Consider the following 72089-nt stretch of genomic DNA (forward strand, 5'->3'; position numbering starts at 1 on the left):
GTACGTCCACCCGGCCTCCCGCATGCCCACTATACGCCCTCGCTCAAAGTCCGTCAACTGCACATACGGTTCACGTCCACGCTGTCGCGGCATGCTACCAGTGTTAAAGACTGCGATGGAGCTCCGTATGCCACGGCAAACTGGCTGACACTGACGGCGGCGGTGCACAAATGCTGCGCAGCTAGCGCCATTCGACAGCCAACACCGCGGTTCCTGGTGTGTCCGATGTGCCGTGCGTGTGATCATTGCTTGTACAGCCCTCTCGCAGTGTCCGGAGCAAGTATGGTGGGTCTGACACACCGGTGTCAATGTGTTCTTTTTTCCATTTCCAGGAGTGTATATGCTCATTTGCAGTTCGTTCTGACCTCATCTGCCACTGCCTGGAACATTCCAGCTGCACGGCGGGCTGTGAAAGGCACTCCATAGATAGTTTGCGAAGCACTGTCGATATCTGGTATGCCCGGAAATAGCATGATGTCTTTCTTGCAAATAGAGTCAGAAGTCAAGGAAATTCTTGTGTCCGTCACGACAGAGGTAATGGACTGCATGTCCACGTATCCAGGTGACAGAGTTGGTTCGAGTCATGGGGTAAAATGTCTCATCCGGAAACAATAACGTGCGTGCAGATATATGCTCCGGCCTAATTCGCAAGAGATAAGCCAGCATCTGCCGCACTAGGTGCCAAACCGGTTCCGCCTCTCCACAGCTGAGGCGGTGCTCGTCAGAGTCTACTGTATTACAACCCACACAATTGGGAGATTCTGCCATGTGAATATTGTAGAGACGTTCTTGCGTCACCAGCTTCCCATTAACGACTACGTACCATTGAGAAACAACATCGGAATCAAGCATGGCATCGTGTACAGTCTTCCACACCACGCGCCACCGTACGTCAGGATATTTTAGTTCGACCACATTTAGGGGGCGGCGTTGCAGCATGTCATGATATAGGCGTCGAGTTGTGGCCATTTGTGGTGTCGTGAGCGCGACACTGCAATAACTTTGTTCTAAATAGAAACGTCCTATATAAAAGAGGGGCGCTGGGATGTCCTGTAGTGGCACCGGCGCTCTTAGTGAAGCAGGTCGTAGCGCCGTCAGAAGCAGATTCGTCAGGCTCGTAGGACAACGGCGCAGCAGACATAAATGTGAGCTAACATAGAGGGCAATGGCCCTATCATGGACGTTAACTAGGCCGAGACCACCGTTTTCCTTGGGGAGGGTAAGGGATACGTATCTGATCTTCAGTAACATACCAGCGGTGACGAAGTATCCCAGCGCTGCCATAATGCTACGAGCCAAGGGCTTCGGAATGGGTAGCGTTTGGGCGACATGCGGTATGCGGGACGCAAGGTATACATTGGCATAATACGCTCGCTGAACGATGTTGAGGGATCGCAAGCGCTGATTTGCATTTCCGGCCCTAATTTGGTTAAGAAGGCGTCGATAATTGAGCGTCGTCGCGCGTCGCATGTCGTTCATGAAATCTAAGCCCAAGCAGCGTACAGTATCACTGAAGCGTAAGGGGGCAATGTGTTCCTGCGGTAGCCCAATCCCGATGCTCAAGACGACGGACTTGTCAACGTTGATTTGGCTACCAGAAGCTGTACCGTAGGTTGCAATCCAGTCCAAAGCCGCGGCCATGTCGTCAGCTCCACGTATGACGATCATCAAATCATCCGCATATGCGGTGCAACGATATATGGAGCCGCCGAACTGTATCCCAGTGAGCCTATCTCGGAGACCACACAACAAAGGTTCTAAGGCCAATGCAAATAACAATGTTGATAATGGACATCCCTGTCTTACTGATCGGCGGATCGGCATGGGTGCCGTCAGTCTTCCATTAACAAGAACTCGAGAAGTTGCACCATGTAGTAGGCGTGTCAACACTGTGATAAAGGGGTCGGGGTATTCCATGAGCCGTAGAACGGCCGTGAGGAAAGTGTGGCTCACACGGTCAAAAGCCTGGCTAAAGTCGATAGACGCGAGGGCTGCCGGTAAATGTCTCACCCGTGCAAGGGAGATGAGATCTCTGTAACGACATAACGCAGTTCTGATGTTGTTGGGTCCCCCCAAGGACGTCTGATCGCCGGACAAGACGTGCAACAGTGTGCCGCGAATACGTTCTGATAGCAGCCTCGAAAAGATCTTGAAGTCGCTGTTCAATAACGTTAAGGGACGATAGTCGCGGACATGATTCCGTCCCTTCGGCTTATGGATGGGGACAATCAGACCTTCCAAGAATGGTGCAGGCAATGTTATACCCGGGGACATCAATTCCTGGCAAATTTCAATCAAACACGGTAGCAACAGTTGTTTAAAGGCTCGATAGAACTCTAATGGTAACCCATCGATTCCTGGTGATTTATGGGGAGCACCTTTACCAATGGCGTCGAGCACTTCCTCTTCTGTCACTTCTCCCAGTAAAGTCGGTACCATGTCTGGTGGAACTGTACCGTGGACATGTGCTGAAACGGTGTCTACCGTCGCCATATCAGTGAGCACTTCTGAATAAAGTTGAGCGTAATACCCATAGATGGCTTCTGCTATATTTGCTTGTTCTACTACGTGTCGACCGTCGTCGGTTATCATGTCGGTTACCAGTGCCCTACGGCGCCTCCTGCGTTCTATGAGCACGTAGTGCATAGATGGCCTTTCTGATTGTATCGTGTCTGGAGCACGTGACCGTATAACAGCGCCTTGTAAATGATGGCGTGCTAAGGAGACGAGCTGCGCTTTCGCGCGATTGACTGTGATCTGCCTGTCAGGTGAGGGCTCCATAGCAAGACATTCCCGTAGGACGGTGTAATAAAAGTTTTCCGTGCTCCTCCTCCATGCCGCTGCTTCCCGGCCGTAAGCCATGAAGGTGCGCCTAAGAGCAGGCTTCGCACATTCAATCCACCAACTGAGGGTCGATCGGTAACGACCACGACGCTGTAAGGACGCGTTCCACGACTCTTCGACAGCACCTTTACATGCCGGCTCGTCCAGATGGGCGACGTTCAGTTTCCAGGGGGGCCTACTGCGCCACACACGTGCAGGTTGGAGGGCAATGGTGCAAATATAGGCTGTGTGGTCGGTGAATGTAGTGGGCCAGAGCTCTGCTCCTCTCGTCGCCGTCGAAAGGGTGCTTGTGACGTAAATCCTGTCCAACCGACTTGATGAATGGCTTGTATAATGTGTGTAACCAGGAGCTGGGCCATGGATGTGGCGCCACGTGTCAATCAGGTGGAGGTCACGCACTAGCATTTCCAATTCCGCACACGGGACGTGATGTGGCTGCTGATCAGATGCAGATAATGTACAGTTAAAATCTCCTCCGATCACCATATCGTCTATGCGGCCCATAAATAGACGCGTAATATCTTCCGAAAAAAAGCGGGCCCGATCTCTCCGTCTCCCTGATCCTGAAGGGGCATATACATTGATGAGTCGTACACCGTTGACTGTTACTGCCATGGCTCTTGCACTCGGTAAGTACAGTACGTCCGTAGCCGCCAAACCGTCCCGTAGCAGAACTGCCACACCACAATCGGTAGAAGAGGCGTGGGAGATGTGGGCGGTATATCCGTAGAAGTCAGGGAAACTAGCGACACATACTTCCTGTAAGAGGGCCACGTCGATGTCCGCCGCATCGAGCATGCGTTGTAGCATTGTCAGTTTGTGTGGTGCCCTTATCGCGTTGATATTGATTGTGGCAAGGCGAAAGGTGTGCTGCCTAGCCTCTTCACCTAGGGTAGACGCCATGGCAATCAAAGCTAACCGCAAGAGATGCCGGACCCACCAAACCCGTTACAAATTATGAGTCTTTCACGCTAGGAGTGGCATCCCCAATGCCACCCCCTCCCCTGTCACCCGTGCCCTCTTCAGGAAGTTCCTCAACATCGTCCGACCACAATGGGTGCAACACGATGCTGTGTAGCTGATCGGCACCTAAATCTCTCTCACGTACGTCGTCTTTGGTAGAGGTAGACGGATCGCCATCCATCGACGCGACCTGCCGCGTTTGTGGTGCAAGAAGTAACTGGGCACTCGTAGTGTGGGCAAGTGAACCGTCTACACCACTTAGATCCTCAGCAGGCGCAGCATCCATGCTGTCTGATGAGATGTCACCTTCTTGACCGGCCGTGTGTAGGAGGCAATCGTCAGAAGGGGTCCGCCGACGTCGCTTGCGTCGTCGAGGCAAACGTTGCTTTCGAACGTGGACATTCGTATCCGAATGTGGGAGGCAATCCAGCGTCGTATCACCTTCCGCTAGGAAAGCCGCGGTCGGGACAATGTTCGCGTCCACGTCCATCGCGTTTTGAATGTTATGTTGCGTCTGGAGTCCGTGGGACTGTTGCTGCTGTTGTTGCTGTGGAGGGGGCGACATATGGGTTGGCACCGAGGGTCCTTCCTCTTCCTCCCTTGGTACTTCTGGCGTCGATGGATGTGTCTGATCGCCCGTTTCGTCCTCAACTATGGTGCGCATCGTCGTCTGAGCGTACGTGAGAGGCAGGATTGTCGTCCCCGTCGGGGAAACGGAGTCTCCCACTGGTATCTGCGTAATTCTACGTTGTAAGCAGCGCTATCGAATATGGCCTTCCTGCCCACATCCGGAGCAGGTACGCGGTTGACCGTCGTACATGATGATTGCAAGACAGCCACCGATTTTCAAATAGGACGGCACATGTTTCTTGAGCTCAAGTTTAATTTGGCGCACACTATTGTAGACCTTATACGTCGAGAAAGTTTGCCACTTTTCTGAAACGTGGCTGATAACATTGCCATATGGTCGGAAGGCGTCCTTGATAACTTCCTCTGGGACCTCGAAGGGGAGCTCAAAAACCCTTACAGTCCTTAGGCCCATGCCTGCATGATCCACCGTCACTGCACCGATATGCCCGTCAGAATGTTTGAATCGGAGAGAGTTCGAGTATTTAGAAACCACTGTCGCGCGGACCTCTGCACTGGTCATTTTAACATAAACCACACTCGCCGTTATAGAAAAACGTATTCCGACGACAGTCGACGGATCTAAACGTAGATCGTCGCGTATGAACTGTTCTATTTCATAGGCTCCAGGACGCGCGTGATCCGGTTGCAGAGTAATTTTGATCGTATCGTGGCGCCATGTGTGTGCCATAGTCGCACTAAACTTGGAACAAATACAACTCGCGCCGCGAGAAGGTAAACACAAGCAAGCGCTCACGGTCGCGCACGGCGGGGCGCAGCGGACGTCCTCGCCCCACCGCAGCCGAAAGCAGACTGTCAACTGAGCTACGCCCCCAAGCAGAACCAAGCTGCGTTGAACACCATTCTTTGCTACTCTGATGTGCACGGACACGATGGTTGGTTGGTTTGTAGGGCTGAAGAGACCAGAGTACAAAGGCGCGGACACGTTCATATACACAAGAGTTCCAAGTAGTTTCGATACTCTGGTATTACGACTACAAATTCCGTCTGTTTTTGACGTCTTACATTGAAAGGACAGTCACAAATTGCTCCGTTTTCACTCCTTGTCGACAATCACACAGCACCTCAGGTAACAAGCACATCTGAAGCCCCATTGTGCACTCGACTGTTCATGCCAACTCACTGCCTCGCACTTTACTACTGTGTACCACTCTCGTCGTACAACTGCGAAACACTGGGCCACAACAAGTTTTCCCGTCTCCATTGCACTGCGCGTACTACGAAACGCTCGCCAAACTTGGCACTCACCCATACAGACGACTTTTCCGACTTTACACGACGCTCACACTAGTGACAGCCTCATTTAGAGCTTGACGTCGCACACAAGCGAATGAACACATTTCGCCTACGACTTAGGCCGCCCTCCTAGTGTGGCTGTTCGGTGTCTGCAGGCAGCGAGGGGCTGCAAGCTTCCCGTGTTCGCGCCTATGTCACCTCTGCTTGCTTGTCAGAGGCAGACAATCGCAAAACATACAACTCACTCCATGAATTGATTGCTACGGCATCTGTCATCAGCAGTCACAACTAGCAACACCAGTAGCAGCCGACTGCACGTAAGGAATGGGAATGTGCAGTGGGATTTTTGTGAACTCGGCGGAAGGCAGATCTTTCCAACATAGGTTTGAGAATCTTATGGAAACGCTTCGTTCTGTTTCTAAATGAAATGTAGTGGTGGGAGGAGGGTGCTTCCTGCGCATTACAGCACGCTTGCCAATTGTGGCTGCTAATCGTTCGCTCGTATCGGCCTTGACACATTTGCTGGCGGTGAATTATTCCACTTGGATGGCAGTGTGCGCACGTTCGTGTGTTAAAAATTCTGGAGGCGCTGGGTATCGATCCCAGTACCTCTCGCATGCTAAACGAGCGCTCTATCATCTGACCTACGCCCCCCGATGAGTAACAGTGCTACATACAGCCGTATCAATGACACAGACCCTTGCAGTCCCATTATTACGCAGACAAACACTACTCTCAATGATTCCGTGAGGGAGTCTTTCAGGTTTCCTGCATTCTCTATCGAATCGTAGTTGGCCACAATGAAAGTGGCACGCACAACGTCGAAAATAGCGTTCGGCCACAGCTCTTAGTAAGGTGAACAACTTGTCCACTCTCTAGACTTCATTATGGGTAGGCCGTTATACATAAGACAGATTTGCACTCAATGACACCTCGAGAACAGCCGGACCTCACATTTACGTCTTGCTCTCCTTACGCCAGTATACATCATACGAGTCTGTGACGCTGGCTTTGCAATATCTTTTGTGCCTTTAGGCTCTCCACGACCAACACTTACCACGCACTGACCACAAAACATGGAGGCGCCGGGGCTTAAGCCCGGGACCTTTCACATGCAAAGCGAACGCCCTACAATTTTTTTTTTTTTTTGATTCGAACCTGCAATCTTCGGATCCGCAGTCCGACGCCGTATCCATTCTTTTTTTTTTTTTTTTTTTTTTTTTTTTCACACACCGCCCATCCATGCGCTCACCGTTGTGTGCCTTTTTCGGCTAGCGTCTGCGCTTTGTTAGTGGATTTTTTTTTTTGTGGTAGTATATCTCAGTATAACTTCCTCTCAAGCTCGTCTTCACTTAGTAATGGTATGAATGTTTCCGTGTCGTTCTGCATTCGTCGATGTTTCAGTTTCCTGAAGGCATGATTCAAAGTTGTCACCTCTTAGCGTTGAGAGTATGTTCGCCGAGATTACCGCCGTGCTGTTTTCTTGCAGTTATTGACTAAAAGTAACTGGGTACTGGTGTGTGTTCCTTGAGTTGGTGGAGACAAAAACAACAAGATGAGAGGTTTCTCTTTCAGCACCGTAAATAATAAATAGAAAAATAAAGTTCCGTATAGAGGAAAGATGGGTATCTAGAAAGAAATACTGCCTCGTCTGTGTTAAACTTCAACTTAAACTATACTTGTCTTCTGGGTAACGTAAAAATCCAGAAATAAATACTGGCTCCCCAAGTTTGGCATCCTGTTGCATGCTGCTTCTCTTTGACCTTAGGTGCACACATTGTACCACCTATGAAGCAATGGAGTCCTGGGAACTGACAAATAGATACCCTGATAATAGAAGAAAGAAATAAAAAAGCAATGATCGTACCCATTGGTTCGCACACTTAAAGCTTCCCATCATTCAAAGCAACGGTGAGAAAATTCTGAAATTTTTCTTTATACTTTCGTAATCGTTTGATCGCGTAATATTCGGCAATAAGATACATATGAAAATCAGAAAGTGTAGGCGTTTTAGTCGTCAGCATATAATATAGGTACTGTCCAATTAACCAGGTATAGCTATTATTTTTATATTTCGGAAATAATTGCCAGTCAGGATGAAATATATCTTGCAGTTGTATTGCGGATGGCGTCGTTCTATTAATAAGAGCTAGTTTCATTCTTGTCCAGTTCTAGATTTGCGTCTGATCTCTGCAGTATAATATGTGTTGCAATGTTTCCACATGGCCACATGTGTCGCAAGTCGGTGTAGGCCGTAAGTGGATTTTACACAATTTCTCCCCTGCGGGCATCACCTCGTTCACAACATCATACCACACGGAACGAACTCGGGAACGAAGAAGAGTAGTGCTGATATTCATCCAAATTTGTCGCCAGTTCTTGCCAGGATACTTCATTTCTATAGAGTTATTCTGTTGCCGATTCGTAAAGACACTGTAGACAGCCGCAGCAGTGAATGTTTGCAGGTGTTGATGCACATAGCTGGACTCCACGTAATATCGGCGAATGTGAACGAGCTCGGGATGGATATGTCCAACATTTATCGGTGGCGTCATATCCGGTGGTCGTAACTGCTGGAATAGACGTGCTGTAAGACCCGTCTGACTACATCGTAAGATCCTTGATGTTCGAGCTAGAAAAATCGCTAAGCACTGTAATTCAGCATCTTTAAGGGCTAGACCACCTTTATACCGAGGTAAAGCGGTAGCCTTGAAAGCGACTTTAAAAATATTACCTCGCCAAATGTACCAGCCTGCAAGGGCTAGAATTCTGTTTGCAATATCAGTAGGAATAGGGAGAACAGCGGCAACATGGTAAATCTTGCTGAGAACATAATAATTGACGAAATGTGCTCTCTGAATCCTGTCTAAAGACCGCATATTGTGCTCTCGAATCAAAGCTCGAAGGACGTTGAGCTTCTGTTCCCAATTCACTCTCACCATTTCCCGTGGATTCGGAGTGAGAATCAAACCAAGGTGCTTGATCTGGTTGGTTGCCACTAACCAAACGGTGTTCGCGAAGCGAGCCTGCGGACCTAAATGCAAGACTTTGGATTTCCGTTCGTTAAGGCGTGCACAGCAGGCGCTGGCATACCGGTGGACAAGCCGTCGCACGGTATCGAACTCTTCGTCGTTGTTGATCAGGACGCTGATATCGTCCGCATAGGTATGACAGACGGTCTTTGTATTCAGCGTTTGAAGACCCGGTAAGGTGGCGCAAAACGTCTTCAGTAGTGGCTCTATAGCAATGGCGAAAAGAGTCGTAGAAAGCGGGCACCCTTGTCGCAAACCTTGTTGAATGGGCACAGAGGTTTGTTAACTGGCCGTTGAATTTCACGCGGGAAGACGTATTGCAGATACAGTTCCGTATTATCTGTACGAAATGCTGGTTGAAACCCAGTTTTTCCTGCGTTCTGAACAGAAATCCGTGGTTAGTCCTATCAAATGCCTTGTCGAAGTCAAAAAAGACTATTGCCAACGTGCAAATCCAAGTCAAATATGCAATTTCTCGGTATTCGCACAGGGCGTCTATCATTGATCGACCAGTAACCACGTTCATGTGGTATGAACCAAGCACGTTACTAAGGCATTCAGAATCCTAGTAAAGATTTTGAAATCTGCATTGAGTAGGGTGATTGGTCGTAAGTTATTGAGTGAAGTCCCCTGTGACGGTTTGGAGACTAAGACTATCATGCCCTCAGTGAACTGCGATGGGAAAGCAGTATTCGTTAACAATTCATTGTACATGATAGTCAGTTCGTCGCCGAAAACATCCCAATACCGAAGATAAAATTCAACTGGCAAACCGTCTGATCCTGCAGCTTTTCCTTTCGCCGCAGACGTAATGATCGACTTCACTTCGAAGTTAGTTATGTTTGCCAGGAGCTGTGCGTGGTCGTCCGGATCCACCGACGCCGTAATGTTAGACAAAAAATCCTCTCCCGCCTCTACATCTGTGTCAGGCAGTGAGTAAAGTTGCCGGAAATGATTCCGAATAAAAGTCTTAAGCTCGCCTTGCTCATCATAAACACGACCATCGTCATCTCTCAGTTGAGTAATGATTTTTTGTCTGGCTCTTTTAGCTTCCCGTATGACGTGGTACAAGGACGCTGACTCGTTAAAGGTGTCATCGAAAGCGCGTGCCCTGACTTGGGCTCCTGCCAGAGACTCACGAACCAAAGCGGTGATTTTGGCTTTGGTACGTTTAATGCGAAGGAGATTGCCAGGCAGTGCAGAGGAATCGTTGTACAACTGGCGGAGAGCGGTAAAATAAAACTCCAACGTCTGTTTCTTCCAGTACGCCTTGGCCCTGGCAAACTGACAAATACATTTCTTTATGTGCGGTTTCACTAGCTCCGTCCACCAATGAACACGCTCCCTATATCTTTGTCGTCGCTGGAGGCACCATTGCCACGTTGCAATAAGATCCTTTTTCAGGTCGCCGTCGTCCAACAGTGCGACGTTCAGTTGCCATACGCCTCGACGCAAAAAGGTTTTCTGCGAGACGTGCCTAAGCGTGATACGCACAGTGGTCGCTAAAATTAACAGGCCATATTTCACAATCCCTGGCAGCGCTTAAAATGCCTTTAGATACATAAAACCTATCCAGACGACTAGCGGAGGCAGCGGTAACATAAGTATATCCGGTCACCTGTGGGCGAAGTGGACATCAGGTATCTTGTAAGTCCAGCCCATCAATGAAATCTCGCAACTCCAAACAAAAATTAAAATTCGGACACTGGTCTTCTCTGCGTACAACACAATCAAAATCGCCGCCCAATAAAATCTTCGAACAACCACAGGATAATAATGGCACAATTTCATCGCGATAAAAAATACTCCTAGCCCTTCGGCCTGTAGATCCAGTCGGGGCATAGACGTTGATCAAAAGCAAATCTTCGAATTGTACGACAATCCCTCTACCCGTTTCTAAAATCGCTCGAGGTCGACAAGTGATGCCCGCTTTGTACAAAATTGCAGTCCCTGCCTCATCGCCGATATTGATGATGGCCTCATAGCCTGTGACATTCCCTACCTTGGGTGTGACGACTTCTTGTAGGAAAACGATATCTATATCGGCGGCGTACACATAGTCAGTCAAACATTTTAATTTGACATCAGATGTTATTCGATTTGTATTAGCAGTTGCAATTTTGTAATTCCGCATAAGAAAGGATGATACCATGTTAAAGCGTATCGTCGGCCCAGGACGGCTGCCTGCTCGACCCCGGCGAGGGAGTGGTATCCATAAATGCATCGGGTCCAGAACTGTCGACATGCATCACCACATCGGTCTCCTCTGAATGCTGCACGACCTGTACTCCATCGTCTGTGACGATTCTCTCACATTCATCGGTCCGGAACTGCTTGATTGTACGTAGCAGTTTCTGTTCAAGAGTACGAGTTTCCTCGGCACTCTGCTTACGGACCGATTTCTTTTGTCGTCCTTTCTTCTGAGGACGGACGTCCTCAACGTGTTCGTCGTTGTCGGGTTTCGCAGCGGTAAGAGTAGCACCCGCGGGAGACTGTTCTTTGCCGGACACTGCGCTTAGCGGAGAAGACACTTCAAGGGGATGGGAAACTCGCGGCTGGTTACCAGAGTCCTCAGGTCGAAGACTCTCCACAGATGGGTGCAGATGTTGATCGGGCAATCCTGGCGGAAGTTCCACACGGACCACGCCAGCATCAGAAGGGCGCGAATTTCCGGCCCCGTCGATTGCATAGTTGTCCACGTCAAAATCAACGGGCACGTCTGGCACAACCTCAGCCGCGTGCAGCTGTGGCGCGCTAACGACAGACGGACCGACAAGGCTCTCGGCATACGTCGGCCTATTGCCATCCTGCCCTGCTGCAAGGGCATCACGTTGGCGCAAAACACGACGCACTGGTTTAGCACGGGGACACCCGGCCTTCAGATGGTCCGCAGAGCAACAAAGTACACAAGTACGAGGTTGCCCCTCGTACATAACGAGTGCCCGGAAGCCTTGTACCACGACATTCGACGGGATATGCTTCGAGAGGTCAATTCGCGCTACCCTGACACCATTATCCACATTGAAGTGTTTAATTCCACTCCACTGCTCTTGGTGAATGTCCAATACGTTCCCATACTGGGACAGACATTGCCGAATACGAGCAAGTTCAATTTCAAATGGTAGGTTGAACACACGGACCGTGCGCATACCTAACCCAGCATGGGTAACGACAACTTTACAAATTTCACCATCAGAAGTAACGAACTCGGCAGTACACTTAATTAAGTCCATTACACATAAACAAGGCTCGTCACTAACAAGTTTCACGTAGACAGCATTCGCCAGGAAATCGTATGAAAATCCTAAAACTTCCTCGTCTTTAAGACATAATCTGTCGAAAAAGTAATCGACTAATTCGTGGACCTGTGGTCGGCTATAACCGAACGGGAATTGGAAACGCAACGTGTAACGGCGTAACTGATCATCCATGGCAAAGGCCATTATGTACTTACAAGGCCCAACTAGCTGCAGGCGCCGCCAAACACGCGCGGAGCGAGCACTCCGGCACGTCTGCACACGGCCGCTGCTGCGGCGGAACTGTACCAACTGAGCTACGCCCCCAAGCGCAACCGAGTTGTGCTGTTTTCCATTCTTTGCTACTCTGATGTGCACGGACCTGAGGGTTGGTTGGTTTGTAGGGGTGAAGGGACCAGTGTACAAAGGCGCGGTCACGTTCATATACACAAGAGTTCCAAGTAGTTTCGATGCTCTGGTATTACGACTGCAAATTCCGTCTGTATTTAACGTCTTAAATTGAAAGGACAGTCGACTGATGACCACAGCAGTTGAGTCCCATAGTGCTCAGAGCCATTTTTGAAAGGACAGTCACAAATTGCTCCGTTTTCACTCCTTGTCGACAATCACACCGCGCCTGAGGTAACAAGCACATCTGAAGCCCCATTGTGCACTCGACTGTTCATGCCAACTCACTGCCTCGCACTTTACTACTGTGTACCACTCTTGTCGTCCAACTGCAAAAGAATTGGCCAAAACACGTCTCCGCGTCTCCATTGCACTGCGCAAACTACGAAACGCTCCCCAAACATGGCACTCACCCATGCAGAAGACATTTCCGACTCTCCACGACGCTCACGCAACGCTCACGCTAGTGACAGCCTTATTTAGAGCTTGACGTCGCGCCCAAGCGAGTGAGCACATTTCGCCTACGGCTTAGGCCGCCCACCTAGTGTGGCTGCTCGGTGTCTGCAGGCAGCGAGGGGCTGCAAGCTTCCCGTGTTCGCGCCTATGTCACCTCTGCTTGCTTGTCAGAGACAGAGTATCGCAAAACATACAACTCACTCCATGAATTGATTGCTACAGCATCTGTCATCAGCAGTCACAACTAGCAACACCAGTAGCAGCCGACTGCACGTAAGGAATGGGAATGTGCAGTGGGATTTTTGTGAACGCGGCGCAAGGCAGATCTTTCCGACATAGGTTTGAGAATCTTAAGGGAACACTTGTACTGTTTCTAAATTCAGTGTAGCGGTGGGAGGAGGCTGCTTCCTGCGCGTAACAGCACGCTTGCCAATTGTGGCTGCTAATCGTTCGCTCGTATCTGCCTTGACACATTCGCTGGCTGTGAATTATCCCACTTGCATGGCAGTGTACGCATGTAGGTGTGTTAAAAATTGTGGAGGCGCTGGGTATCGACCCCAGTACATCTCGCATGCTAAGCGAGCGCTCTACCATCTGAGCTACGCCCCCTGCTGACGAATAGTGCTACATACAACCTTATCAATATCACAGACCCTTGCACTCCCATTATTCCGCTGACAAACACTACTCTCAATGTGTCCGTGAGGGTGTCTTTCAGGTTTCCTGCATTCTGTATCGAATCGTAGTTGGCCAAAATGAAAGTGGCACGCACAACGTCGAATATAGCGTTCGGCCACCGCTCTGAGTAAGACGTACGTGTTGTCCACTCTCTAGACTTCATTGGGGTTAGGCCGTTATACCTAAGACAGATTTGCACTCGATGACACCTCGACAACAGCCGGTCCTCACATTTACGTCTTGCTCTCCTTACGTCAGTATACATCATATGAGCTGTGACGCTGGCTTTGCAACATCTTGCGTGTCTTTAGGCTCGCCGCGACCAACACTTACCATGCACTGTCCACAAAACATGGAGGCGCCGGGGCTTGAACCCGGAACCTTTCACATGCAAAGCGAACGCTCTACCAACCTCTTTTTTTTTTTTTTTTTTTTTTTTTTTTTTTTTTTTTTTTTTTTAATGGGTCTCCTTCCTCCCCTTCAACCCATCCTTTACGCTCGCCAAGTGTTGCCTTCTCGGCCCGGCTTCTCCGCCTTTAAGAATGAATGTAACTTGATGATGTGGAAACGTGCTTCTTCTGAACGACGAACGAAGTATGCCCGTTCTGTTGCCTTTGTTTGCAACATGGCTTGATTAAAAATAAACGTAAATTCCATTGAGAAGGCAGTCTCATAATTGTTGTGGAACTGTAACTGCATCTGTAAATTTCGTTCTCCGTGCGTGGAAAAACGGAAAGAAGCAAACTCATTATGGCTGATAAGTATAATTTCCTTTTTCAGAAGGTAATGAAGTAAAATAGGCTTCTTCTGCTTGATTTTACACTTAATTAACATAAATGTGTCTTCTTGTGAAAAGAAAAGGAAAGAAAAACAGGAACTAAATAAATGGCGTATACCAGTTTCATCACTGTGTTTCTCCGAAACCAAAGTAATAGATACACATAGGCTTAATTGGTCTATACTGATGATCTTCTCTGACTACTTTCTGTTGGAAATCCTCCTCCTGCTACGTGTAGAACAAACTTTAACCAAAAATCATTCGTCTAATATACGAAATGCTTGAATGTGCAATGTAAATTACGCATTTCTAATGGTTACAGGATTGTTTTAGTTAAAACGTTTGCGTAATTTTCTTTGTATTTTTTAGTACACATCAACTTGTGGTGCTCAGTTGTAAGGTATACCCAGAAGTCCTCCCTATTGCTTGATTCTTTTGTTAGGACGTAATGCATCGTTTGGCCTTTCAACCAGTTAATTGCATTTCGTTTTGTTTTAGGGTAAGGTATACCGTCAGGGTTTAAAAATTCAGCAGTCGTAACGGCATTGGGCGTAGTTCTGCTGACACTCGCTATCTTTTGTCTTATGTAGAGCCATATTTCTTTTACCCTGTCACACAGCAATTTATGCTCTTCGGTATCTGGTATTTTACATAATGGACACAGCGGTGACTCGGCCAATCGAATAGAGTGAAGTTTAGAGTTCGTCGTAATTTTTCTGTTTACAGCAAAGTACCAGGTCGATTTGACATACGTTGGCAAGTACCGGCAGTGAATATTTTCCCATATTGTTTCCCAGTTATAACAAGGATACTTTTGTTCTACGTCGTTTCTGGGTTTGTCTTTCATCAAGTTATTATAAAGTTCTTTTACTTTCATGATGTCTTTTCCAGGAATCCTTGCCTGTATATAGCTGTATTCTACGAAAAAGTATTTCAAGTGGTATAGTCCGTTGGGTATGTGTTGGACATTTATAGGTGCACTGACGTCAGCAGGAGCTACTTCGTTTAACAAATGTGCAGCAAGGGTACCACTTGGCTCTTTCCATTGTTTGTATGTGGTAGCAAGGTATAAGGCTTGCGCTTTTTTGCTGACATCGGTAAGATTTAACCCACCACATTTCGTAGGGAGCATCAGAATGTCATATTTGACTTTGAATATACGTCCGCGGCTCACAAAGTGTCCTAGTGCAGATGCGATGCTTTTCAACAAAGTCGCAGGTGGTGGCAGAACTTGTGCTACATAATTAACTTTGGATGTGATGTATACATTTGCCACTGTTACTTTTTGAAGTTCATCGAGTTTCCTAATACTATGTGCTTGTACAGAGGCGCGTATGCTGTTAAGTAATTTTCGATAATTCGCAGCAATAGTGTGCTTGATATTTCTTTTAAAATCTATGCCGAGACATTTCATGGTTACAAGCTCGCGTAACAGATCCTGCGTTTGCGTCCCAATTCCACGGCCGATGTTGAAAATCCCCGACTTTGTTCTATTAAGTTTTGCACCAGATGCCTGTTCATATTTTGTTACTATTCGTAGTGCGCTCTGTACTTCAGCGCCATTCACGACTAGGAAGCCAACATCATCAGCGTATGCCTTGCACACGATCTTTTCTCCATGTATTTGTAGTCCTTGTAGATGTTTCATAAGGGAGGCAAGCAGGGGCTCGATGGCGATGGCGAAGAGTGCCATTGACATTGGACACCCTTGCCTAATGGAGCTGGTGACGTCAATCGGGCGGCTAATGTGTCCATTGATGACAAATCTGGCTGAGTTGTTTGTTACTGTATTTCTTACTACCGCAATGAATAGAGGTGGGAAGCCCATTGCGCCCATGGTGCGAAGGAGAAAACTATGATTAACTCTGTCGAAGGCTTTGTCAAAGTCGAGTGAGATGAGTGCACATTTTATTTTGCAGACGTCGGCCGTTGAGATTAGGTCCCTGTAATCACAGAGGGTCTGGAGAATTCTTCTGTCTTTGCCCACACTTGTTTGATAAGGGCCAGTGACGCTGGTCATTGTGGTTTTCAGCCTGCGAGCGAGGATGCGGCCAAAGATTTTGTAATCGCTGTTTAAAAGCGTAATTGGCCTCAGAGCGCTTACAGATTTCGTATTGGTAGTTTTTGGCACTAGCACTACGAGTCCCTCACGAAATTCCTTCGGGATGTCATTCTCAGGGTTTAGCAGTTCGTTGCAGATGAGAGTAAACTTGCCTTTTACGAGGCCACTGAATCTGCGATAAAATTCTGCCGGAATTCCATCTGCCCCTGGAGCCTTATTTTTCGTGCTTCCATATATAGCTTCTTCGACGTCTTCTTCAGTCACTTCCGAGATGAGAGTTTGTGCTTCCGCGTGGCATACTTTGCCCTGGAGGTTAATCATTAACTCGTCTTGAAGCTGTTCGTCAACCGGCTGACTAGACATTAAGGATTCAAAATGCTGTACGATTGCCTCTTTAATCTCTCTTTGCTTCGTCAGCTTCCTTCCATCATCAGTTGTTATTTCAGATAGTATCTTGCGAGCCGCCCTTTTGCTTTCACGAATGACATGATAAATGGAAGTGACCTCGTGCTGGGCTATGTTCTGGGCACGCGACCTTATTTGGTAGCCTTCCAGTTTTTTACGCCGTAGTGCTAAGATTTTTGCTTTAATTTTGTTAATTCTTTCGTAGTTGTCCACAACTGTTGCATCGCACTTGTACAAATCCCTTAGACACTGAAAGTAAAATTCTATAGTTGATTTGTACCAAAAGTTTTTGTCTTTGGAGTAGTTTATGAAAAACCCCCGTATTTTAGGCTTGGCATGTTTCAGCCACCAGTCAGTGCCAGAGTTGTACGAGCTAAATTTGCTTTCACACTCTCTCCATACCTTGTGAAATGCCTCCTGACAAGCATGGTCTTGCAGATGTGACACATTCAGCTTCCATGTGCCTCGACCTCTGAATGTCCCTTGTTTTATCAGATTGATTGTGCATATGTAAGCAGCATGATCTGAAAAAACGGTAGGCCATACTTCGGACTGCAAAATGAGGTGTCTCAAATTGTGCGTTACATATATCCTGTCGAGACGGCTCGCCGAGTGACTTGTGGCGTGGGTGAAGCCAGGGGCTGCACCGTGCATATGTTCCCATGAGTCTATTAGTCTTAAGTCATTAACTATACGTTCCAGTTCAGTACACTTGTTAAAATTGGGAGTTTGGTCTTTGGCATGCAAAACACAATTAAAATCTCCTCCTAGGATAAGGTGATCATATCGAGTTCCAAATAGTGGGACAATTTCTTCTTTAAAGAACTCCGTTCTGCGGTGCCTGTTACTGGATCCTGAAGGGGCATACACGTTAATGAGCCGTATGTTGTTTATTGTGGCCGCTATGCCTTTACTGTTTGGTAGTTTTACTACATCTTGGACTACTATGCCCTCCTTTGTGAGCAGAGCCGTGCCCATTTCCGCTCCATGCCCTGGGTTTGTAATGGCGTTGAAGCCAGGTATGTTACCAAGCTCAATGTCTGTCACTTCTTGTAAAAGGACAATGTCACTGTCAGAAGCATATATAAAATCTTTTAAGTTCTGTAGTTTAAAGGAACTGTGAATCTTGTTAAGGTTTACTGTCGCGATTTTGTATGCTTGTATGTCAGACATTCTTCGTTCTACTTGATCTAACTTTAAAAAACATTCTTCTGTTTTGTCTCGCAAACGTCAGCTTTAAAACGCATCTTAATAATATTCACCGGTAGCAAATGTTTCAGCGGTGTGTCCTTGTTCTTTAGAATGTTCGTTCGCGGAGACGTCGTCGTTGAAGAAATCAGCCACCTGTGGGGCTAGCTTACAGTCTGTCTGAGTTTCTGAAACTTCTGTCATTTCAGCGTCGGCATTGTTATGGTCGCTTTCGTCTGCCCAGCTGGTTGAGGTTGTCGTCGTGGGTGGAACGAGTGAAGCTTCATGAGAGTGACTCGTTTCTTGAGGGTCGTTGGATGCTTTCTTTGTTGGCTTTCCTTGGACGTCTCGTTTTACCAGCGCAGAAGGGGAACGCTCCACAGAAACTGGTGACGCTTTCGTGTTGCTACAGATCTGTTGGCGTAAGGTACTACCTATTTCCTTCGCTTTTTGTCGGAGTGTGGGAGCTGTCTCCTCTGCACCTTTGCGCGCCAGCCGGCGTTTCTTATTTTTCTTCGGAGAATTGCCTCTCGACGGACTTTCTTCAGTATCCACGTTAGTGTCGCTTTCCTGCAAGGTGTGTCGGTCTTCAGCTTCCGGCGGATCTGCTGCCTTTACAATTGCAGGTGCCTGTGTCGGTGGAACTTCAACTGTTTCCGTAGATTGGCGGGACTCTTGTAGGTCGTCAGCTATGACGGCACTGACGTCCATTGGAATTTCAGTGTTTGGAGAATTTGTATTTGCACACGATTCAGGGGCTGAGGAGACAGTCGGCCGTTCGCGTGCCACGGCGGCGTAGGTTCCTGGCAGTGTTGTCATCGCCGGTGGCCTGGCGGACTCGCCGGCCGGCAGCTGTGCAACGCGCCGCTGTATACATTCTGCGCGAACGTGCCCAGGCTTGTTACAGGCGGCACAGGTTCGCGGTTGGTCGTCATAAATTACAATCCCTCTATATCCGCAGACATTGATGTACGACGGGATGTGCTTTTGTAACTCTACACGAAGCTGACGTACGCCATTTAGTACTGGGAATTTATGCGCGCTTGACCATTTCTCGGCAAAGTTGCTGAGCACTTTCCCGAAGGGTGAAATTACAGCATTAATTTGGTCTGTTGTAATCTCAAAAGGTAACTCGAAGATTCGAATTGTGCGAATGCCAAAACCAGCATGTGCAACGGTGACTTCACCAACGTTTCCATCTGAGTGCTTAAATTTCATGACACCTCCGGAAGACTCAACTATTTTCTCGCACAACTCGGAACTACGCATTTTAACAAACACTACACAAGTTACAATCGACAGGTGGATCCCAATTACATCATTAAAGGAGAGCTTCACATCTTCTTCTAACCAATTTTCTACTTCAAACGACTTGGGTCTGGCATATCGAGGATCAAAGGTAAGTTTCAACGTATCTTTTCGACTTGGTTGAGCCATCACTGCATGCTACTCATTACTTCTCGAAGCGTTCTATAAAAGGAGTTTTAAGCCGCAGCAAGCGCAAGACTTACCACGCGGAAGCACAGACGGCGCAGCGCACACCACACTACGTCCTACCTCCACGCCGTCCGCCGGCGAACTGCCATCTGAGCTACGCCCCCTGCTGACGAACTGCGCTACATACAGCCATATCAATGACACAGACCCTTGCACTCCCATTATTCCGCTGACAAACACTACTCTCAATGTGTCCGTGAGGGTGTCTTTCAGGTTTCCTGCATTCTGTATCGAATCGTAGTTGGCCAAAATCAAAGTGGCACGCACGACGTCGAAAATAGCGTTCGGCCAACGCTCTGAGGTAGACGAACGTGTTGTCCACTCTCTAGACTTCATTGAGGTTAGGCCGTTATACCTAAGGCAGATTTGCACTCGATGACACCTCGACAACAGCCGGTCCTCACATTTACGTCTTGCTCTCCTTACGTCAGTATACGAGTCTGTGACGCTGGCTTTGCAACATCTTGCGTGCCTTTAGGCTCGCCGCGACCAACACTTACCACGCACTGACCACAAAACATGGAGGCGCCGGGGCTTGAACCCGGGACCTTTCAAATGCAAAGCGAACGCTCTACCAACTGAGCTACGCCCCCAAGCACAACCAAGCTGCGCTGTTCTCCGTTCTTTGCTACTCTTATGTGCACGGACACGATGGTTGGTTGGTTTGCAGGGGTGAAGGGACCAGAGTACAAAGGCGCGGACACGTTCACAACACTTACCACGCACTGACCACAAAACATGGAGGCGCCGGGGCTTGAACCCGGGACCTTTCACATGCAAAGCGAACGCTCTACCAACTGAGCTACGCCCCCAAGCACAACCAAGCTGCGCTGTTCTCCGTTCTTTGCTACTCTTATGTGCACGGACACGATGGTTGGTTGGTTTGCAGGGGTGAAGGGACCAGAGTACAAAGGCGCGGACACGTTCACATACGCAAGAGTTCCAAGTAGTTTCGATGCTCTGGTATTACGACTGCAAATTCCGTCCGTTTTTAACGTCTTAAATTGAAGGGACAGTCACAAGTTGCTCCGTTTTCACTCCATGTCGACAATCACACAGCACCTGAGGTAACAAGCACATCTGAAGACCCATTGTGCACTCGACTGTTCATGCCAACTCACTGCCTCGCACTTTACTACTGTGTACCACTCTTGTCGTCCAACTGCAAAAGACTGGGCCACAACAACTTTCCGCGTCTCCATTGCACTGCGCAAACTACGAAACGCTCCCCAAACATGCCACTCACCCACGCAGACGACTTTTCCGACTTTACACGACGCTCACGCTAGTGACAGCCTTATTTAGAGCTTGACGTCGCACACAAGCGAATGAGCACATTTCGCCTACGACTTAGGCCGCCCTCCTAGTGTGGCTGTTCGGTGTCTGCAGGCAGCGAGGGGCTGCAAGCTTCCTGTGTTCGCGCCTATGTCACCTCTGCTTGCTTGTCAGAGACAGAGTATCGCAAAACATACAACTCACTCCATGAATTGATTGCTACGGCATCTGTCATCAGCAGTCACAACTAGCAACACCAGTAGCAGCCGACTGCACGTCAAGAATTGGAATGTGCAGTGGGATTTTTGTGAATTCGGCGCAAGGCTGATCTTTGCGACATAGGTTTGAGAATCTTATGGGAACACTTGTACTGTTTCTAAATTAAGTGTAGTGGTGGGAGGAGGGTGCTTCGTGCGCATTACAGCACGCTTGCCAATTGTGGCTGCTAATCGTTGGCTCGTATCTGCCTTGACACATTTTCTGGCTGTGAATTATTCCACTTGCATGGCAGTGTGCGCATGTTGGTGTGTTAAAAATTCTGGAGGCGCTGGGTATCGATCCCAGTACCTCTCGCATGCTAAGCGAGCGCTCTACCATCTGAGCTACGCCCCCTACTGACGAACTGCGCTACATACAGCCATATCAATGGCACAGACCCTTGCACTCCCATTATTCCGCTGACAAACACTACTCTCAATGTGTCCGTGAGGGTGTCTTTCAGGTTTCCTGCATTCTGTATCGAATCGTAGTTGGCCAAAATCAAAGTGGCACGCACGACGTCGAAAATAGCGTTCGGCCAACGCTCTGAGGTAGACGAACGTGTTGTCCACTCTCTAGACTTCATTGAGGTTAGGCCGTTATACCTAAGGCAGATTTGCACTCGATGACACCTCGACAACAGCCGGTCCTCACATTTACGTCTTGCTCTCCTTACGTCAGTATACGAGTCTGTGACGCTGGCTTTGCAACATCTTGCGTGCCTTTAGGCTCGCCGCGACCAACACTTACCACGCACTGACCACAAAACATGGAGGCGCCGGGGCTTGAACCCGGGACCTTTCACATGCAAAGCGAACGCTCTACCAACTTTTTTTTTTTTTTTTTTTTTTCAACCTTTTTTTTTTTTTTTTCCTTTTTAGGGCCTCCCATCTCCCCTTCTAGCCCTTCCATTCGCTCTCCTTCATGCGCCTTCTTCGGCGAGCTTCTTTGCTAAAATCAAATTAAATGCTCCTTCTCACGTAAGGGAATCCATGCCAAACGTGGTGAGAGAAGTAAATTTCTGCATCCAAGTGAACTTATTCTGTGATGTTGGATGGTTTTTCATAACGAGGGAACTTGATATGTTGAAAAACGGGGATAAAGAAAGAAAAATTAAGTGGAAAACTGAAAAACGTAGACTTCTTAAGGACACACACAATACATGACACTGATCTCAGATTATAATCACAGTATATCATTCAACACATCATCCAATACCTTCCTTTTGAAAGAGTATGTGTAGCATATTTCCAAAATGCTTGGTGTGGTTCCGTTGGGCGCGTAGCTTGTAATATTCCTCCGTGATGTAGCAGTTGTAGTCCTCAATGGTGTCCGTGGTCGTTTTGTGGATGACAAAGTGAACAAAATTGCCGTATAGCCACAGTATGGTATTATTTTTCTGACGCGGAAAATACATCACGTCCGGGGCCGAGAGTTCGGTGGTGGTGATGAATCTACCATCATTGCGCCTGAGGAATGCGACCTGCTGCTTAATGTGGTTCCATATGGTATTGTATCCTTGACAAGTAAAGCTGTGAACTGTCGTATCCACATATCCACAACGGCGACACATGGGAGTATAATGAAGTCCTATAGCATGGAGCCTCTCATTGTTGGCGATGATATCGTTAACCACTTGATACCATGTCGACCGTACTGACATGCTTAAGACTTTATTATGAATATTCTTCCAAACAGTATTCCAATCTTTGGATGGATATTTTTTCTCGATTCGATTCCTGACTGAACAGCGCCATGGAATAGAAGTAGCAGATGACGTGGCGCTACGGCTGGGTGTCAGATGTATACTCTCTTTGTAACTGATCTCGGTGAAGTAAAGTCTGACATGGTGCAGCTTAAAATGGATCGGAGCCACATTGACAGGAGCATCTAAACTCTGAGGTTCAGTCAGATGAAACAGTTGCGTCGTAATACTGTCGGGGTACTTACGGAGATGTTCTCGAGTACGCTTGATAAATAAAGTCACTGTCTTTTGACGAATATCTGTGAGTCCGAGGCCACCGGCGACCGGAGGTAAGGTCACTGTACGAGCTGCCACTTTAAATATACAGCCTCTCCATAACAGCTGACAAACTGCCCTCGTAATATTTTTGGCGATGCCCAAGGGAATAGGTAGACATTGCCCCAGGTAAATCGCTTTTGACAGGATCACACAGTTAATCAGTTGTACCCTTTGCATTAAATTGAGGTCCCTATTTCGATGCTCTATTAATGAGCCTCTGATGTTGGTAAGCATGTTCTTCCAGTTAACGGAAGCCATCTTGAGCGGGCAGCTAGAAAATGTGACACCGAGAGACTTATGTTGGTTCGTGGAAGTGATCCAATCTAAGTCTGCGTTCGCATAACCATTGAGGCTGAGCATAGAGCTTTTCGTGTTATTCACAGCAGCACCAGTAGCACCACAATAAACGTGTAAGGCGGTCTTAAGAGTTTGAACATCGTCGTCACTCCGAACTATGACCCCTAAATCATCTGCATACACATTGGTTACTTTCTTTACCGACATAATCGTGATCCCTTCCAAGAGAACGTTTAAATGTCGGACAAGAGGTTCCAGAGATATGACATAGAGCAGCATGGAGAGTGGGCTTCCTTGCGGGAATCCACGACAAATATTTATGGCTCTCGTGCATTGACCGTTGACAAGTACTTTTGCCGTCATCCCAGTAATCATACTTTGCAAAGACTTCAAGCACCGTCCCCCAAAACCCAGGGCCGACATTGTTTTAAAAAGATAACGATGATCAATCCGGTCAAAAGCATTTGCAAAATCAATAAAGCATAGAGCACCTTGAAGTTGAGCTGCCGAAAAAATGGAAATCACATCACGATATTCACTGACCGTTTTGATGATACTTCTATGCGGAAGGGCCGTTTGGTCCTGCGCAATGACACGTTGTAGGACTGGAGTCAGTCGCAATTTCAGTGCACGGGCAACAATTTTATAGTCCCCATTTAATAAACATATAGGTCGCAGACGACGGACATCCTTCATTCCTCGCCCCTTGGGTACCATCACAAACACACCCTCTTTAAACACCGAGGGTATGGAGATACCGTTGATGACTTCATTGATGATGGCGGTGAGCACATCGCCCAGAACATTCCAAAACCTGTAGTAAAATTCGACTGGTAAACCATCCGGCCCAGGCGTCTTGTTTACCGGAGAAGTTTTGACGATATCCAAAACATCATCACTAGTAAATATGTCCAATAGCGCCCTATTCTCGTCCTCAGTAACTATCGAGTCTGTGCCGTGAAGTAACGTCGCCACAGACTGTTCATTGACATCAGGGGCAGTATATAAACACGTAAAAAAGCGATGGATTTCGTTAAGGATGTCACGTTGTTCATGGAGCACATCGTTATTCACATCGCGCAGGGTGTTGATAAAACTATTCCTTCTATTCTTTGCATGCCGGAGGAGATGATACAAAGAGGCAGTTTCATCTTCGACAGTGGAATGTGATCTTGACTTTACCTTCAAACCATCAAGTTGTCGTCGTTTCAGTTGGGTTAAAATCGCCTTAATTTTCTTTATTTGCATGAAATGGTCAGCAGACAAAACGGGACGATCATACAGTTCTCGCAAACAGGTATAATAAAATTCAATAGTGTCTTTCCGAAGTTGAGCCCTTGCCTTGCCATAGTCGATCAAAGTCATCCTCAGCTTCCTTTTAGCGTAGTTGGTCCACCACTCAATGGTGGAAACGTATCTGGGGCGCGCTCTGAGGCACATATTCCAGGTCACTTGGATGGATTCATTTAAGTCTGGTTCGTGAAGAAGACTGACATTCAATTTCCAAAGACCGCGTCCCCAATAGGTCGTTTGCCGGGCAAGATGTATGCTACAACGAACTCCACAGTGATCAGAAAAACTGGTGGGAATCGTGTCTATTGAAGATTCACACTGCATTAAACTATCGGATATATAAATTCTGTCAATTCTACTGGCCGCCAAGTTCGTCATATACGTAAACTTAACAGCTATGGGGTGAAATAATTCCCATGCGTCTGTAAGACGTAAGGCTGTGACACAATCTTTCAGTGCTGGAGAGAAGTTAAAGTTCGGTTTTTGATCTTTTGACTTCAGTACACAGTTCCAGTCGCCAGCTATAATGATATTTTCTGAATTGTCGTTTAATAAGTGAACCATTTCACCGGTGAAAAAAGTTGTCCTGGCCGCTCGGGAGCTGCTACCAGAGGGGGCATAGACATTAACAACCGTCGTATTAAAGATTTTACAAGAGATTCCGCGACCGGATTCGAGAAGACACAAAGGCTCCGCCGGTATACCATGTTTCACCAAAATAGCCGTTCCACATTCATTTTCGAAAGCAACATTTAAAATTTCAGTAAACCCCGGGAAATTAAATTCACTGACCATTACCTCCTGCAAGAGAGCAATATCGGTATCCGAATTATACAAGAAATCTTTCAAAGCCGCCAATTTTGGTGGACTCCTAATCCTGTTAATATTCAAAGTCATTATATTGTAAGTCTGTGACATTCTCTGTAAACGTCGTTCCATTTAGGAAGAGAAAACAAATGGACACACCAACATAAAAACCAGTGTAACGTTCAACAAAATCGTCCTGTTATTATCTGTGGACAAATGAGGCATTTCAGTTTAGCGCAGCGATCCAGGGTGCCCTGCAAGGAGACTTTCGTCAACTGGTATGCTATCAATGATCATCGGCAGCGTGTCAACTGCCGTCGTTGCTCGTGGTGCACAGTCATCTTCCTTGTCCGTCGCCCAGTCCAACCTAGGGGAAGACCGATCCGTGCTACATTCACGAGATGGCCGTCTGGGTGGACCATCATTGGGAGCCGCCAAGCCTTCTTTACACTCTATCCCTCCTCTAGACCTGTGTGTTACAGGGTTTCTACCATCTTCCCTATCTGGACTATACGTTGAACTATCTGAAATATCCTTATTTTCCTCTGGTCCATCATTGCTTTGGTCATCGTCCATCTTCGTAATCTGACGCAACTTTTCCCTGGTTTTTGGGACCTCGTGCGCCGCCGCCGGATGGGCAATCCGCCTCTTCTTGTTTTTTCGCGATCTAGGCGGGGAAGAGACAATATCTTGCCCGTCATCCGGTGGGGAATGAGGCAGAGTAACTCCGACAGTGGCTGAGTATTCCAACTCCTGGAGCACCGTCGCATCAGTTCGACGCTGGGGAGTATCAGTCGAAACCTCTGGGTTAACTGGCACTTCGTTATGTAGCCGGGGTAAGGCAGGTTCGCCCTGGTCAGAGACCGTGGAATCGTGAAGGGGAACTGCTTGAGAGACATGGTCGGTACCCGTCGCTTGGATGACACTTGTCGCAACGGGAGGGGACTGTGGAGCGATGACAGCCGCAGCCGCATACGAGAGCGGTATATTTACAACGCCAGGTGAGCGCGTGACGCTATCTCCGGGTGGTAACTGCGCGATCCGACGTCGCGAACACTCGGCGCGAATGTGCTCCGTCGAGTTACATATAGAACAAGTTCGCGGCTGTCCATCATAAATAACTAAAGCACGATACCCGGATACACTGATGAAGGACGGGATGTGCTTCAGCAAATCAATTCGAACCTGCCTCACGCCGTTCAGTACAGGCAACGGATAATCATTTCCCCACTTTTCTTCGTGAATAGAAAGGACACGTCCATAAGCACGTAAAACCTCGCTCACATGATCACAAGGGATTTCGAAAGGAAGTTCAAATATCCGCACCGTACGCAAACCAAGTCCACCAAAAGAGACGTGAACTTCGGTAACACTCCCATCAGAACGTGTAAATCTCATAACACCACCACTTTCTTCAACGATACGACTACAGAGATCAGAATCCTTCAATTTAACAAATCCGACTGTTGCAAGGTGCGACAAATGTATTCCAGTAATAGCATCGGAAGGAATCTTGACTTGTTCAATCACAAAATATTGAAATTCCAGGGCAGACGGTTTAACACATCCACGTTCAAAAGTAAACTTAAGAGTATCTCTTCTAGAAATCAAAGCCATCTTCAAACTGGCACCATTACACAAACATCAACAGGAGCACCCAGACAGCACAAACGAATGTATTGATAACGGAACGAAAAATCAACTAATAACAAGATAATCAACACAATATGGCGTCACAAGCAGCAGCAAACTTGCCTTGCCCTGAGCAGCGACGGAGCACAGCGTAAACACGTCCGCTCTCCACGACGGCTCAAGCCGGAATTGCCAACTGAGCTACGCCCCCAAGCACAACCAAGCTGCGCTGTTCTCCGTTCTTTGCTACTCTTATGTGCACGGACACGATGGTTGGTTGGTTTGCAGGGGTGAAGGGACCAGAGTACAAAGGCGCGGACACGTTCACATACGCAAGAGTTCCAAGTAGTTTCGATGCTCTGGTATTACGACTGCAAATTCCGTCCGTTTTTAACGTCTTAAATTGAAGGGACAGTCACAAGTTGCTCCGTTTTCACTCCATGTCGACAATCACACAGCACCTGAGGTAACAAGCACATCTGAAGACCCATTGTGCACTCGACTGTTCATGCCAACTCACTGCCTCGCACTTTACTACTGTGTACCACTCTTGTCGTCCAACTGCAAAAGACTGGGCCACAACAACTTTCCGCGTCTCCATTGCACTGCGCAAACTACGAAACGCTCCCCAAACATGCCACTCACCCACGCAGACGACTTTTCCGACTTTACACGACGCTCACGCTAGTGACAGCCTTATTTAGAGCTTGACGTCGCACACAAGCGAATGAGCACATTTCGCCTACGACTTAGGCCGCCCTCCTAGTGTGGCTGTTCGGTGTCTGCAGGCAGCGAGGGGCTGCAAGCTTCCTGTGTTCGCGCCTATGTCACCTCTGCTTGCTTGTCAGAGACAGAGTATCGCAAAACATACAACTCACTCCATGAATTGATTGCTACGGCATCTGTCATCAGCAGTCACAACTAGCAACACCAGTAGCAGCCGACTGCACGTCAAGAATTGGAATGTGCAGTGGGATTTTTGTGAATTCGGCGCAAGGCTGATCTTTGCGACATAGGTTTGAGAATCTTATGGGAACACTTGTACTGTTTCTAAATTAAGTGTAGTGGTGGGAGGAGGGTGCTTCGTGCGCATTACAGCACGCTTGCCAATTGTGGCTGCTAATCGTTGGCTCGTATCTGCCTTGACACATTTTCTGGCTGTGAATTATTCCACTTGCATGGCAGTGTGCGCATGTTGGTGTGTTAAAAATTCTGGAGGCGCTGGGTATCGATCCCAGTACCTCTCGCATGCTAAGCGAGCGCTCTACCATCTTTTTTTTTTTTTTTTTTTTCCTCGGCCACTTTTTTTTTTTTTTTTTTTTTAAATGCCTGCAATTCAGTCTCAGCTCATTATGAGCAAATGAAAGCGTAATTATTATTCCTCTAACAAATATATCTATTGAAAAAAAAAAATTAAGGAACATCCACAACACAGCCACTTCAAAAGAAGTACAGTACTGAAGTTAAAATCCTAAAACATGACTATATAATGTAGACTGCTTTGTGAAATAAAGATTAAAAAAAAAAAAAAAAAAAAAAAAAAACACGGAAACTTCAGTCCTGGTGTAGAGAAGAAACATACATAAAGGCGGCAAATCCAGAAACAGTATAAAAGAAAATGGCTCACACAGGTGACCTTAGCCAACACCCTCTCTTTCAAATGTCAGGCTAAGCATATTGGCAAAATCATCTCGGAGGCCTGGCAATCGCAAGCGCTGCCAGTAAGCAGTAAGCATGTACTGCCGAAACGCTAGGTGTCCATCCTCTTCATGACAACTGTTGACAAAATGTACGAAATGGCCAATCAACCACATGACGGTATGGAGCTTCGTTCGCGGAAAAAAGGAAGAATCGGGCCGGACGATGATGTCAATAGTATAAGCGGCTTCAGCAGACCTAGTGACAAAGGCAAGTTGTTTCCTGAGCCAACGCCAATTAGCAAGGTGCCCACAGCAGGTGAATCGATGTTCAAGGGTATCCACGAGACCACACCGAGTACAGGTGTCCGTGTCAGAAAGACCAATACGGTGCAGTCGTACATTGGTGGGAACCAAATTATTTATTACCCTATACCACGTGGACGCCACGGCCATAGAGTGGATCGGCAGACTAACATTCTTCCAGATGTTCCTCCAGGACACAGATGGAGACGCCAGTTCTATTGGATTGGGACCGGCCAGCCCCTCCCAGCGGGCAATCAAGCCCTTGGTCGTTGGCACCGGTCGCCGCAAGAAGACGTCACCGAGGTAACTCACCGCAATGTAAAATTCCCGAATGTGTTTCAACTTAAAATTTAGGCGTCCGACATCGACAGGTGGAGCAAGGCTCGCCGGACGCACAACAGTAAAAAGCCTGGATGTAATTGAAGTCACTTCTTGCGTAACAATTAGAGTCGTTCGGCGGACGTACAAAGCAGACGCCTTGCGAGTAATGTCAGAGAGGCCCAAGCCTCCGGAGATACGCGGTTTCGTCATTACCTCGTAACGTAACTTGAATAGATGGCCCTTCCATATAAACCTGCTAGACAATTGGCGCAACCTTTTCGCCACCATCATGGGAAGTGGGAACAGCTGAGCAACATAATAAGCTTTACATAGAACGTAGGTGTCTAAAATTCTGACTTTTTGCAAAATGGTAGCAGAGCGCTGCTCATGGACCATCAGAGCCCCCTGTATCTTCTCGGTGACCGATTTCCAATTGAGAGCCGCCATTTTTAGAGGACACCGATCAATGATAATCCCCAAGGACGTATGGCGATCGACAACAGTGGCCCAAGGGACGTCAGCATCGCGAAATCCTCGAATATCAAGGAACTTACATTTACCCTGATTGAGACGCGCTCCAGAGACACGACAGTATGCATCAACTGCCCCTTTCAACAACGGGATATCATCACGTTGACGGAGGAGAACAACGACATCATCCGCATATGCCTTAACCGAGAGCTTCCCACCAGAGAGGGACATACCCTGAAGCTTGAGAGCAATAGTCCGAAGCAGCGGTTCCAGGGACAATACGAATAAAGACATAGAGAGCGGACTACCCTGAGGCACTCCGCGGCGGATAGCAGTGGGCGGCGTCAGCTGCCCATTCACTGACACTCGAGCTGTTATTCCCCTATACAAATTGCCAAGAACACCACGTGATGAAGCGTTAAAACCTATTGTACCTAAAACACGATCTAAAAACACATGACTGACGTGATCAAAAGCCTTATGAAAATCAAGAAAGGCAAAGGCACAATGTACGTTTGTAACCGCCGCAACCGAGACAACATCCCGATATTCGGCTACTGGTGTCAGAATAGATCTATCATGAAAACAACATTGATGTGCACCAATCACACCCCGAAGCAGAGAGGACAACCGGCTATTGAGCGCTCTAGCAGCTGTCTTGTAGTCAAAATTCAGCAATGTGAGCGGACGAAGATTGGCAGCAGATAAACGACCAGAAGACTTCGGAATTAAAACAATTTTCCCTACTTTAAAATCGGCAGGCACATCCATCCCCCTGACAATCTCATTTAAAATCTGCGTAAAAATGCCACCCAAAAGAGGCCAAAAACGGAGATAAAATTCTTTAGGCAGGCCGTCTGGACCCGGCGATTTACTGGACGGAGAGCGAGCAATAAAATCGAAAACCTCATCTACCTGGAACTCCCGGAGAAATTCGCCGTTCGCGTCAGGCGCGATCGTCGCAGTTAGATCCCCAAAGACATCTTCCGAAAGAGACTCACCAGAATCATCGGCAGAATATAGACTAGTGTAATACTGGTGAAGAGCACGAATCATTTCCTCCTGTGCAATAAGCTGCCGTCCATCATCCACCGTAAGAGAAGAGATGAAGGAGCGACGACGACGAGTGTGATGCCGTAGCAGGTGGTACAAGGATGTCAGCTCACCTTCAACAAGAGAGTGAGGTTTCGACTTAACTCGCAGACCATCCATCTGTCGTCGTTTAAGGCTCAAGAGCTTGGCTTTAATACGACGAACATCATGGATCCGCAGAGGAGAGGTACCCGCTGTGTCATATAGTTCACGCAGGACAGAGTAGTAATATTCATACGTGTTCTTAAAATCACGCGCCCTTGCAGCACAGTAAAAAATCAAAGTCTGACGAATCTTGGGCTTGGCAAACGCAGTCCACCAAACCAGCAAGGAGGGGTATCGCGGGACAGAGAGAAGACATCGCTCCCACACGCCACTTATAACATCATCCATAGCACTGTCGGCAAGGTGGGAAACATTTAACATCCACTGGGAACGATAAAGTTTTGCAGGTTGGTGACTAAGATTTACAGTTGCAGTAAAAGCACAATGGTCAGAAAAACTAGTAGGAATAACATCGACAGAAAGAATTTTATCACATAAAAAATCAGATAAATAGAATCTGTCGAGTCTACTGCATGAGGACGCGGTAAAAAACGTATATTTCACCAGGGTTGGATATTTGTGTTCCCAAACATCACGCAGATGCATCGTACGAACTAAGTCATGTAAATCACGGCAATAATTAAAATTGGGGGACTGGTCTTCAGGGCGTAAAACACAATTAAAATCGCCTCCGAGCAGGAGACTCCGAGGACTCTGGCGCAAAAGATAAATAAGCTCTTCTTTATAAAAGCGCGAGCGAGCCACAGTGTGACCCGAACCAGAGGGGGCATACAAAACAACGAGGCGGAGATCAAAAAGACGACAACCAATCCCACGGCCAGAGTCAAGGAATTCAATGTCAGTAATAGGAATGCCCTCTCGAAAGAAAAGAGCAGTTCCTGTTGAATATTCCGGCGCGACATTAAAAACAGTTTGAAATCCAGGTAGAGAGAGATCAGAAAACAACACTTCCTGCAAGAACACTACGTCCGCACAGGCGTCGTAAATAAACTGCCGCAAAGAGGCAATGCGAACGTCGGACTCAATACGGTTAAGATTTAAGGTAAGAAATGTGTATGCTTGAACCATAGAGAGAAAAGCGAGAAAGGAAATCACCTACACCGACGCACCAACGTCACAGTCCATAGCAGGGGAGACGGAGGCATCCGAGGGAGGGGGACTGCTACCCCGTTCCGCGGATCCCTTACGCTTCGGTTTTTTACGAACAGCATTAACGTTCGGCTGAACGCGTAACTTGCGTCGGCTGACGGGCAAGGAAGCTTCAGCCGCCGGTGACGTAGGAGGGTCAAGTTCTGTATCCGACACCACCCGCGCCGGTCCACATGCGGGATCCGGGGTCGCGGGGGGAAACTCCGACAAAACGGAATGGTCAACACTTACACTAGCTTCCGGCAAACATGGACTGCACGGAGGCGAATCGTGAGCAGGAAGGTCCGAGGCCGCAAAGTTGGACGGAAGCGGAGCAGCTCCGCTGGCAGAGGTATGGGGCAGCGAAGCAGGAAGTTGTCGCGGCTCCACTTGTTGTGACATCGAAGCCGGTTCGGAAGACGGCGCCAACAGGCCCGACCGACGATCCGACTCGAGAGAAGCTGCGTCGGAGGCCGGAGGGGCGCCAGCAGCCGCCACCGTAACCGTTACCTCAGGAGAGCAGGGAGCAGCTACAGTATACAGTGGCTCGGAGGATGCCGGTCGCTCGGACTGGGGCATCTCAGGGAGATCCTCATCCGTACTATTTCCATCGTGTGGGCGACGCCTCTTATTATTCAAAAGTGGCACACCCACCTGAGGGACAGACGGAACAACATCAGATTTAGCACGCAAAGGAGGAAAGTCTGTGTCAGGGGTGCGCAAAACCTGTGGCGGAGCGCTACTACCACTGGACTGTGCTACACCAAGAGCAGAACCACCTGCAACGAGGTCAGCGACCGTTAACTTGCGACGCTGTTCGAGAGAATTTTTTAAAACAAAAACCCTCCGCGGACAGTCGGTACGCACGTGACCACTTTCATTGCACAAAAAACAGGTGCCAACCTGACCACTATATGTTACATGGACACGATATCCACCGATCTGCAGGTGAGATGGAATATTCTGCTTAACGTGCATTTCGACTGAACGAATACCACTGTAACATTGCAGGCGATGTTGGCTTGACCAGCGTTCAAGGCGAATGCTCTTTACATCACCATACTTTTGTAGACCCTCCTTAAGATAGACATTATCCACCTCCGGTGGAAGGTTGTAAACACGAACATTGGTATACGTGATGGAAGCATTGGAAAGCAGCACGGTACTTACGGAATCATCCCGATGCCGAAAGAGAACTTGATGACCATATTTAGAAAGAATTTTATCAACCTGAAGTGGGTCCATAAACTTAACAAAGAAAACATACAGTTCGGTATCAAAATAAGCAGTGTGCACCAGATCCGAATGAACACCAAAGGTATCTACCAACCAATCATGAATCTCAAGGGAACTAGGTTGCACATGGCGGGTTGACTTGTCAAAAGTAAAACTAACTGTAGCCTGACGAGGAATAACCTGGGACGACATTTTCAAAATATGCGGTCGAAACCGCTACACAAAAAACACTGAAAGAAGGACAGAAACTAACACAAGGTACGAAACAACGACGGAGAAACACTCACAGAAGTTGCAACACAACACGTAAACAAAAACGATAGTCCACTATACGTAACGCTACGGCGGAGCGGAAGACTAGGCACGTCCACACTGCACGGCGTCTAAAGCGGAACTGCCATCTGAGCTACGCCCCCTGCTGACGAACTGCGCTACATACAGCCATATCAATGGCACAGACCCTTGCACTCCCATTATTCCGCTGACAAACACTACTCTCAATGTGTCCGTGAGGGTGTCTTTCAGGTTTCCTGCATTCTGTATCGAATCGTAGTTGGCCAAAATCAAAGTGGCACGCACGACGTCGAAAATAGCGTTCGGCCAACGCTCTGAGGTAGACGAACGTGTTGTCCACTCTCTAGACTTCATTGAGGTTAGGCCGTTATACCTAAGGCAGATTTGCACTCGATGACACCTGGACAACAGCCGGTCCTCACATTTACGTCTTGCTCTCCTTACGTCAGTATACGAGTCTGTGACGCTGGCTTTGCAACATCTTGCGTGCCTTTAGGCTCGCCGCGACCAACACTTACCACGCACTGACCACGAAACATGGAGGCGCCGGGGCTTGAACCCGGGACCTTTCACATGCAAAGCGAACGCTCTACCAACTGAGCTACGCCCCCAAGCACAACCAAGCTGCGCTGTTCTCCGTTCTTTGCTACTCTTATGTGCACGGACACGATGGTTGGTTGGTTTGCAGGGGTGAAGGGACCAGAGTACAAAGGCGCGGACACGTTCACATACGCAAGAGTTCCAAGTAGTTTCGATGCTCTGGTATTACGACTGCAAATTCCGTCCGTTTTTAACGTCTTAAATTGAAGGGACAGTCACAAGTTGCTCCGTTTTCACTCCATGTCGACAATCACACAGCACCTGAGGTAACAAGCACATCTGAAGACCCATTGTGCACTCGACTGTTCATGCCAACTCACTGCCTCGCACTTTACTACTGTGTACCACTCTTGTCGTCCAACTGCAAAAGACTGGGCCACAACAACTTTCCGCGTCTCCATTGCACTGCGCAAACTACGAAACGCTCCCCAAACATGCCACTCACCCACGCAGACGACTTTTCCGACTTTACACGACGCTCACGCTAGTGACAGCCTTATTTAGAGCTTGACGTCGCACACAAGCGAATGAGCACATTTCGCCTACGACTTAGGCCGCCCTCCTAGTGTGGCTGTTCGGTGTCTGCAGGCAGCGAGGGGCTGCAAGCTTCCTGTGTTCGCGCCTATGTCACCTCTGCTTGCTTGTCAGAGACAGAGTATCGCAAAACATACAACTCACTCCATGAATTGATTGCTACGGCATCTGTCATCAGCAGTCACAACTAGCAACACCAGTAGCAGCCGACTGCACGTCAAGAATTGGAATGTGCAGTGGGATTTTTGTGAATTCGGCGCAAGGCTGATCTTTGCGACATAGGTTTGAGAATCTTATGGGAACACTTGTACTGTTTCTAAATTAAGTGTAGTGGTGGGAGGAGGGTGCTTCGTGCGCATTACAGCACGCTTGCCAATTGTGGCTGCTAATCGTTGGCTCGTATCTGCCTTGACACATTTTCTGGCTGTGAATTATTCCACTTGCATGGCAGTGTGCGCATGTTGGTGTGTTAAAAATGCAACATGGGTAACTTTTTTACTGTCTAACACAACTCATTTTGGGTTGCTTCAATATTCGTCTTCACATCTGTGATTCTCTTTATCTGTTGCTCTACAAGTCATGATGGTTATTAAAAGCATCTACCTTCTGTTTCAACTCGGTAATGTTATTGTTAACTTCAGAAAGTACTTCAAGCTTTGCTTGTTTTTCATATCATTCAATATTTCGTCAGTGTGAAAATTCTTGGCTAAGTCATTGAACGTCGGTGGGACTGACTCGCAAATACTTATTTTTGTTCTTGTTTTTATATTTTATGTAACACTTTTTTTTTTGCTGTTTTACTGTGTTCATACACATTATCTAATTTCAAGTTTGTCAGGTAATAACTGTCATAGCAGTCCATCAGCTTTACTACCAAGGGTACTATCTACTTTGTAACATGTTGTCCAAATATGTATTTGCATTGTTCCATGTTTCATTTGTAAGCAGTATTTCACTCTGGGAGCTGCGTGACATTGTCTTGTCAATCGTAAACATTGTATCGTCAAGATTATTCTGCTGTGGAGCATCACTATCATTTGTCACAACTGGGACACTCATCTGTCCTACATGAACTTTTTGTGGTAGACGTGCATGGCACCTGAACTTTGCACAATTCTATCCCACCTCAGCCAATTGCGTTTTCTCTATTGTTATCAACAATGGACATATTTTTCTGCAGTGTATGAATATGCAAAAATAAAAATTTCACAAGAAATGCTAAAATTTCATATGCCAATTATTGCTCTTAAGTGTAATTTACAAGATGTCTAAGCCTGTTTCGTATCTAATCTATTATGATATGCAAACTATTGTGTCACAATTCTTTGTTTTACTGACAACGTGTATCACACTGGAAAATTATGGTAAATTTTCCACAATAAAATTCAAGGAAGGCAATAATAAGGAAATGCTATGTATCTACATCAAAAGAGGTGCTACCAAGCCTAAGCATATAAGCAACTTGCAAAGCCATCCTATCTTGGCTGCGCCGAACAAAACGGCTTACTCTGGAAAATTTCATGTAACCTGGGTCCAATTTTTATTTCTCTCCAAAATTTTCTTCCTTTTTGCTTTACTTGCTCCCCATTGTGATTCATGTAAACAGGTAATACAGATGATTAGTTTTTATGAGTAATAACAATGTCACAGAAATCTCTTTCTATAATAATAGTTAACAAACCCTACTTACAACTGGTAGGCTGAATTAGTTGTACTTATCTCACCAGTTTTTATATAACAGTAATATAAAGGGAAAAAAATTAATGGATAGTGCAATTGCATTATCAGTAAATGATCTGTGTGTACGAAACTGTGCTAGTCTTGCTTCACTTTACCTTGCATCCTTTTTTTATTTATTTGTTTTCATTATGTTGTCTTCTGAAAGCTCTTACACTTCTCTTTATCTTACAAAATAGGTCCGTGGACTTCCTATTACATTTCATTTCAATTGTAGATGCAGGCAGCTGACTCCAAAGACACCAGTGCCTCTCAAGATGAAGGAAATCCTCCAATCTTCGCTCCGCTCCACTTCACTTCAATAAAAATAGTTAATGCTGTTATTAAATCTTCTCTTATTCCGAATCACACAATACAATCTTACTTCGAGCAATGCATTGAAGCAATCCTGCATACGAGAGAGTGAAACAAAAAATAGTCCTTGCTTTCTGTCATAATCGCTGTTTCATTTTTTTGTTCTATAATAAATTCTAACTTTACCACATCCCAGAGGTTCTTTTACAATGTACCTACACATTGTTATCCTGACAAACTTTTGAAGACATGAGCTCAACTCAAAGCTTATGAGCTACACTGCAAACAGTCGAATGGTATAGGAACAAACGGAAGGAAAAACAAAGATGTCTTCTTCTTTATAGTTGTATTTATGTATGAATGAATAAAGTCAAATTAGAAAATTATTCACAACACAGTACTATAAGACAACCAATCACGCAAACTGATCCTTAACACAATCTGCTCTCTTCACATCGCAGTTTGCTGCACTGATACTGAAAGTGTTCAGTTCTGTAGCAATGCTACTGGAATAGGCACATTAAGAAGGATTGTCACTTTTTTAAAGTTTCCAGCTTTCTCTTATTGCTAGCATTTGACTGAATGCATGGTGTGTATTTTTTATTACACCAGTAACAAATTTGTTGTAACACAGTATAATTTTCAGAATGTTTTCAATCATTTGACAGTCACACAAATTAGGCTGCTGAAAATTTGATGACAAATTACACAATATCAAACCCTCAGTGCGTGTGTGTGGTTATACTCCTGCAATATGGGCTTTTCAGATTAAAAATGAACAAGTTTGAAAAAGTGACATAGCTGTAGCCTACATTACAACCTTAATGACAAATGGCCTTATGTCAAGTAGGCTACTTGTATCTGAGTACCTTATATGCATGACCCACTCCTCATAATTAATGACTTTGTGAAAAACTAGACTGTTCTAGCACACATTGCATTTCAGTTTTCTTGCAGCCACTGAGGTACATGGTAAGTAGCTGTTAACACCATTGTCATAATCTGATACACAGGGAGAGGCAGAACAGTGAGAAAATAGTGTGTATCCCTTTTATGGTTATGAAACATAGAAATAATTTACTTTGATCAGTCCACCTATCACAGATTTCTTTACGATCTTCAAAAATGTAGGCCAGTTTTTTCTCTGCTATCCAAATTGGTCTTCAAGAAGATCAATGTGAAATTTTCCAGACTAGGTGGTCGGTTGGTTGGTTGGTTTTGGGGTTTGATGGGGACTAAACATCAAGGTCATCAGTCCCCTGTTCGAAACAGACGTACTTGTAAATGGCTTATACAGTAGAAGCGTAACCTCTGCACCCAGAGGGAGGGAAGACCAAGGGGTACAGAGCAAAAATGAACACCGCAATAATACAAAACAGAGAACACTTGCAAGCAACAGGGCAAATAGTTGAATAGAGTAAAACAGACTACAGTGGTTGATGGATCAGGTAAAAGGTCAACCACTCAACGACAAATGAAGAACCTCCAGCTGGAAAGTGTGGCTAGAGGTACCAAAATAACTTGTTACCATGAAAGACGCTATTTTGGTATCCATGTCACTATTAAGTCGCTGGAGTGGGTGTAGCCTGAGAAATCATGCGAGAGCACCCACATTAGAGTGAGTGATAAAACCCAGCTGCATGGATAAAACGTAAAATTGAGTCTATTATAGAGGCATCATCACCTAGAATTAAAGGAAGTGCAGCTGGTAAATTAAAGGACTGTCACAAGGGGGCTAAAAGGGGGCAGTCCATCAGCAGACAGACCACTGTTAGCCCTGCATCACAGCGACACTTGGGCGGATTCTCACGGCGAAGGAGATAGCTGTGGTTCAACTGTGTATGTCCAATTCAGATACGGCAGAGACCAACTGAGTCTCTACGCGTGCCCCTCAAGGATGAGTTCCATGCAGCCGTGGATGATTTGACCATGTGGAGCTCATTTGGCATGTTCAAGACACACCATTCAGAGCTGCAGACATCGCAGACCTTGCGATGTAGGGCTGACTGGAGATCTCTTTCCACAAGACCATGCTCAAGGGGTGGCGAAGTGGTGACCTGATTGGCCAACTGATCGACACATTTGTTTCCTGGCCCGGGATCCACACAAATGTCGCTGAACAACCACACTCGCCGAGAGCAAAAACAGCATCTTGAATACCGCGCACCAAAGGGTCCCGAGAAAAACACTGGTCGAGTGCTTGCAATCCACTCAGGGAGTCACTGCATATGACAAATGAGAAAAGGTGAGTGAGTGCACCATAAGAAGCCACCAGCTCCGCAGTGAAAACACTGCTCCCACAAGGCAGGGAATGCTGCTCAACGTAGTCGCCGTGGATGAAAGCAAACCCAGTGTGTCCATCGGCCACAGAACCATCGGTGTAGACTACATCTGCGTCGCGAAATGAGGCAAGAAAAGCCATGAATTGTTGACAAAGACTGCCAGGTGGAACAGAGGACTTGGAGTCGCAGGACAAATCCAAGCAAAGCCGCAAGCGAGGGAGGGACCAAGGAGGGGTAGAAGAAGAGGGCCGGAAGGATGGAGATAGGGGGAAAGGACTCAAGTGACGAGAGAAGGGAACGACCACGGGCCGCGATCGAGACACCCGACCTAGGCCGCCGTCATGGGGAGGGGAGTGCAGAAGATTGAAAAAGGAGCCTGTGGTTTGGGTGGTTGGGCAAGGCATGGATGCGGACTATGTATAACGCAAGCAACTGTTGTCAGCGGAATCGTAGGGGACTAGTGTGGAAGACACCTGTCGCCAGTCTGACGCCACAATGGAGAATCGGGTCGAGGATCTGCAACATTGAATGTGCTGCTGAGTCTTACACCAGGCTCCTGTAGCCGAGACAGGACTGTACTAAGGCCTTATAGAGGTGTAGGAGGGTTGTCTGTGTAGCCCCCCAAACGGTGTGGCTGAGGCAGCAAAGGATGTTGAGGTGCCGCCAGCACCACTGTTTAAGCTCGCGAAGATGAGGTGTCCAAGTGAGCTGAGCATCAAACAACATGTCAAGAAAGCGATGCATCTCCTCAATATGAAGGAGTGCATTGGCAAGGTAAAACTCTGGATGGAGGTGAACCGTTCGCCGCCGACAAATGCATCACTCAGGTCTTAGAGGCTGAGAACTGAAAACCATGGTTGGATGCCCAAAAATGTGCCTTAAGGATAGCTCCCTCAGCCGCCGTTCAGCGACACAGATGCTTGGGGAACTGTAATAAAGACAAAAGTCATTGGCATATAGAGAGGAACAGACCGATGAGCCCACCACAGCCGCAAGACCATTAATTGCCACCAAAAAGAGGGGAACACTGAGAATCAAGCCCTGCGGGACACCGTTCTCCTGAATATCAGCAGAGCTAAAATAAGTGCCAACTAACCCGTCAGGAGCGATTGGAGAGAAAATTCCTTAGAAAAATCTGAAGTGGACCCCATAAGCCCCATTCGTGCAGCGTAGCAAGGATATGATGGCGCCAGGTGGTATCGTACGCCTTCTGAAGAGCAAAGAAAACAGCAACTAGATGTTCTCGCCGAGTAAAAGCTGTACGAATAGCCAACTCTAGCGAGACTAAATATTCGATCGCTGAGCAGCCCTGACGGAAGCCCCCCTGTTGCTGGGCCAGGAGGCCCCGAGCTTCGAGGATCCACATGAGCCGCCGACTCACCATTCGTTCCAGGAGTTTGCACATAACGTTGGTAAGGCTGGTAGTGCGATAGCTATCAACCACCAGTGGATCTGCACCAGGTTTCAGCACCGGGACGGTAATGCTATCCTGCCAACGAGATGGGAAAATGCCCTCCATCCAGAAGCGGTTAAACAGAGTGAGTAATTCACCCTGACAGTACGCCGAGAGATGGCAAAGAAACTAGTTGTGAATTCGGTCTGGTTTTCTTTTTTAGGCCGCGCAACTACAGTGGTCATTAGCGCCGACTAAATTATGAATGCACTGTGAGGCACAATGTTAAAACAGCAACTAAAAAGGACCACACTATAAAAGACACATTAACAGGCAAGGGATTAAAGGAAAACAGAATAATCAAATGTCCATAGGTAGGTTTGTCAAGTGGATAAAACGAAGAATGCGAGCAGCTGCTCCTGGGTCATCCTTTAAAGTGGCATCCAGAGTACATGGCAGACCAAGATCAATGCGCAGTGTATTAAAATTCGGACAGGACGTCAAAATGGGCTGAATCCCACATGGGCAGAACGGCGCCGGCGCAGCCGTCAGTAGATGGCGATGGCTGAACCGGCAGTGTCCAATTCGTAACCAGGCCAAAACAATCTCTTCCCACTGAGAATGGCGTGAAGGGGTCTTCCAAGCCGTGGGAAGAGGTTTCAAGGCCTGAAGCTTGTTGTCCATAAGTGTAGCCCAATCGGCATGCCACAGCGATAAAATGTGCTGACGAATGACCCTGCTACAATCAGATGAAGGGACACAACAAGAAGCTGTCCGAGGCTGGAGGACCGCAGCCTTAGACGTGGCATCTGCAGCTTCGGTCCCAGGGATACTGACATGGCCAGGAACCCACATAAAGGTAACCGGAGAACCATCGTCTGCCAGCTGCTGAAGAGAGCGTTGGATCTGGTGCACGAAAGGGTGAACCGGATATGGATCACTGAGGCTCTGGATGGCGCTCAGGGAATCAGAGCAGATGACATAAGCAGAATGTCTGTGGCAGCAGATGTAAAGAACAGCCTGGTAGAGGGCAAACAGCTCAGCTGTGAAGACCAAACAATGGCCATGGAGACGGTATTTGAAACTGTGTGCCCCGACAATAAAAGAACACCCGACACTGTCATTGGTCTTAGAGCCATCTGTATAAATGAAGATCGTATTAATGAACTTCGAAGAAAGTTCGACAAACCGGGAGCAGCATACCAAAGCAGGGGTAACCTCCTTTGGGAGCAAGCTGAGGTCAAGGTGAACACGAACCTGAGCCTGGAGCCAAGGTGGCGTTTGGCTCTCGCCCCGTCTAAAGGTTGCAGGGAATGGAAAATCAAGTTGCAGAAGGAGGCGACAAAAGCGAACTCCAGGGGGTAGCAGGGCAGATACATACAACCCATATTGACGGTTGAGAGTGTCTTCAAAAAAGGAAAGATAAGACGGGTGGTCAGGCATTGATAATAGCCAACAGGCATACCGACAAAGCTGTATATTGCGCTGGTAGGTTAGTGGCAATTCTCCAGCTTCAGCATGAAGACTCTGGGCGGGAGTAGTATAGAATGTTCCGATCACAAGATGTAACCCCCAATGTTGTATGGAGTTAAGGCGGCATAAGATGGATGGCCATGCAGAGGAGTATACAAAGCTCCCATAATCCAGTTTTGAGCAGACAATCGACCGATATAGGCGTGGTAGGATGGTTCGATCCACTCCCCGACATACCGCTGAGAACACGAAGGACATATAGGGGTACAGACCATAGTCTCGGCAGAAAAACGGAAGCCATTAGAGACACTCGAGGAATAAAGACGGTCAAGACAATGCTGAAGACAGCACTCCAGGAAACGCATGCTGCACGCTGTAATAGATGGTAAAATCGTCCATGAAAAGGGAGCCTGATACATCAGCTGGGAGGCAATCCATTATTGGATTGATTGCCATGGCGATGAGAGCGACGCTCAAAACTGAGCCCTGTGGCACCCTATTCTCTTGGCAAAAGGCATCAGACAGGGCAGAACCCACGCGTACCCTGAACTTTCGATCCATTAAAAATGCACGAATAAAAAGAGGGAGGCGACCGCAAAGACCCCATGTATGCATGGTGCGGAGAACGCCCGCCCTCCAACAGGTGTTGTAAGCCTTCTCCAAATCAAAGAACACAGCCACTGTCTGGCACTTCTGCAAGACGTTATTCATACTGAAGGTTGACAAGGTAACCAGATGGTCAACAGCAGAGTATCACCTGCAAAATCCACTTTTTACATTGGTAAGTAGGCGTCGAGATTCGAGCAGCCAAACCAAACGAGAGTCAACCATTCGTTCCATCACCTTACAGACACAGCTGTAAGGGAAATGGGTTGATAACTGGAAGGCAAGTGCTTGTCCTTTCCCGGCTTAGGAATCGGAACAACAATAGATTCGCATCAGCATGTGGGAACATGACCCCTCAACCCAGATGTAGTTATAAGTACGAAAAAGAAAACCTTTACCCACAGGAGAAAGATTCTTCAGCATCTGAATATGAACAGAATCTGGCCAGGAAAGAGCACTTTCGAGTTCCCGCATGGTGAATGAGGCATTATAACTTTCATGATTCAAGGAGCGGCAATTAGGTGGCCTTGCCTCCTCTGCCTGTTTTCAGGGGAAGAAGGCATGGTGGTAATGCGAGATGCTCCAAACCTCAGCGAAAAATCGGCCGAAGACATTGGAGACATCCTCAGGGGCCACAAGGACATCATTTGTGACCATCAAGCCAGAAACTCGTGAGTGGACCTTAGTGCCAGATAGCCGGCGTAGGCTATCCCAGACTACAGAAGGAGTAAAACTGTTGAAGGAGCTTGTGAAAGCAGCCCAGCTGGCTTTCTTGCTTAACACGACAACACTGTGCACGTATTAGATTATAATTAATACAATTCGCCATCATAGGGTGGCGTTTAAAGGTCTGTTAAGCACATCGATGAGCACGTATAGCATCTCTACATGCTGTGATCCACTGCTTTGGAGATGTTCCATCTAGTTGAGCATGAAGATGGGGTATGATGCAGGAGATGGATAACATAAGGGAAGTGGTCGCTCGAATACATATAAGAAAGAGCGTACCACTCAAACCAACGTGCAAGTTGGGTAGTACATATAGAGAGGTCTAAGTGGGAATAGGTGTTAGTTATGTCCGAAAGAAAAGTAGGGGTGCCAGTACTGAGGCAGACAAGGTTGAGGTGGCTGGAAAGGTCTGCGAACAGGGAGCCTCTCGGATAGGATGCTGGAGAGCCCCAAAGGGGATGGTGGGCATTGATGTCTCCAGTCAACAGAAATGGTGCAGGTAGCTGAGCAATAATCTGCATCATGTCTGGCCTAGTAGTGGAAGACGATGATGGAGTGTATTAACAGTACAAATGGAAAATGTGAAAATGGGGAGAGTAATTCAGACAGTAACTACCTGCAGATCAGTGTGAAATTTGCTGGGATCGTAGTAGGTATCATCCTAGATAAGCAACATAACCCCCCCCCCCCCATGAGCCGGAATACCTGCCACAGGGGGTAGGTCAAAATGCACAGAGGTGTAGTGTGCCAAGTCAATACAATCCCATGGGCGTAGCTTCATTTACTGGAGAGCTACTATTAGCTGACAGTGCAAGCATAGCAGCAATTTTAAGTCCTCTCGGTTGGAGTGAATGCCTCGAATATTACAACAAAGAACTGCCATTGTGAGAAGAAAAAGAAAAAGGAGAAGCAAGAAGGGGTCACTTCGAAGGCCGCTGAGGGCCTGGCTTTGAGCAAGCATTGCTGGAGTTATCAATATGCAGAGTGTCATCGTCCATTTTTTCAATAGGCTCATCAGCCACCATGTTAACATGGTCTGGAGGGGGAACTTCCTCCGCCGGTGAACGGCCAGATGTTCGGCTACCAGCGGTGCGGCCATGCGAAATGGATGACGGCCTGGGGCGGCAACCGCTGGGTAGCGCAGGAGCAGAAACGCACCGTGGCGGAGAAGGAGAACTTTTCTTCCTATGAGCCTTCTTGGAAGGACGTTTATTCGAAGTACTGGTCCATGGCTGGGAGTTCAGCGTACGTAAGAAGTCTTCATGGGACGGTTCCTTCTTGAAGGCCTGTGCATCTGACTTCTGGGTCTTAATCTTGGCAAAAGCTGATGAAGGTGCTTGTGTCTTAGGGGTGACGGAAGGAAGAGGAGGCTTTGACCAGGCGATCTTAGCACTGGCCAAATGGACGACTGTGGCGCTAAATATCAGATCACATGTCTGCGACGATAGGCCAAGGAGAGGCGAGGACGGTACTGTATATCCCCGCTGGGAGCAGCGCGGGCTTCCTACTAGCAAAAACCTTGCGAGCAGCCGAGGTGGACACTTTCTCTTTGACCCGAATTTCCTGTATACAGTGTTCATTCTTGTAGATGGGACAGTTGTGAGAGAACGCTGCATGGTCACCCTGACAGTGCACGCAACAAGGAGACGGAGGCGGACAGTCACCCTCGTGGGTGTCCCTGCCACAAGTGACGCATTTAGTCGGATTAGAACAAGACTTTCCAGTGTGGTTAAGATGCTGACACTGGTAGCAGTGCATAGGTGTTGGGACATAGGGGCAAACAGAAATAACCTCATAGCCCGCTTTGATGCGCAACGGCAGCTGAACACTATCAAAGGTCAAGAAAAGTGTCCGGGTCAGTACAAGGTCATTGTCGACCTTTTTCATGACCCTATGGACAGCCGTCACGCCCTGCTCAGCAAGGAAAGACTGAATCTCCTCGTCAGTCAATCTGTCGCGTGATCTAGTAGATACCACATCACGCGACAAATTCCAAGTGCGGTGAGCCTCCACCCGGACAGGGAACTTGTACAGGTGTGTGGCCTGAAGGAGGTTTTGTGCCTGAAAGGCGCTCTCAGTTTCCAATAACAGGGTCCCGTTACGCATCCTGGTACAAGACGTGACAGGTCCAGCTATGGCATCTACACCCTTCTGAATAACAAAAGGGCTGACAGATGAAAAATCCTTTCCGTCCTCAGATGTAGAAACTATGAGGAACTTTGGGGCAGACAGTAGTACTTTTGTCACTGGTGGCTGGTCAAGTTTCTGTTTTTGGGCAGAAGTCGAGAGAGATGAAGAGAAATCCATTGCGGAAGAATCTCCCATGATTGCCAGCATCTCCAATGGTGCGCTCCTTCCTTGTGGGGACCCTCTCAGAGGGCGCTCCCACCTTAGGTGAATGTTTACACCTCAGGTCACACTTCCCAAGAAACGGACGGAGGGACCAATTGGCATGGTCAGAAGGTGTCAGCTCGGGCAATCAGCCCTCCCCGGGCCTGTCCTTTACCAGGGGGTATGCCCAGGCCCTACTAGTCTACCCAGGGCGGGGAATTACACTTCACCCCATCACCGCCTACACGTGCGAGTGTGTGGGTTGGCCTTCAGGCACGCACAGGGAGGAAAGAAGAACAGGAAAAAAAGGGAGAGAGGGAGAGAAAGGACATACTGTCTCAAACGCCAAGGCAGAGACCTTAGGGTGGATAAGAAGGCAAGGAGAGGAAGGCAAGGTAGAAAGTAAGTAAGACAGTGAGAGAGGGAGAAGGAAAAGAAAGGAAGAAACCAGAATAAGCAAAAAACCATAATGACCACAAATGTAAGTTGTTGAACCATCTGTCTCCGGACACAGGCGTAAACTTCCCCCTTGAGGGGAGAAATTCCTTTTAGTCACCTCTTATGACAGGCAGGAATACCTCGGGCCTATTCTTACCCCGGACGCGCAGGAGGGAAATTCAGTCTGCAACTGGAGAGGTATCGGGGCGAGCTGTACGGGCACTTCGGAATTCCCATTCACTAAATGGGCGTTGTATCGTTCACAACAGTGTGTGCAAAATGACAACTGCATACGCTCAGCCTGCTCTTTAATGGCACGGAATTCTGCGCTGTAGCCTGCTGTCGCGGAACTACGAGCGAAGTACTCTGCCAGATGTTCAGCGATGGCGATTGGGTCAGTACAAAGTGTACCCCGACGAGAAAGGCAAGGGACAGATGCATGAGGGCGAAAGCCAAAAAATGTGCTGAACCCGTGACCACACCTGAGAGATGGGGAGGTGCAAGAACCTATGGTGGCAACATATCGTTCCCAGCTGTCCTGTTTGCACTGCTGGATTATCCACCGAGCCTGGGCCCACATGCATTTAAAGGCAACCAGATTCTCTAGGTTAGGATGATGCCAGTGTCTTTGCAGGGCTCGCCGGCGGTCCCGGATAGCTTCTGCAACCTCTGATGTCCACCAAGGGACTGACCTACGCCTTAGGGTACTTTAAGAACAGAGGACAGTTGCCTCGGCAGCAGAAACAATGACCATATTGAACTCGTCCACTGCCAAATCCATGTCACCAGGAAGCGGAGCAATGGCCATAGTAGCTGAGGTGTAGGCTGCCCAATCAGCTCCACGAAGCGACCATCGTGGCGGCTGGTCAGGGGATTGTGATTGAAGAAGAGAAACCAGGATAGGAAAGTGGTCGCTACCACAGAGGTCATCGTGGACCCTCCAACTGAGGTATGGATGAAGACCTGGGCTACTAAGACAGAGGTCAATGGCCAAGTATGTGCCATGAGCCAAGCTAAAATATGTGGGAGCACCAGTGTTAAGGAGGTAAATGTCCTGCTGTGCCAAGAGAGCCTCAACGTTCCTACCCTGGCCCAATAACTGGGCCCCACCCCATAATGGGTGGTGGGCATTAAAGTCCCCCAACAGGAGGAATGGCCGGGGGAGCTGGGTGAACAAGGCAGCTACATCAGCAAAAGGGACAACCTCATCCAGGGGAACAGTTGGTAAGCTCCATTCCTGCCAGATTCTAACAGCCACAGCCTCAAGAGCCATGTGAAATGGCACTGGGGCACTAGGAACAGTGGCAAGAACATTAACACAGACACCACCAGACACCCTGTCGTATTCTACGCGGTTCTTATAGTAACCCCGGTAACCACAGAGGGAGGGGGTCCACCTAACAGGAAACCAGGTTTCCTGTAGGGCCAGCCAAGTGGCAGGGAAGCGGCACAAAAGCTATTTCAACTCAGCAAGGTGGTGGTAAAAATCACGCAGTTCCATTGAAGGATAATGGTATACGACTGTGAGACATGAAAGAACCTTGGGGGGGGGGGGGGGGGGGGAAACCAGGTCATGCGTTAGAAGTGCTCTCCACCACCAATTGCGAAGTAGCCTGATCAACTTCCATTGGAGCTAGGAGCTGCGGGTCGAGCAACATCTAGCTCCTGAGTGGATGCTAGATGCTCCAAATCATCTTCAGGTGCAGTGGTGAATTCTCTTTATGTTGCTATGTCCTTGTCCTCCTCCTCCTCCTCCTCCTCCTCCTCCTCCTTCTTCTTCTTCTTGGTAGGGCCCCACTTGTCCTTTGGGTCATCAGGCTGGGTGGGCTTTTCCGGCCCACCGACCGAGGAAGACCTGGAAGGCCTACGGCCCTCAGGTGGTGGCTTTTTCAGCCACTGGCTGACAGCCAGAGCGGCAGTAACCGTGGAAGGGCGGGCACCAAGCGATCCCTTCCACACGAGGGGAGCCGTAGGAGCCGGGCACTTCTCCGGCTCAGTGGTGGGGTTGAAGTCCCCAAAGAAGGAGGGGTTGTTACTCCCAATGTTGAAAACGGGAGCAACGGAAGAGGGCGTTCCCCAACTACCAGGGGGGTAGGAATAGATGACCGGACTGGAGGGCCCACAAAAAGCGCTGAGCTTGGGGGCTCATCGCCAGGGATGACGACATCGAAGCTGCTACAGCATATGTCGACGAAATGCGCACAGGGTGAAGTCTGTCGTACTTGTGTTTAGCCTCTGTGTAAGTGACCCTGTCCAAGGTCTTATACTCCATAATCTTCCGTTCTTTTTGATAAACCTCGCAGTCTGATGAGCAAGGTGAATGTTTCTGTCTACAGTTGACACAAATAGGGGGCGACGAACATGGGTCGTCGGGGTGGGAGGCATGTCCACAATCCCGACAGGTAGGGTTGGCGTCACATCTCGATGACGTATGCCCAAACCTCCAGCACTTGAAGCAGCACATGGAAGGAGACACATAAGGCTTAACATCACATTGATAGATCATCACCTTGACCTTCTCGGGCAAGGTGTCACCCTTGAAAGCCAAGATGAAGGAGACGGTGGCGACCCTACTATCTTTAGGTCCCCTGAAGACACATCATACGAAGTGGACACCGCGGCTTCCCAGATTTGCACAGAGCTCATCGTCAGACTGCAACATCGCCGAGCTTGTCACAAGCAAACATTGCCAGTGACTGTGCTGGGGATGCTGTCTGTATGAGGACTGCTCCTGACCTCATTTTAGACACGCCCTCAACTTCTCCAAATTTGTCCTCTAAATTTTCCACAAAAAACTGAGGCTTTGTGGTCAGAAATGAGCCCCTATCTGTTTGGCTGCAAACCAGAAATCGAGGAGAATAGGTCTCACCAGGTAATTTAGACCACCGTTTCCCCCTGGTGCGGGCAGGGAATGGAACGATTGGGGGTCATACTTTAAAGCATTGAACTCTCCTTTCTTAGAGACTCATGCTTGTGCACTATTCGTATTTCTTTTCATGGCTGTCCCACGAGCAGCTAGGGAAAGGGATGTCCATCCAGACAGAGCCCCGCTTGCCTGGGTGAGCCTAATACAACCGGGGGCGGTACGTTCCCCAGGGGTCACCCACTAGCAGCCATGTGTCTACTCGGTGCGCAGCACACCTTGAGATTGAGGTTTTTTTTTTATAGAGGTTTATACCGTTTATACCATCCTCGCGACCCAGGTAGTTAAGCCAAGATCACCGGGCTCTGTACCATACAACGTTCCACCGTCGCGCCTTATGGTGGTCATTGTAGCACGCTCAGAGCTTACAGTATTGAGGACTGGTGGCGCTTTGCAGTCCCAGCTCAGGGACCCCAGGGCCGCCAAGCCCGTACCCAACAACTAAATGCTGAGCCCCCTGAGGGCCAGGCTAAGTGGATTTCACACACACAATATTTGAAATCTCGAGACTGGAACATGTAGACAACGTCAGAGCAGATAATGTTTCTTTTGCAAAGACTGACACGCCCCTTGCCAACCCCTATCATTTATCAAGATGAGCCAGAAAGTATTTTTAAGGTAATGAGCTGCTCATCTGTATTTAACAACGCAAAATCCAGGAGGGTATATTGACCTTATAGCAGAGATGAGTCACAGATAGGCACAAGAAAAAGAAACAAGTAAGGTCTTCATTGGGACTGAACAACCAGAATGAGGTGGGGAAAAGGCAGGGCAACTAGGTGCAGTCAGGAGGTTAAATGGGGAGCAGGGCAGGGTGGGGCAGGGGCGGGGGCAGCAGGAAAGGAGAAGAAAGAAGACTGTGTGCACTTGTGGAAGAGTGCTGTTTAGTGCTGTAGTGAGAACAGGAAAGGGGATAGGAGGGTGAGGATATTCTATGGTGACATGACAAGCGATAAGCTGTCTGCATGAATGGTCACCAACAAACTATGGCCAAGAAACAGCTGGACCACCCAGTTGTGAGCATGCTGCCAACACAACCTCCTTCATTTCAAGGACTGCTTCACAGTCTCTGCTAAGTGGATTCCACCCACCAATACCAGCTTTTCTGAATTGCATGGCTGGGACCTCTTCCTGCAACATCTCCTGTGTCTATGAAACCCTCCTACCCTCAACCTGGGTCAGTCACCTAAAATGTTAACATCTGTCTTGGTGAAAATTCTTTTAGTATTCACCACAATAACATTTTTGTTTATGAAGTTCATGCTTGCTAATCATTTGATCAGCGTGTAATCATCATCAGTTTCAGTTTCAAAAGACTCGATATTTATTGGTCACAGCAATAATGAGCCATCCACATTGGCTACATTGTCTCCTATCACAAGGAGTGTGTACTTACAGCTGCACCTAGCTTCTTGATTGCAATAGAACTGGACCCTGTCAGCAAAATTATTTACTCAGACAGAAAAAGTTACCAATGCTGCTTTCAGGAGCATTTCTTCTCGTGGTAGACACAGTAGCTTATTTGCTTTATTTATTTTCATTAGATCCATACACAACATACATTTTATGGATCAAGTCAAATTTGTATCGCAAGAATTGAAGTAGTATAATATGCTTAATAACTAGCATTTAGCAAATTATGACTGTGTACATGAATATTTGAGTACTATACCATACCTTTTAATTACAATTTGCTTACATAATCCAAAAGTTCTTTCAAACTGTTTCTTGGTACCTATCTTTGCAACCTGTTATAAATGTAATGTATTCATACCTTAGTATCACTTGCCTCCGAAATTTGACCGTCTCCCTTTTCATGAAGGCATTTGTGCATTAGCCAGGAATATACAGCTTTGGCCAAAAATACGATTTTAGTACCACTAAATCGTTGAAAATCGCTCCATCACATGACGCAAAATTGAGACCTCTCCATTTAACCAATTCAGAGTAGCACAGGCAATGGAGTTTTTGACACTGGGTCTTTGGGGCAAGAACAAGACATTTCAATAGCTTGCACTGTCACTGCAACAAACAGTAGCCATTCTGGCATGTGAAATACATCCAAGGAGTTCTCTGTGGTTGATGTTACACAAGATGTAGTTTTACACTTCTCGTCTCCCTCAAAACTGCTGTATCAGCTTAACACTAAGATGGCTGATAACAAGAAGTTTACTTCTCCAAAATAAAAGGTCTGTAAGTACTCCATTGCAAATAAGCTTCTAGTTTGCTGTAGTGCTTCATTATGACAATCTGTCAATCACGATTTCATCATTCAGGATGCCTCAGCTACATTGCCTGAGAAGGACGTTTAGGAAGTGCCTCTGCTAGTTAAATCAAACAGAAACAGATCACGAGGCTGGACAAGAACTTGCCAGCATCAGACATGGATTATATGACAAGGTCATCTGCAACAACAGTTACAGATGCCACTTACAGTTTGTCAGAAAGGGAAACACAATGAACTTGTGTATCATACATACTTATGATTCCACTTGGGTACCAATTCTTTTCAAGCCACGTACTGCTCACAATATTCAGTAAGCTTTCAAGTGCCAATAGTTGTTTTAGTTATTTTAAATTTTGAACATTAAAGAGAACTTTTTGGTGCAAAAACGATACTAGTCCAATTTCTTCAATTCAATACATATGATAAATCTTTGGTTATATGGTAGGCAATTATAATTGTGTTGGTAGTGTGAATAACGTTGGATGAAGACAACACCAGTTGATGAAGTTCTTCTATTTCAGAGATTAGTGCTTTACTTGGAAGTATGAAAAATGTAACTTATATGGTTATTGCACCAATGCATTCATCTGTCTGTGCATTTGTAGCAGAAACAGCAAAAGTGAAAGAAATGGACCTAGTATTACAATACCAGAGGGTATGAACAGTGTTATACTAAATTTCATGTTGTTAACAAATTGCCCTTAAATAAATTGCAATTTCTTCCTACAAGGGGCTGAAAGTGATTGCCAACCCCTCCTTGAGTTTATGCACGACGTATGTACACCCACCAAAATACTTCTCGGGAACTCTTCTTCTACTCCATACAGGTTTTCTCAATTCACCTGGCAGTTTCAGTTTTTATAATGAACAGTGCATTGGATATGGCATAAATGTAGACATCAAGCTATGTTACAAAGCAATTTGCAACTTGCAAACACAATCATTACTTCCATATCAGATTTGTTGGCCATGCAACAATTTTTTCACCTTTCAAACTAATCTATACCTGGGTCTGAACTATGGATTGGTCTGTCACCACAACCACAAAAAAGGAGAAATTAGTGAGCTTACACAGTACTATTACACACTGAACCCCACATGTAGTTTCTGATAACCAAGTTAATTTGGCTCTGGCACTTCAATAAACACAGCTGATTTAGAGGAACATGACACACTGATATTCTGAAAGATTATTGATGCAAATGACTAATCATAAGTATCATTACTGCTAGAAGAGCAAGTTCAAAGTGAATCCAGACATTTGGTTCAATTAATAGCCTTTCACAAGGTTAGCAGTCAGTGACTTTCAGGAGTGGCTCTAAACTGGCAGAGGCTGGTAGCACCACTTCTGAAGGTTCTACAGAATAAGATAACCATAATTTACTGATCACTTATACGTCATGGTATGGGAAAACTCAACCAAAACGCAAGGTAAGCAGGCAACAGTTGATTTACTTCGTCCAAAGGAGCAGTAAAGACCAACAGACAAATTCATATACCAAAGGTTTTTTTTTTTTTTTTTTTTTTTTTTTTTTTTTTTTTTTTTTTTTTTTTAATGAAACAAGCTAACAAGATAAAATTAATTACCAAAAAGGGGTAGTGATGTCGCCACTCAGCCTGAAGGGCCTGAATATCAGTAGTAATAAATATTTGAGAATGGTTGAAGTTAGTGAGTTAGCACTTCAAAAACCAGCCCGTGCTCCTCACCACTAGGAAACATTTACAATCAGCTGTGCTAGGACCGCCTGATTTAGCAATATGGCACAGACCAGCAGAACAATTAGAAACTTCACCAACGTGGTGAATCGTCCACATAGGGCATGACAGCAACTCTCTATAACACATAAAATAAAAATTACTTAACATTGAAACACATGGTTCAAAATATAACGCCTCTCTAGGCAGGAACTGTTAATGACGCCCACTGGCCTTCGTAAATCTTCGACTTAGTAAATGTGACAGCCAGTACTAAATAATGGCACTCAAGAAATTGTAAAATACAAGATCGTTATTGCACTTGGGTCAGAATTAAATTTCAACCACAGATAATATTTTAAGTTCAGTTATTAAGGCACAGAGAGTAAACACACTTTTCTAGTGATAGTTACACTTGACAATATAACATCAGATCATTGAATCGGGATTTTGGGCATGCCTGAGCCTACTAAAATTGTGAAACACCATGGCACACGACCTTAGAGCAAAACACACCCTTCGACACGGTCAGAAATTGAGTGAGACATCAAGTGAAGAAATTCTCACCGTTAGTCCAGAAGGCAGACAAGCATTTGGTGACAGGTTGCAGCCAGGACCAACTTGAGTTACGTCAATCGCCCCAGTTCTGCCATAGCAACGCAGACATGCCACGTCAACAGTTTCCATACTGAGCTTTCTTATCACACAGCCCGTGCAGAACGACTGCCACCGTCCCGAGTGCACATGCTCGTAGCAATCAAGTGCATTTACAGGAAGTTATACCACCTTTCCTGCAACATTGTGCTGCCACACAACTGGAAACTAAACTCCCTGTCTCACTCCAGCAGCAGCACTATACTCTCATTGTCAGCAGGTCTCTCCACAGAACGCAGCACCCTCAAAATTTTAAAAGCAAACGGACCAATCGTGGGAAGGCTCTGGATGATGACACACCACACCTAGGCAAACATGAAGATGATATGGTTCAATCACTTTATACAGAAACTTTCAAAAAGATTACTTCAACTGTTTCGCTTTATTATTGCAGGTGGCAGAATGAAAGCACCATCACCTCCAGAAAGCTACCGGCAGCATCCATGCAGTACTGTAAATACGTATTCCATCTTGTTATGCAAGTATTCACTTAGGCAGATGAAAAACCATTTACACAGGCTGAAATCTAATTAACTTTATCAGTGTGTAAGAAATAGCTTTTGGACCAAGTTACTGGAGAATGGTGAAAGTTTTATGAATAAATTTAACAGCTTGTGAGGTGGTACTGAATCTAGTTGAGGAGAATGGCATCATCTGACTAAAAGATGAGATCAATTTATAGAACAACGTTGCAGTATAGTGTATAGACCTGCAATGATGACGAACAATGTATTACAGTGTTCACAATACACCTTTTTGTGGGACTTCAGTGGATACTGACACGTGTGAACAGCAGTGAAGCCACTGTCACAAGAAAATACTCAGTCCAATTAATAATGCAAATTAGCTATGTATTTCAGTTGAGGCTTGTTTGTTCACATCTTTATCCTATTATGTGTAATTATGAAGATGAAGAGAAACATGTACACAAATTATTTACCTTATTTAACAACACTTGGATTTCCACATCACCATAGAGATACCAAGAATGATGCGTTACTCTATATTTTACATGGTGAGTTCCCCAGTAGGCCTATGAGCCATGATAAGCACACAATCAAGATTATATGTGTTTTGAAGATACAAGAAAATAACATGTATCTGCAAAATGCATCACCAAATATGAATAAGAAGGGACAAAATTAAATATTTTCAGATATCTATGTAAGAAGCTCTGCAAATGTTATGGCTACATTGAAAATCAAATACAAAGTAACTGGCATTAACAAGCTTGGTGTCCCTCTACAGGAAGCATTATAACATGTGAGGCAGGGATGAAAAGGATTCAATGATCATTAATGGTGAGGAAAAAAGGTGTCTATAAAAATCCAAACAACAATGCAAACAGGGTTCTAAAAGGAACTTCAGAAAGAATTCCACATGCAGCAAGTGTTTCTTCTTGCAAGCATTCAACATGGGCATGGTCTAAATGAAGCCTGAAAGTAGACTGAAGACAAAGACTGAAAGTACAAACAGAAAGGTCAAGAAAATATGTAGCTATGTTCTTTCCTGGAGCTACAAGCTCAGGAAAGGAGCATTTCATGGAACATATCCTGCACAGGAATGATTTGAAAAACCATTCTGTGCAAAGAAATGCCAGATAGCTGTCCAAGAAAAGAAAAACAGATCATTCCCACTGTCAACAATGAAAGAAACATTAATCAATATCCCAATGACAACCATCACTGACTTAGGAAAATGAAGGAGAAACATCAGCCCTGCAGAAGAAGGAATCACTGATCCCACCAGAAAAAGCACTGTCATCCACATAGCACATGGCAGGAAATTGGGGGAGGAGGAGAAAGAACCAAGAAACACAAAAATCTGAATGACCAGGTTTTCCGCACCGGCCTCAGGAGGGGTGGGGGTAACCAAAATATAGATAGAAATACAAATGTTCTACTGTTGACGTTTTACACTACAGTATACATGGAGTGAAATAGATGAAACAGAAGCAGCAGTAGCAGCAGAACTAACAAATTTCACTATTATAGTACATGAATATTATTTTCTAACGAACAGAACTATAAAAAGGTGGCTGATTTCTGTAGATATGAATAGAAGTGTGGAGGAGCTGCAGCACATGAAAGGAGGAATTGCATTCCATGATCAGTGGACAAGTGAAAAGAAATGTAATTTGAATTAGCGGCAATACTGACAATGCTGAAAAGAGGAAAGTGTTTGACATCAGGGCTAGATTTTCTGAAGGAGCTAGAACTGTTTTCACACAGGACTGTCAGTGAATTGTCTTGCATAATGGCAACAGGTGATCTAAACATGAATTCATTGAAAGACAACTGTTATACTGAAACAGCCCTACAAGGTGCAGTGAAATTACAGAGACACAGATCATGTAATTATCAATTTACCACTTTACAGCCTAGTTACAGGTTTTAAATAGAGCTGTTGTAACTGCAACCAGGACGGTCGCAGGGGTAGTAATAACGGAAGGTGCGGCAGGACCTGCAGAGAGGCCGACGAACAACACAATGGAAGAGGACGGACACGACCAACGAAGGACAGAACGAATGCAACAAGAGTGGACAACAAAGTCGCAAGGAAACAAACACGTCCATTCGTACATGAACCAGGAAGTAAGCAGTCTAGTGCAAAGCCAGGTGTAAACAGACACAATGAAGATTAGACTGACTAAACAATATGTCTAATCAACTATTTAAATGCTGTGGCTAGCAAAGCCTACAGCTCTTCTTAACTTAGCTGTGGAAGAAGGAATATTCACATTAGGTTTAAGAGGACAATGTTAAGTGATATTAGTACACAAAGGCAGTCAGGAAGGGACAGGAAATTACAGACCAGTAACTATTACACCAACATTATCTAAAACAGCAGAATGTAACTAAAGCCAATAGTTAATTTTATAGGAGAAATACACCCAGTGTGAGTTTACGAATTTTAGATCTACCAGAACAACAACAGCTTGTAGTGCCCCCAGAATTTTACGAAAGTCTGGAGTCACTTGTGTTCCAGCTGCTTCAAACACACATTATTTTGTAGTGGGTTGCAGCATAAATAGACACACACTGCCGCAGAATGTTATTTGTGCAGGCTAACCAAGAAAGAAGAGCAAAAGCGGGCCAACAAATGACGCGCTCGGTTGCAGCAAAGAGAAAATAAAAACTTCCTGCCCAGAATTCCCTGGACGAATAACATTGGTGATTGTTATGTGTGTGTGGAGAGACACCGGAGGAAAACAAAATTATTATTAATAGTGACTTGGTCTCGAGCAGACGGACATGTATATTGGTACTGTATCGTTGAGAAAAAATGTTATTTAATTTGATTGAATTCAGTCATGTGCAAATGCCCTAAGAAAGTGTGGGCTTACTGTTTAATGGGGCAATGAAATAGTGTATTGGATTTTGAATATAGTATATGTTAACAACAACTGAATTTTGAAAGAGTCTTTATTAGGACTAGATAATAGGATTCCGGAATAGTAGATGAATGTTCACCTTCTTCAAAATATAGGATCTTCGGAGAAGAGTTTAATGCAAGCAGAAGACGCCAGAGCTGAGCCTGTATCCAGCATTCAAGTAGTTCACACTGATAGTCCAAAGAGTGCGGCTCTGTTTCAGAGAAGATACAACGGGGCACCACAACTGTCTGTTTAGTTTTTGTAACTAAGTCACTAGGTTAACAGAAGTTTGTGGCATATTTCTTGACTATTCAGAGGCCTTTGTGTGTGCCACAACATATACTACTAGATATTCTCCTTGACTTTGTACTGGGGAAAGAGGCTGGTATAAATTATCCATGGAAAATGAACATGTGTGGAAAGAAAAGTGAACAGCATTAATACAAGTATCTATTCAAATTTTTAATTTATTTTAACAGTGGATATTCTAGGTCAGAATATAAACATTATTATGGAAAGGATACATTGGTATTCACTGTGAAGAAAAACCATTGAGATCCAGATAGACATTATGGAAAGAATGATGTATCAGCTTTCAGCCACAACCTTCTTCAGGAAAGACACACTCTCAAGTCCCTATTCCACAATGTTCCTAAACCATAAATCTGTGCATCAGCATCCCAAGTGTGCATACCTGTAACTACAGGCAGCTTCATGTAGACCTATTACACCATCCACGTGGGATATACCTGGCGTGCATGGGCAGTAAATAGTGGTAATGCGCAAAATGCAAACAGAACTGTCTGATCTCTTGCAGTCATTCGTTCTACTGCATGAAACAAAGGTGGACTGTGTGACATATTGGAATGTCATCTGTTTGAATTATTCATAAGACAATGAATATCATTATTTATCAAGTAACTTTTATTCTCTTATGTAGTTTACTACTGTTCTGAATTAAAGACTAAACAGTTAGTTTTATATTACGACACTCGGTTGCACAGGTATATGTATTTTTAGAACAGTTTGCACATTGAGTACCGATCTGTGTTTGAAGCTATTGCCCTGGTAGTGACAGTAAATCTTCAGATTAGGGCAGAACGATGATGAAAATAAAAAGCCAGACGTCATAAAGTTGGAACCTGGCTGAATAGAAGGGACAAAGGCAGGGGATTATACTCACTGCTTATGAAAGAACTAAGGGTCTAAGATCTGCAAGAATTTTGGGGCATCGTGAGGATGGACATGGCCTGTTTCGAGAAGCTCCTGTCTATAATAGAAGATGGAATTAGCAAGTGTTACAGTCACGAGGAAGGCTGTCTCACATTCTCGAAAATAAGAAATAAATCCTATGTTTATAAATTTTGTGATTATACCAGCCTATCATGAATAAAATACTGGTAAATGCCCTTTTATGTTGCAGGCTGGATTTAACATTATGTTTACTGGCAACTGGGGAATCTTAAGAGTCTGGCTTTTGGCCACAGAATAGCACAGCACACTATTTCAAAAGTTGTTGTGGATATATGCACTACAGATTGCAACACTTTAAAGAACCAGTACTTAAAGGTGTACTTGTGCTACTCTTCCACGTTTGAACTATATGTGTGTGCTACTCAGTTTCACAGTCATCTGTCACACTAGGTGAAACTGCAAGGACTTTCTCCCTTTCACTGCCAGTTTCTCTGCTCTGGCATGCTGAAATATGGGACAAGATGCAATCAAATCAAATATGAGCTTTCATAAGACAAGGTATTACAATACAAATCGAAAATCACCATGTAACGTTACACACATATTACTCAGAAGGAAATGATTTTCTACTACCTTATTAGGATACAGTGGGTCATGCATACACCTTTCCTCACTGTATGCCTGATTTTGGACACTTAAAGCCTCTTTGCTCCATTTCATTTCTAGAATACGAAGCTATTAGTAGAAATAATCCTTTCGCAAACAGCTAGTATAAAAGAGTCTACTGCAAAGAAAAGTTCAGACGTAGCAATCATGTGTACACACGTCTGCTTTGGTGAATGAGTGCACATTTCTCTTTCCAGATGAATGCTTTGACTGAAAGCTTATATATAATAGTCTTTTCATTGTGCCTGCCTGGAAATCAGTTTGTCATCTTTATAGTGAATAGCAACCTATCCTTTCCATAATAATTTTAAATTTCTTTCATTCCTCGTCTTACACATCTGGTTCTGTAGGACGAAAAGGAAGAGCGAATCTCCAAGTTGTGGAGTGAGTCAGTACATCAAACTGATATCTGGAAATTAATGATGGACAATTAAAATGTACACCAATTATATCCAAGCAACATTCTGCTTGTGTATATTAGCACAATCATCATTGTGACAAAAGAATCAGTTTAATCATTTTTCAGTAATTTCCCAAGAATGTGTGCGAGTACTTGACCTACTACCATCCTTTTTTACATGCAAATGATGTGCCTCAAAGTAGGTGGAAATGCTTCACTTCTTGTAATTACAGATTAACAGTCAACAAAACATTCTCAAAATATGAAACTGGTAACAGTCACTTCAATAATATTTAACTTCTATAAAATATTAACAAATCCACACGTAAGCAAATAAATTCTAGCAAAACAATTCCAGGGTGTGGTTATGGATATGTACTCAGATGGAACAACAATAAATAACATCTGCCACAAATTGAGTTCAACAACATTTCTGATGAAAAAATGTCACTACAGCACACACATGGACGCTACTAACAGCTAACTTTACAGACAAACTATTAAATATAGGTATGAGCATTCAGGTTGGCTACTGACAACTAACTCCTGACTCAACAGATTCAGTTCTCATTGTTTGTCATGAGAGTTGTTACTAACATCAGTACACAATGCTAAGCCACCAACAACCTAAGTGCAATTTTACTGAACACTAAACAGTATGCTCCTTGCACTTTAAGGCTGTATATGTGTGGATGGATATGTGTGTGTGCGCGAGTGTATACTTGTCCTTTTTTCCCCCTAAGGTAAGTCTTTCCGCTCCCGGGACTGGAATGACTCCTTACCCGCTCCCTTAAAACCCACATCCTTTCGTCTTTCCCTCTCCTTCCCTCTTTCCTGATGAGGCAACAGTTTGTTGCGAAAGCTTGAATTTTGTGTGTATGTTTGTGTGTCTATCGACCTGCCAGCGCTTTTGTTTGGTAAGTCACATCATCTTTGTTTTTAGATATATTTTTCCCATGTGGAATGTTTCCCTCTATTATATTAATAAAAGTAATAGTACTAACCACACACAAATATCAAGGTCATATTGATATAATTCTTACCGTATGTGTTCAGGATTAACATCCTTTGTCAGTACTTCCCTTTCACATGCGCACTAGAGAAGATGGCAAAATCCCTCATGACGTAAAGATTCAGCCACATCCCCTCTGCTTCAGTGTGGGTGGAGAATCCAAAATCCTTCTTACACCGACAGATGCCACATTTTACCTGCAATATTACACTTGTTAGTTCAACTGCCATCAAATCAGTAACTACCAATAACTATACCTTACCTTTCATTTTTTATATAATTCCATCATCCTGGGTGACAGGATATGGCTGAAGCAAATTACAGACTAATTTTAGGTATGTCTAACATGTGGAAAAGATAGCACTAATATATTTGGGTGAGTATTCTGTGCCATTTGAATTTGGAGGATATACACTCAGCTAATTCTATTTACTGTGGCACAGTTACTGACAACAGTCTTGTGCAGTACACAGTCTTCCATAGCAGCACACTATTTAGAGCAGAATATGACAGCAGGTGATCACAAGACTATTACTAGGCTACAGGCTGTCTAAAATAAAACCATCCTTATGAAAGTTTTGTGATACTACTTTGGTAGCTTATTTAAAACAGTGCCAATTTCTGGCATGTTCTTTGTAACATTCATTGACTAGGTCAATGTATTTCATTTCAGCCTGATTTAGTTTCCAGTCCACATTTATTTTGGCCACCCTGTGTATCCTCACATACTGCACAAGCATCAGTACTAAAACATTTTATTAGACATCCATCATGCCATCTGTAAAGATGCAGGACCCATTTTAAGAATGGTCAGACCTTTTTTAGTACATGTTTTATCTCACTTACAATTTTTTGATAAAACTAGAAACCACTTATCAGTTGTAATCTTAAAAAACTATTATTTGAAGACGGAGCAATTTACTGAATGCTAATGTCTCCCATCCATTAACTCATTCATGTTAATGATGATTATACACTTTTCATCCGACATGAGAAACATTGTACATGATACATTAATATACCATCACCATGCAGTGTAGGTAAGAAATTATTAATGAAGTGCAAAGAGGTAATGTGCACTAAATTTATGAGTCCCACTGGTATCTCAGACAGATCAGTCTCAAACACTGTCTCACTGTGGTGGAGCAGAAGTGGAGGTATGAAACTACAAAGGGAAAGCAACAAATACTTGTCCAGTTAAACAGCTACATAACAAGCAAGGCTAAATTAGGTATTGTCAGTGACCAGCGATGTGTTGACAGTCCTGCCACCCTCAGTACAGTTTTACAACAGTGTGGCAGAATCATAAAACTGCCCCTCTGTTTCTCAGGTTCAAAGCTCTCAGTTGTACATGCACACACACCAACAATAATGGTCATGTATCGCCTGGGCCCAGCAAGCTGCAACCTCAGCACTATAATAAAATCTGCGTCACTGACTAGCCTGTCATAACTGTCTCCTTTTGTATCTCACGTCCCACTTCTGAAATATGGATTGCTTGTTAAAATGGTCTTTCACATTTACACCTCATCCTTAGTCTCAATGTCTGAATGATCACTACCTAATGTGACATGTCACTTTCTGGTTCAGTTATTTTACTGAAAGAATAGGAGTAATGTTTGACGAGCAACTATCAATGATGCATTGAACACAATTATACTCTACCTGTGGAAAACTGGTGCCCATGGATTCAAGCTGGACATGGGCTAAAGGTCCACAGGATGTGCATCTGTCTCACTGAGTGCACTGTAAAGACATAAAAGTTGCTGATATTAATTTGAGACAGTTTATCAACAGAAAATTCTATTTGGCAGTTGACACAGTACAACTACATTTGAAGACTAGGGCAGCATCAAGTAAGAGTAGTAGGGGGACAAGAAGAGATTTAATTATATCAAACATGAGTACACTGTACCTCACGAAAATTGGCGCCTCTGGATTCAGGAAATATTTTTTTGTCTCTCTTGCACTGAAATTGAATTATTTGTGTTACATTAGAAATCATCATTACAGCCAAAATGGTGAAATGAACATATTTTAACATACAATCAAGCAACTACCTAAATCTGTAATAGGGAAATAAAGATTGCAAAGTCAACATAAATATAATAGCAGTTCACATCATTGTCTCACATGCCATAAGATTTCAATAGTTGGATAGATACAGGTAGTTATAAAAAAAGATACATGGCTGATGCATGGATATAGACAAATACAACTTCAGATTGTATGCAGACATTTCCTGCTCCATTTATTATGCTGATAAGATAGCTGTAATCATTTCTGAGCATGCAGCTGTGTCATTAGTTCTTGGATTTGAATAAGCAATACTTGAACAGAGAAGCATAAATTCAATTATTATCTTTGATATGGGACCTTGACGAACAGCTGCAATCAAACGCGTTTTTGCTGTACCCATATATTGTCCTATCCATCACGTGTAAAATCATTCACTCAAGGTAACCAGCATCCAACAATTCCTTTTATCCAAAATCAGCTGATATTTTGTTTACACAAGCAATTCCATGATTTGGAAAAATATCTATGCTGAGGGCCACACAAAATTGTATACAAATAACCTATTACATATGTGGGATCATTCCTTGTTAATACCCTCAATTGTGCAGACCACAATAGGAATGAAACCAAATTAAGAGTGGGCAGACAGCATCACTCTAGGCTCAGTGCGTGGCACATTGACTAATACAAATATAAAATTACACAAATCCACAGTATCTATTCCTTCAGACCTGTTTAAAAGAACACACACCACACACTCCATAACTGATTCGCCTCAATGGGCAATAGATCCACCAGACTCAGTGTCCGATCTCCTTCAGGAATCAAAAAGTAGTGAGCATGGATGAAATGAACAGGGACTGTAGACAGGTGGCACAAGGTAGGAGGAGGCGTGCCAAGATAGCTGCGATAAACATTTTGTCTGGGTGGCGCTGATATAGGTTAAGTGTGGAGGGGAAAAAAAAAAATCATGAACGGATGTATTTCATGCAGCATTAGATTTTCTCCCTTATGGTTTTGGGAGGCACACTACAAACAATACATTTTATCACTACTAATCTGTTACATTATAAAGTAAATCAGCTTTGATTATGTGAATGTTTAGCATTCTTTAGATTTTCACATCAATATTAACCTTGGTACATAACCAGGGTCTTCAACAAACGTGACAGCAACACAGGCTGTGTATGTACAATGGTCTGTCAGCCAGATATTTACATATTTTTTGGGAAGAGAGGAAAGAAACGACAACAGGAAAGGCTTTCAGGAGAGGAATGAACAATGTTTAACCCTTCTGTGGGCATTGCCCTCAATTACAGTGTACGCTGCTTCCAACAAAGAGTGCCGTCTTTGTGGTAAGGTGAGGTTTCCTTTGACAATGAGTGCTTATGTTATATCTCTTATACAGTTATTCAATTCAAGACTGTTAAGAAGAGTGGACTTTCTCAGAACCTGCTGCTTACTTCCATTTTTATTAGTGTGGCAGCAACTATGATAAGATCACTGTCACTTTCTGATTGCTGCATAAGCAATACTGTGGTAGTGTGTGTAGGCCAAAATACTTTATTGTATTTTGTGTTCCAGTGCATTAAAGCCTGCTGTCCTCATCTGCCAACACTGGGCACTTCCTTGGTAAATGTTCTGTATTTTGCTCTTCCCAGACTTCTTTCACATGGCACCAGATTTTGGGAATGGTTGAAGAGGCAGCATAATCTGATTTTATGAAGAAATGGAAGCAGATCTGGATGTAAATGAGTGGTACCATACAGCTGTTTGAACAACAGTAACCATCACTGGAGAGGAAACTCAAGATATGTTGGGCAATGTAAAAATAAAATACATTCTTCAGTTGTACCTAATGATATTCGTGTGTTTGTTGTGTTGTCTATCTTTACTGGCTATCAAATTAAGCAGTGAAAGAAATTATTGGTCTGAGGATGATGACCTTGGTCTTACATTTTCTTACTATATACTGGGAAGGACCAGAATGACGACAATGAGGATCTACCACTGAGTTCCAAAGTACTTTTGGATATGTTGTCCATTGTCACTAAGCCAATCTGTTACGAAGTTTTTTTCGACAATTACTTTATTAACCATGACCTCATCCAACAGTAGGGACTAGGCTTCTGTGCATGTGCCACCTTAAGAGTAAGCAGAACAACGATGCCAACCTTATCACCAGATAAGGTAATGAAAAAGAAAGGTGAGGAGGGGAGGTTTTGAGTTCGGATTTGATAGAGAGAAGGAAATCTTTGTCACAAAATGGAATGATAGGAAGTATGTTGTACTAGCAACTGATTTTGACCCTGTACCCCCCACAGTCAAAGTCTAACGTAGGAATTCATCGCAGAAACAAAAGCTCAGTATTCCAAAACAACACGCACAGAACACACAAGAATATCATGGAGGTGCCAATCTTCATGGATGTCTAAAAGAGAAATATACAATTGCAGTACATGGTTAATAGCGATACTGGTTCCTTTTCGTTTTTACAACAACTGTAGATATGATGGTTTCAAATGCACAACCGGCTTCCAAGAGGTGCAATGAAGGAACTTCTCACAGTGAAAGGGTTCAGAAAACAAATTGCCAGAACATATCAAATGTCAACTAATGGAACACCTATGAATCCTGTGTCATGTCCCAGCACAATACGACCAGAAACTGTGTGTCAGAGAAATGAGAAAAGCAAAGATTACGTCAGTCTGAGAATTGTAAAGGAAAGCCTAGAACATATTGTGGTGAGTGGAATGTTACGCTCCCTACCAAATGCTTTCCGAACATAGTATTAAATTTTCTTTTTGGAAAGATGATGGGTTAAATCTTTTATAAACCTGAGTTATTGTCAAATGAACAATAATAGTGAAATGTTATTCGTTCATTATTATCAATTTCCTTATACTACCCCTTTTCCTACAAAGCAGTGTAAGGTGAAAACTGCCAAGCACTCAGCATTCTCAAATGAAAATGGCCCAAATTTTTTTCTTTTATGCCCTAAGTAAATTAAATTTCCTCATATTTCCATAAATCGAGTCACCAGGATACTGTTTTCCAGAAATTAACACTACACGTCAATTAATAACAAATTGAATGCTAATGGGTTAATACAATTTATTGTTGTTCAATTGTCCTTTAGGAAGTTTCTACTGTTTTTGTGGATGATAACTGGTGTTATACATAACAACACAATTCTCTTATGAACCACATAAACTTCGAAACCCATGTTCCTATACATCACTATTCCCTTCATGATAACTGGATTTCCAGGATGCAAGTATTAGCCTAAAGTGATATTCAGATTACCCCACTGAAGTTTTCTTTGCCAGACAGTGCTTTCATCCTGCCATTGCCTTCTGAATTCTGTGAAATGTGTCTTCTGGCATAATCTTTTTAACTGAGCCAGGTCTCATTGAGATAAGTAAAGTGAAGGCCTTCCTTCATGTTTTGTCTTTCCTGAAAACTAGCCCTAGCTACTGTAACATCAGAATCTCTCCATCAAAATCAACCTTTCTAGCCTTGCAATTTCTGTACCAGTGTTACTGTACTGAAAGATGTGCCACCTTTTGCCTCGGAAAACAAGCAATAGTCATAAAATTTGAATCAGCAGAATGAAAGATGTACTGTTGGAAATCGTCCAAATAAGTGACTGTTCTTCATTAGTATCTTCTGAAGACAGAAACCACTTATTGACCACAGCATTCCATTGCCTGTACTTCTGCAAAGCTTCTCAGTACAATTTGTAGTTGAACACCACATGCTTTGGGTGACTCAGTCTGTTGTTCCAGTACTATTGCACCCCTTCTGTCATTATCTTTAAGCCTGTGAAAAAATTCGTATCCTTCATATATTACTACCTCTCAAACGAAATAGCAATACTAATCAACGCAAATCACTGCTCTCTTTGCAGACACTTCCACGCAATAATGACACAACCAAATGCTGGTTACTGTGTAGCACTAAAATTGCAAAACCATGCCAGAAACAGCACAAATTAGGCACAGTATTGCCACATGAATACTTTGAAGGACAGGTGTGGGTTCGAATGCCGTTACTTCATCCAATGTTATCCAAACAGCACTTGTAGCAGAAATAATACTGTGCCAATGTTGTGAGCTTAGAATCACAGCCAAATCAGGCTACCCCAAAGTCTTCCCTCTGCTTTTTAGAACCTAAGGGAAGATGAGGGGGTGAGAGAACTGACCTACACCACACCACCCAGGTGCCACCCTGGCTGATACCTAGTACATCAACAAATGCCAACAAAAAGTGAATAAAAACCATTTTAAATTCATTTAAACAGGGGTGCACCATACATCATAAATATCAGGTCCTCTGAGTGCCCAACTGTGTGCTCAGTTTTGAAAACTAATACATTGAGAAACATCATAACGGATTATTACATCTAAACAATAAATCTATACCCACATTAACTGAGGATGTAAAACAAACAGATAAGTAGCTTTGTACAGCCAAATTCAATAGTTTTCAGTGCCCTCCACACATGAAAAATGCACTAATTACAAATCCTCTTCTGAAAGACAGTCCCATCTACTGGAATATCCAGCATCAAACCTACCTCAAGATTATAGAAATGTAAACCCTTATGCACACTGGTACTATACAAAGCTACAATTTTCTCAATATACCCCAACGGACCGATCACAAAGATAGTTCTGTTACATTCGTTGTACCAATCTTCACTTTTGCATACCACTGATGAAAGTAAATTATCAGGAGCTGTAGCTAAAATCTGTGTCTTTGACAAGAGATGCTAGTGTTTAATGTTTCCTTCCTTTTTATCAAAACACCCTAACCAGCATTTGATGACATTTCTCTTAACGTAATATTGTTGTTACATAGATCAAGTAGACCACTAGGAGATGCCAACTTCCCAGAATCCAGTGCAAGTAGAATACAGTGAACAATGCCTTCCTCACAGTACAGCACTTTTGGGAAGTACCAGAATACCTGGAGGTCGTAACTGGCAATTTAACAGTGGGACAATGAAGCACTTGTTTTGGAACTGAAGAGTTCTGACAGTATACTCTGCAGCTAAGAGCTCAGTTTCATGAGTGATTGAACAATGCACAAACACCAAGAAATTACCTTCCTTAGTAGAAACAGGTTTTCTTATCTAAGTATACATAGCATTCACTGTACCCATAGCAATAAACTTACCCATAACAACAAAGCTTTTCTTATTTCTCAATTTCAGTGTTTCATTAATACTTATCTCATAATGAAAATAACTTGATATTGCCACATAATATAATTAGCACTGCCAATAAGGCAAACATGAAACAAAGCATCAGAAATAAGCTTAATAAACCAGTCTATTATACAACCCATACCTGACTTCCACCAAGCCCTCAGCAGTACATTCTGGATGTATGGCTTCCAGCCTGCTCTGCAAAATAGATGGTCTTGTCTGCACACTGCAAAAGCAATGTTAACTGTCAAAGCACGTTTTTTCAGTGCAGCAATGGAAAGAGGAATTTTGTAGTACAAAACCAACACTCAGTTTAAGGATATCCCAGTTTAAGAAGGGGTACGAAGCAGCTGCAGTTATTAAGATTTAGTGAGCAATTTAAAAAAAGAAGAACAAGACTTTAGAAATTACAGTGAACTTTGCCTCTTCAAACTTATCATATGTTAATACAAAGAGGAGTTGTGACTGCAATTATCACTAAATTTAACTATGAACCATGGACCTTGCCATTGGTGAGGAGGCTTGCGTGCCTCAACGATACATGCAACCGTAGGTGCAACCATAATGGAGGGGTGTCTGTTGAGAGGCCAGACAAATGTGTGGTTCCTGAAGAGGGGCAGCAGCCTTTTCAGTAGTTGCAGGGGCAACAGTCTGGATGATTGACTGATCTGGCCTTGTAACACTAACCAAAATGGCCTTGCTGTTCTGGTACTGTGAATGGCTGAAAACAAGGGGAATCTACAGCCGTGATTTTTCCCGAGGGTATGCAGCTTTACTGTATGATTAAATGATGATGGCGTCCTCTTGGGTAAAATATTCCGGAGGTAAAATAGTCCCCCAATTGGATCTCCCGGCGGGGACTACTCAAGAGGACGTTGTTATCAGGAGAAAGAAAACTGGTGTTCTACTGATCGATGGTGTTCTACTGATCGGAGTGTGGAATGTCACATCCCTTAATCGGACAAGTAGATTAGAAAATTTAAAAAGGAAAATGGATAGGTTAAAGTTAGATATAGTGGGAATTAGTGAAGTTTGGTGGCAGGAGGAACAAGACTTCTGGTCAGGTGAATACAGGGTTATAAATACAAAATCAAATAGGGGTAATGCAGGAGTAGGTTTAATAATGAATAAAAAAAATTAGGTGTACGGTAAGCTACTACAAACAGCATAGTGAACACATTATTGTGGCCAAGATAGACACGAAGCCCACGCCTACTACAGTAGTACAAGTTTATATGGCAACTAGCTCTGCAGATGACTAAGAAGACTAAGAAATTGAAGAAATGTATGATGAAATAAAAGAAATTATTCAGGTAGTGAAGGGAGACGAAAATTTAATAGTCATGGGTGACTGGGATTCGTCAGTAGGAAAAGGGAGAGAAGGAAACATAGTAGGTGAATATGGATTGGGGGTAAGAAATGAAAGAGGAAGCCGCCTGATAGAATTTTGCGCAGAGCATAGCTTAATCATAGCTAATACTTGGTTTAAGAATCATCAAAGAAGGTTGTATACATGGAAGAACCCTGGAGATACTAAAAGGTATCAGATAGATTATATAATGGTAAGACAGAGATTTAGGAACCAGGTTTTAAATTGTAAGACATTTCCAGGGGTAGATGTGGACTCTGCCCACAATTTATTAGTTATGAACTGTAGATCAAAACTGAAGAAACTGCAAAAAGGTGGGAATTTAAGGAGATGGGACCTGGGTAAACTGAAAGAACCAGAGATTGTACAGAGTTTCAGAGAGAGCATAAGGGAACAATTGACAGGAATGGGGGAAAGAAATACAGTAGAAGAAGAATGGGTAGCTTTGAGGGATGAAGTAGTGAAGGCAGCAAACGATCAAATAGGTAAAAAGACGAGGGCTAGTAGAATCCCTTGGGTAACAGAAGAAATATTGAATTTAATTGATGAAAGGAGAAAATATAAAAATGCAGTAAATGAAGCAGGCAAAAAAGGAATACAAACGTCTCAAAAATGAGATCAACAGGAAGTGCAAAATGGCTAAGCAGGGATGGCTAGAGGACATATGTAAGGATGTAGAGGCTTATCTCACTAGGGGTAAGATAGATATTGCCTACAGGAAAATTAAAGAGAACTTTGGAGAAAAGAGAACCACTTGTATGAATATCAAGAGCTTTGATGGAATCCCAGTTCTAAGCAAAGAAGGGAAAGCAGAGAGGTGGAAGGAGTATATAGAGGGCCTATACAAGGGCAATGTACTTGAGGACAGTATTATGGAAATGGAAGAGGATGTAGATGAAGATGAAATGGGAGATATGATATTGCGTGAAGAGTTTGACAGAGCACTGAAAGACCTGAGTCGAAACAAGGCCCCGGGAGTAGACAACATTCCATTAGAACTACTCACAACCTTGGGAGAGCCAGTCCTGACAAAACTCTACCATCTGGTGAGCAAGATGTATGAGACAGGTGAAATACCCTCAGACTTCAAGAAGAATATAATAATCCCAGTCCCAAAGAAAGCGGGTGTTGACAGATGTGAAAATTACCGAACTATCAGTTTAATAAGTCACAGCTGCAAAATACTAACGCAAATTCTTTACAGATGAATGGAAAAACTAGTAGAAGCCCACCTAGGGGCAGATCAGTTTGGATTCCATAGAAATGTTGGAACACGTGAGGCAATACTGACCCTATGACTTATCTTAGAAGAAAGATTAAGGAAAGGCAAACCTACGTTTGTAGCATTTGTAGACTTAGAGAAAGCTTTTGACAATGTTAATTGGAATACTCTCTTTCAAATTCTGAAGGTGGCAGGGATAAAATACAGACAGCGAAAGGCTATTTACAATTTGTACAGAAAGCAGATGGCAGTTATAAGATTCGAGGGGTATGAAAGGGAAGCAGTGGTTGGGAAGGGATTCAGCCTATCCCCGATGTTATTCAATCTGTATATTGAGCAAGCAATAAAGGAAACAAAAGAAAAGTTCGGAGTAGGTATTAAAATCCATGGAGAAGAAATAAAAACTTTGAGGTTCGCCAATGACATTGTAATTCTGTCAGAGGCAGCAAAGGACTTGGAAGAGCAGTTGAACGGGAATGGACAGTGTCTTGAAAGGAGGGTATAAGATGAACATCAACAAAAGCAAAGCAAGGATAATGGAATGTAGTCGAATTAAGTCAGGTGATGCTGAGGGAATTAGATTAGGAAATGACAGACTTAAAGTAGTAAAGGAGTTTTGCTATTTGGGGAGCAAAATAACTGATGATGTTCGAAGTAGAGAGGATATAAAATGTAGACTGGCAATGGCAAGGAAAGCGTTTCTTAAGAAGAGAAATTTGTTAACATCAAGTATTGATTTAAGTGTCAGGAAGTCGTTTCTGAAAGTATTTGTATGGAGTGTAGCCATGTATGGAAGTGAAACGTGGATGATAAATAGCTTAGACAAGAAGAGAATCGAAGCTTTCTAAATGGGGTGCTACAGAAGAATGCTTAAGATTAGATGGGTTGATCACATAACTAATGAGGAAGTAGTGAATAGAATTGGAGAGAAGGGAAATTTGTGGCACAACTTGACTAGAAGAAGGGATCGGTTGGTAGGGCCTTTTCTGAGACATTGAGAGATCACCAATTTAGTATTGGAGGGCAGCGTGGTGGGTAAAAATCGTAGACGGAGACCAAGAGATGAATACACTAAACAGATTCAGAAGGATGTAGGTTGCAGTAGGTACGGGGAGATGAAGAAGCTTGCACGGGATAGAGTAGCATGGAGAGCTGCATCAAACCAGTCTCAGGACTGAAGACCACAACAACAGCAGGATTATCAGGAAAAGAAAGTTTTATCCTGACAAGTGACATGCATTAAACTGAAGTGTCACAAACATACATGAAAGTTCTGCTGTCAAGTCAGAAATATCTCATTACATGTTAAAGCTTTATTCACTTTTCTACAGCACTACATTAGCTATGGAAAGGTAGCTCTAAGGACGTGTAAAAATACAAGGAAAATTTTCTAAAGTTTGGGTGGACCCTGCAGATTTGAGGCATGGCACTGCAGGCGTAAGCAGCACCAAATCCACCCCCCCCCCCACATCATGTTGCCTCCCCAGCACTCAAAAAAATGCTCAAATCGATAGTATGGTATGTACCTTACACGACAAATCACTTAATACCCACAATACAATTGAAATCATCACAAATCCAAGACAACACACGCATGCTTCATTGATGTTTCCTGTCAGTGGATTACCTTTACTCTTGTAACTGCATTTATTGTCATCCTTGTTGCAAGTGCTGCTTATGTCCTTGTATCACTGACATTTATGTCATTACCATTCGTACATGAACATTAAACGAGACAGCAGACAATCTGAACATTTCACATACATAAAGTGTGTTGGTAGTTTCATGGCATCGTGGAAATGTGGACAGCAAAAAACTACAGACCAACTGCACTTCAGGTGTATACATGAACAATACGTGGTATTATGGAAAAGGAAACTCCTGATGGTTAAATTTTGCTAGACCACATTCGGATGAAAAAGAAAAATATTGTCTTCCCTCAACGAACAATCCTTCCCCCAAAATATACTTTCAAGCAAACATGGACACAGAAAGTACGATTTAAGTTCAAGGTAAATGCTTAAACCTGACATGCTCAGCATAATTAAGCTCTGGGATATACCAAAATTAATCATTTTTATGCATATCATGGATTGGACAAAACGTTTTCAAAGTTCCTACTCATGGTAAAATACT

The 72089-nt window shown here is 44.9% G+C and overlaps 5 non-coding genes across 5 annotated transcripts; all 5 read right to left on the reverse strand.

The window, feature by feature from the left end:
- Window positions 1-13359: 13359 nt before the first annotated feature.
- On the reverse strand, window positions 13360-13432 carry Trnaa-agc. Its single transcript has one exon. It is a non-coding gene; the product is annotated as a tRNA-Ala (tRNA).
- Window positions 13433-19951: 6519 nt separating this feature from the next.
- On the reverse strand, window positions 19952-20024 carry Trnaa-ugc. The gene has a single exon. It is a non-coding gene; the product is annotated as a tRNA-Ala (tRNA).
- A 146-nt stretch (window positions 20025-20170) lies between these two features.
- On the reverse strand, window positions 20171-20243 carry Trnaa-ugc. The gene has a single exon. It is a non-coding gene; the product is annotated as a tRNA-Ala (tRNA).
- A 1002-nt stretch (window positions 20244-21245) lies between these two features.
- On the reverse strand, window positions 21246-21318 carry Trnaa-agc. Its single transcript has one exon. It is a non-coding gene; the product is annotated as a tRNA-Ala (tRNA).
- A 12787-nt stretch (window positions 21319-34105) lies between these two features.
- On the reverse strand, window positions 34106-34178 carry Trnaa-ugc. Its single transcript has one exon. It is a non-coding gene; the product is annotated as a tRNA-Ala (tRNA).
- Between the last annotated feature and the right edge of the window lie 37911 nt (window positions 34179-72089).

This window comes from Schistocerca piceifrons, chromosome 9 (genome assembly GCF_021461385.2).
Source record: "Schistocerca piceifrons isolate TAMUIC-IGC-003096 chromosome 9, iqSchPice1.1, whole genome shotgun sequence".
In the NCBI taxonomy this organism is placed as follows: domain Eukaryota; kingdom Metazoa; phylum Arthropoda; class Insecta; order Orthoptera; family Acrididae; genus Schistocerca; species Schistocerca piceifrons.